Here is a 60,948-nt window from a genome sequence, read left to right as displayed (position 1 = left end):
CATATGCATCGATCGTTTTACATAATCCAAACTTGTAAATATGCAATAAGGAAAATAAATGGAATTGTGAAATTCTATTTATGTTTAAGAAAGAATCTGAATTTCAGATTTCTATTGAATAAGACTGAGTTGACTCAGACTTAAAGAGAGACTTGTGTACCATGCACTCTTGTGAAAAAGATTGCACTTTGATGGTATATTAAAAATTAAATTCTCCTTCTATGTTATTAGTTATGTGATTTTAATATTTGACATATCAAAATTAATCACGAACAAGTGTTTAATTTTAAACTTGAGTAACTTGGACTTCATTCCATAGTTATATAATTAAACAATTTTATTTATTGCAGTCAAGATATATGAATCAAAAGTTCATATAAATTAGAATTTAGAGGATATGAATCTCTAAACATAATGATATGTGTTAATTTGATGACACATAAATTAGAAATGATAAAATGATATTTTTATCATATTTATTGATGACTGTGAACTTTGGAAAAATAAAATTGATATGCTTGAATGTTCAATTTTTTATAACGAAAATTGAAATTTATAGAGTACCCAAGTCTAAGAACAAAAAATTCTAATTAAGAAATTTTTGAAGAAAAGACAATCCAACTTGTCTTATTTTTGAACTTGGGATTATCTGAACTATACTTAGATTCTGGACCGCAAGAGAGTTGAACTCACTAGTAGAGCCTATGAATATGTATTCATCGGGTATGCGATAAATAACGAAACATATAGGTTTTATGACCTAAATGTTAAAGTGATCATAGAATTTAAAAGATGTCGAATTCTATGTAAATATTTACCCCTTTAACTAAAGAATAGTGGGGGCACTAGTGGCGGCTCTAATGGGAGCACGACATTAGTGGGGGCAAAATAAATTTCCCTTTAAAAATTAAGAACTAATGGGAGCACGACATTAGTGGGGGCAAAATAAATTTCCCTTTAAAAATTAAGAACTAGTGGGGGCACTATATCTAATCACATTCATGTAATTAGAAATAGTTATGAAAACATCATACAAAATGTTATAGAACCTCAAGGAGGTAAGAAAGCTAAAATTGCTAAAGAGTATGAACTTGGTTTATACATTGGAAGAAGATTCATTAAGCCTTAAAGAAGTTATATCCTCATTGGATGCTGAATTATGGCAAAAGCAATAAACGATGAAATGAATTTTCTAGAGTCTAACAAAACATGAAACTTGGTTGACTTGTCTCATAGTTGCAAAACCAATCGGTTGTATTTGGTTTTTTGAAAAAAAAGAACTAAAACCTGATGGTACGGTTGATGAATACAAGGCTTTCCTTGTAGTCAAAGGTTTTAGACAAAGAGAAAAATATAGACTTCTTCGACATTCATTCATCAGTCACTAAAATCATATCCATAAGAGTACTAGTCCCTTTAGCCGCCGTTTATAACTCGATAGTACTCCAAAAGGATGTGAAAGTTGCCTTTTTATGGTGAACTAGAAGAACAAGTCTATATGGAACAACCTGAAAATTTTTGCAATTCATGGACAAGAAAACAAGGTCTGTAAGTTAGATAATTATTTGAATGGTCTAAAATAAACTCTTGAGGAATGGCATAAATTTTTTTGACATTCTAATGTTATCGAATGAGTATAAATTGAATGAAAGTGACAAATAATATTTGCACGATCATATGTCTCTATGAAGACGACTTGCTCATATTTGATTTAAAGATTCATGTTATGAATGATGTGAAATCATTGTTTATCAACAACATTGATAAGAAAGACCTAAACAAAAATTGAAGTAATTCTTGGTTTCAAGATTACTAGATCAGAAAAGATAACTTTTTTGATAAATCTCACAAGTTGAGAATATCTTAAAGAAATGTAATTATTTCACCGTAAACTTGCAATCAAATATTATGATCCAAGTGTAAGAACACTTGAGATGGAATTAGAAAAACAGAATATACGAGCATCATTGGCAGCACTTAGGTATGCCACTGAATGTATTAGATCCGACATTGTCGATGTCGTGAAACTCTTGTGCAAGTTTACTAGTAGACGGATGTGAAGCATTCCTATGCTATAGAAAGAGTCATGAGGTGTCTTAAGAAGACTATGACTCTAAGATTACTTAACTAGGAGTAACATATTGTACTTAAATGGTACAAGATATAAAATAGAACATCTTTCAGATGAATATTTAGCGACTAGTGTTTGCACATTGAGCATCACTAGAGGAGTTGTTTGTTAAAACAAATGATATTGACTCAGTCCACTATGGAATGAATCTGAGAAGAGAACACTAGAGAAAACTAGTGAAGAAACAAGTTGGCTAAGATTCTTGCTAGCTGAAATCCCTTCATGGGAGAAACCGTTACCGGCTGTGTTAATTCATTGCGATAGTACCGCGGCTATTGCAAAGATTAAGAATCGTTATTACAATGGTAAGAGACGACAGATAAGGCAAAAACATAGCACAATTAGATAGTGTATCTCTAAATGGAACGGTTAGAGTTGATTTTGTGCGTACGAATGAAAACTTAGCTGATCCTTTGACGAAAGGACTTAATAGAGAGAAAGTCCAAGAAACATCCAGTAGGATGAGACTAATGCCTATAGCCCACAAGTGATGGTAACCCGACCTACATGACTGGAGATCCCAAGAAATAGGTTCAATGGGTAAAAACAAGTCATGAAGTGGTAGAACATGCTATGAGATAAAGAATATAGAAAGCATGATCCTGCAGCTAAAGAAGGATGAGGTAATAGTAACTCTTAATGAGATCTATACTCTATGTTGAGTGGGGTACACAGCTACAGGAGTACCCTTGATAGACTCACCTATACGAATGTGGAACTTAGGCCGGTCCTATGGAATTTTGAGGCAGAATTCCTAGAGCATTCGTTAAAACTGGGATACACGTGCAGGGCCTTAAAACGCACGGGCTTTTAGAATACACCTATGAAAAGGTTTGTGTGTGGATTCTATGTCTGAGATAGAGTTCAATGCTGTAAGCAACTCTTGTTAAATCAGAATACCTTCCACTATGCTAAGGTTCAAGTTGTTGGCGACACCTTTGTATATTAGCAAATCTTATGGAAACGTTTTACGTTATTTCTCGAAACCATTTTGAAGTCAAGTGGGGGATTGTTGGAACACTAGTTAATTCTAGTGAAGAAAATTGGAAAGAAAAACACTATGAAAAAACTAGTGTGTGGGAGTGACTTAAAAATGTCCCACATTGAAGGGTCACCCCAACTAGTAAGTGTTTATATATGGGAAAAGTGACCTCCAAGGGTGTGCCATTGGGGTACCCAATTTTGTGAACGGGTGAACGCTTAAAAAAAAATTTGATATATATTTTTTTTTGTCACTTGAAAATGTTAAATTAATTAGTTAATTAATTTAATCATTATCCGTAAGCGCTACGCGTAACAAATAAATTTGTTACGATCTGACCCGATCCAAAAGCATATCCAGAAACTTCCGGATATATCCAATTAAGAAACAAAACGTGTTTGCTTAAGGATTAAGCAGACTTAATCCCCAAGTCACTCGTTTTTTGTTACAAACTCTCCCTATAAAAGGAGAGCTCGCCCCATTTGATTCTTTGCACCGAAAATTCACAGTCGATGCTTCCTGTGTTTTTTCCTCTCTTCTCCCTCCGACTTGTTTTTAACAAGTTTCTTCTGCTTCTACTCCTTTCTGTCCCTTCGGTATTAAGAGTGTTCTTAAGACCATAGTCCCTTGGTCTTAAGTTCATAGTCCCTTCGATAATATATGATTCTTCGGAATATAGAGTACTATTAAGATCATATTAAAGAATGATCTTAACAGTATATATATATATATATATATATTATTTTAAAGAGAAATGGTGGTATCACCATATTTGAGTGGTCGTAGTGCCATATTCATGTTTTGGAGAAGTTAGAATGGTGGTAACACCATATTTGAGTGGTCTCAGCACCATAATAGAATGGTAATAATACCATATTAATTTGAACGGTTTCGAATAGAGCGGTTACGTACCGTATCGAATGGCTTCGATCAAACGATTCAGGCATATTTTGAGGGTGTAATTCTCGAACGATTAACTACAGTGCAGTAGTTAATCAAACAGTTGTAGCTGGGCTTGTTTTATCCTGGAGGCGGCGTGGTTGATAGTCTACCTTGCACAACTTTGGGTAGTGCCACGAAACGTCTTAAAGAGAGCGACCTGGTCGTGACTCAACCTAGTAACAACTTCGGTAGATGATAGAATTTGGAAATTCAAATTTAACAGTTTGGAAATCCAAAAACATCAGTAATGAAGTTGATTCAAAATCATAATGTGACCATTGTTATTCCCGATATTTAACTTGAAATCCGTTCAGCATAACTCTTCATATATGTGAATATGTGTATTATCACATCTCAATTCCTTATGCAAATTCCTATCTTCTTGTTTTCCTACAGCATTATGGAAGTTGAGATCACTCATATACCAAACTGGCTTGAACTTCCTAGAGACATAACCATGAACATTCTGCAGAGACTTGATACACTTGAAATAGTAACAAGTGCATGTTTTGTGTGCCCTCTCTGGTGGAACATTTGCAAGGAACCTCTCTTATGGCGCACCATTGACATGACGAACAATATCTCTCTGTCATACCGTGACTAAGAATATTCTTCTCGTTTAGAGAAGATTTGTCGTTATGCGGTTGACCGAAGTTGTGGTCATCTCAAAGGCATTTATATTAAGAAATTTGGGACCGATGATCTACTTCTTCACATAGCTAACAGGTAGTATCAAACTTTTTTTGGTTTCTTGTACTATTAGTTTGTTATTGTAAGATCAGTGACCCTAGTTTTGTTTCTAGATGAAGGTTATACATTCTCTAAGGTTCTTATTTTTAGATTGTTTTTTAGCGGTGTTTATTTTCTGAACTTATAGCATGCCTATATGTTTGCAGCAAATAGTTAATTTTCTTTGCTGCATCCTTTTGGCATTTATGCATGTATAGAGTTAATTAATTTGCAGATTGTCGTATAATTTTTTTTAATAGTAATTAGGTTAATCAAAAGATTTATCTTTCCATCATTTGTTTTTAAAATTTTCAGTACAAGTCACCTTAGATGCATACGGCTTGAAGGATGCAATAAAATTTCAAGTGAAGTATTTGAGGGAGTTGTGAAGCAGCAGCCATTTTTAGAAGAGCTTGACATTTATCATTGTTTTTACATTGAGACGCGGTTTTTTCATTATATTGGCAAATGTTGTCCACTTTCGAAATCGCTGAAATTTATCCCTTCTCTTGAGCAAGAAGATAAGAATGACAATGTTGCGTTTGCTACTGCAAAAACAGTGCCTGGGTTGCGTCAGCTTATGATTTTGAATAACGAACTCTCTAATGATGGATTGCTTGCTATTCTAGATGGATGTCCTCTTCTTGAATCTCTTGATCTCCGCGGATGTCTTCATCTTAATTTGGATGAAAGTTTGGAGAAAAGATGCATTGAGAAGATCAAAGAATTTCGATTTCCAGGCGAATATATAGATCCTATTGGTAGCATTATTGGTTATATTCGCAGTCTATGTCCTAAATTTACTTTTTTTGAATCGATCAATTACGATCAACTTTCTATGTTAATCAACGCTTTTTATTAGTCAAAACCATATTAATGTTGATCATGTGTTGAAAATATTGTTTTCTTTCTATTCTCATTTGGTTGGAAGTTTCCCACACCCCACCAATTAGATGTTTTATTATGCCCTTTCCCCAGAAAATCTTTGTCAGCAATGTATTCTAATGTTGATTAACAAAGAATTTGATATTGCATTCTCGTTGAATTTTTTGACCATTTAATATCTGTCAACACTACGTGAGTAAGTGTACCAAGCACCAGTATAGTGCCATAATACCATAAAGTATAAATTAAAAACATATCATAAATCCCTTTCCAAACACAATGTTAAAACAAGCAAAAGATGAAATGGAATTATAAAAGATGGGTGAATGTTCATAAGGAAGCGACTCATGCTCTACATTGGTTCAAATTCTGTTATGATCTAGGACCTTGAGGCCGTGTACATATTTGTAGGGCTGGAAATGAGTCGAGTCGAATCGAACTTGTCTGAGCTCGACTCGACTCGATAAGATTTGGTTCAGCTCGAAACTCGGCTCGAGTTCGTTACGAACTTTTTTTTAGCTCGAACTCGACTCGGTTTGAGTTCGCTAACAACTCAGTTCGGCTCGTTAGGTTCAGTTTAGTTGCTCGAATCTCATAATTTAGAAGTCATTTTTTTGCAATAAAAATATTAAAATTTTATAGATCTTTGGTCTTTCAGATTTTTCTTTTTAAATCCAATAGGACTTAGCACAAGCTGTGTAAAAGGGCTCAACAATATAGAGAATAGAACAATTTGAATCGATCATGAACTGAAAACACCTGCATCCAATACAATTAAAAAGATGGACTTTGGTAGAAATCCTAATGCAATCCCTTGATCAGAAAAGAGCATGAAATAGAAGCTCAAAATGCCAAAAACTCCAGCAAGGAAAATATAGAAAATAAAGCTGAATAAAACACAGTTGCACCAATCTTCTAGTTTTGTGATAAAGAACAATGAACATAGTACCAATTGTTGTACAAAATATCAAATGTTGTTGGATAAACACAGCTGCACCGTTCTTTAAAAGTTTTGTGGTAAAAAAAAAATTATAAGAATATTGGTTCCACAATAGAGAATGATTTTCTCCTTTGGTTAGCTATGCCACTTGCTAAATCTGCCTATTGCCATCCGAGAAGAAGAAGAAGAAATAAATGTTTTCTGTTTTTGTGGAATTGGAAAATGAAATATTGATTAAAGGAAATGAAGGCTATGACCAATAAAATTAAATTCCAACCTCCTAGAGAATGGAACTGATGCGTCAAAAACAAGAAGGAAAATGGAGCGACACTTAAGTTTTTTTTTTTTTTTTTAACATTTAATTCATTTAATAAATATAAAAGTATTTGAAACTTACATATATAAAAATACATACGTACATATACACAAAAACACACATATATAATAGAGCCATCTCATGAACCAAACGAGTCAAACTATCTATAGTTCATGTTCAGCTCATTTAATCAGCGAACTTAATTTTCAGCTCAAGTTCGGCTCATTTGGTTCACGAACCAAGTTCAACGGATTAATTACCGAATCGAATTTCGAACTATTTTCGAGTTGGTTCGGTTCATTGCCAGCCCTACATATTTGTAACTTGATTAAATTCTTTTATAGGAATAAATAATTATTGTACATTTTTTTATTGACAACAGATATATATATATATATATAAACTTTGAAGGTGAGAAAAACACAAGAAGGGGGGGTTGAATTGTGTTTTTGGAAAATTCTTCGTTTCTCCTACAAACTGAACACACTTGATCAGAAGCTAAGTGAGACAGCTTCTGAAGTGTTAATCAGAATCTAAATGCAGCGGAATAAAACAGAGAGAGAGAAGAAGAACGACACAAAGCAATTATACTGGTTCCTTCCACAATCCGGAAGTAGTCCAGTTCCCCTTGCACTTCCAAGGAGATTTCACTAAGAGTAATATCTGATTACAATTGCTCAAGCACACAAGCAAGAGACTTCCTTTGCTCAAGCACACAAGCAAGAGACTTCCTTTGCTCAAGAACACAATCAAGAGACTTCCTGCTCAAGCACAACTGCAAGAGACTTCTAACTAAACAAAATTACACAGAAAATTGTTTAAGGTTGAACGCTTGATATACAATCAGAGGTGCTCACAATACAAATCAGATACAGACTCAATGGACTTAAGAATTTCTAAGATATGACTTTGAGACATAGAAATTCTAAGTGAATGCAGAACAATTTCAGCAGAGGTTTGACACTTGTAAAAATGTTGAGAGTCTGTTGTTCAGCATTACCAAATCTCTAGGTCTTCACTCCTTTATATAGAGGTGTGAAAGAGACGTTGTGAAATTGCCAGCATATCAAAGAGTCGTTGTTGAAGCTTGATCTTTCACCTTTGATCTTTTGCCTGATTTGGTTGTTGTCCTATGAAGAACCAATTTGAAATCCATTCCTTATCCAAAGGAACATCTATGCAGGCGAAGCCGTATTCTGGAGCTGTTTTCTTGTCTTGTAGCGTGGACACAAAACAGAGTAGTGGAGAACGTGGTTGTACAATTCGTACAAATGTCAACGCTTTCGTCCAAATTGCAAGCACATGCCTTCAAACACCTTTGAAATGAACGTTGCAAAATTCCACTAATCCTTTGTTGTGTTTTCGAATCCAATAGACAGCTTTTGCAGTGATGATTCTTCAATCCTTGAATCTTCGCAAATCCAGTTGATCTTCAGCTTCTGGTGAAATGGCTTCTGATGAGGCAGCTTCTGCAGCTTCTGATGATGCAGCTTCTGATGATGCAACTTCTGATGATGCAGCTTCTGATGATATGGCTTCTGGACCTCTTGTCTTCAGGAGCACTATTCTTCAGGAGCACTATTCTTACTTCAGAAGCGACTTAACTTCATGAGCGCTTTTTCTCTTCAGTAGCAAGTTGCCTTCAGGAGCGTCCAAGCTTCAAATTTTGTTGTTTCCTTTGCTCTTTATTTGCTCATTCAGAACCAATGATGATGTAACTTTTTAATTATGGTCCTGTACACTTGAACAAATATTAGCTAGTCCAATTTACAATTTTTAATACCTTGTTATCATCAAAACTCTTTAAGGTTCATTGTTAAACACATTTTATTCCAACAATCTCCCCCTTTTTGATGATGACAAACAAAAGTATTTAAAAATTGATCAATTGTTGTTAATCTAATTAACAAGTTGACTTTGGGGTCCTGAGGTTTGTAATATCAGAATCTGAGGTTTGTAAGCTCAAACTCCCCCTGAGTCTGATAGTCTTTAAGGTGAGGTTTGTAAGCTCTCCCTAAGTTCTATCCAGGTTAATTAAATTCATTTTACGCATAATAAAATTATCAGAGCTTAAAAATTGAATCATTGAAAGAATATACTTATAGATAAGAAGAATGGTTCAATTAATTTTACTTGATTTTTTGATACTCCTTCTTTCGTTCATAGCTTATACCAATAAGGTAAAAAATGATAGAAGTTTCTCAAAAAGTTTCAAATATCATTAATGGGGCTCAGAGCCTTTAAATACTTGTCACATATACTCCCCCTTTTGTCATTATCAAAAAAAATTGAAATAAAAGAAAATAAGCATAAGAGACAAAAAGATGTGAGAAAAACTCAAACATGAAGAGAGTATAATAAGTAAATAACTAGACTATCCAGGCAATCAGAATCAGAATCAGTTAAGCATTCAGAAGCAATAAACATTAAAGCAAGACAGTTTCAGAAGCAGAGACTAAGAACTTAAAACAAACAACAAACAAAAGATAACACTAAGGTGTGCAACTAAGGGTTGGTTTGTTGTTGTTTCTTTATCTTCTCCATTTCGTCAATTTTCTTCTGCAACTGTTCTTCAAGATATTGTTGCCTCTGGAGAAGAGCCTGTTCCCTTTCTCTAGCCTCTTGCTGCTGCTTTGCCATCTGTTGCCTCAGAAGCTTAAACATCCTTGCATCTCTGGTCAAGTAGTCCATTTCTGAGAAGAATGGCTTGTTTGCCAGGAGCAGTGTAGGACTTCTAACTATGAGACTTTTCTTCAGATGCTCCATTAACTTTCTGACAGAAGCTTCCTTGCTTCTGATGCACTTGTCTTTTACATCTTCTATAAACTCAGCAGCTCGGTTCTGAAGTGATGCCCAGAAGTCTTCATATGCATTGGTGAGATCAATTGTCCTTCTTTGATCCACCAGATCTTGCATTTGAGAAAGAATAGTGAGTAGCGCAGCATTAATATATCCAGATTCCAGGATGTTTGGGGGTGGTTGTTCAAGAGTTTCAAGATCAGAATCACTAAGTTCAAGGTCTTGAACAGGGCTAGAAACTGGAATGGTGATGTGTTGAGTTGGGGTTGAGGTTGATGGCTGGTCAGAAGCAATGTGTGCGGTAGAGATTGAGTCTTGGACATTGACTTGAGAAATGTCAATATCCATGGGAGTTGGTTCTGGTGAGTGTTCTGGTTGTTGATAGTCAGTTTCAGTTGATGGTTGTTGTGGTGAAGTTGATGTTTGATTGTTGAGTTGGGGGTCAATGGTTGCAACTGGTGATTGTGGGGGTGATGAGAGTTTATGTGGTTCAGGTGTTTGTTGACGGGGGCTTTCTGAAACAACTCTATCAAAAGCAGCTGCTTCTGGAGTTGTCTCAGAGGCTTTTTCTGAGGTTGATTCAACATTTTCTGGAGGAATCATGTTGAGAGGTTGAATGTTAAGAGGTTGAGGGTTAAGGCGAAAGATAGTATCAATGACTCTATCTCTCTGCTCAGCCATTTCAGCCAACTTCTCATTGATTATATGACCAACTGGTTCATAAGTAGTTGACTGAGAGGGCTTTTAGTTGGTTTTGGTTGATGTTGACTGGCTTTTTACTGGTTTTTGAAAGAGTTGAGCTAAGGGTATATCATCATCAGAATCTGATGATGATGAGGATGCGGAATCTGATGATATATTAATTACCGTTTCTGGTTCAGGATCAGAATCCTCTTTAGTAGACTCACTGGCCATCAGCATCAGTTGCTTGGCTTCTGAAACTACAAACTCTTGTAGCTCAGCAGCAATTACCAAGACTTTTTCAGCTTCTGCCTTCTTCCCTTGTAAGTCCTTTAACTCCAAATCAGAAGCAGCTTGAGCTATCATGGTGATATGAGGAAAATCCTTGGTCCTCCTCAAGGCTGGCTTCCTCTTCCCCTTTGGTATAGCTGGTTGTACATGAGCAATACCAGTACTTAGGACTACACTAGAGTTGATGTCTTCAGCTAACTCTTCAATTGATGACATTGCAGAACCACCAATCTTAAGCTTGTCAGAGGCAGGTCTTGCCTTCTTAGCAGATTCTTCAACCTTCAGATACTCTTCTTTGGTCATTTTCCTCTTAGCTCTTCTGCCTTTTGCCAGAGGCACAATACCACCATAGTGATCCTTGATGTACCTCATCTGCACTTCAATAGGATCCTGTTTGCAGATGGGTGGAAAATCCCTCATAAGATCAGACAAGACATGAGATACACTTAGATCAGTTCTAAGTTTGGTGACCTTACTGACCAGCTTCAAATTCTTGAGAGTTTGAGCATTTATGAATGCTCCAGTCTTTGTATCCAGCAGTTGATCTGTGTAGCCTTGAGCTCTGCTTAAACAGTCCAAGACACCTCCTTGATAGAATATCTCTGATAAGAGTCTTCCATAAGGAACCCAGGGTTTATCCAGCAACTGACTCTGTTTCAGACACTCTATCAGGTACTTGAACATATATTTGGGCACGTTCACCTTTTCCTTCTTGATGAAGTGCTGGAGAAAGACCTTCTGAGCCAAATTTGGTTTCTCATTATCACCACATGGAAACAAATCTTCATTCTGAATCTTCAGAAGCATCTTAGTTACCATGCTTAATTCAGCATATTTCTTCTCCTTCTCAGAATTGTATATAACCAAGTTAGCTGGTTCTCTCCAAATGCGTTTTTCAGCAGCACTTGAAAGATCAATTCCAGAGTGGTATCCAGAGGCTTCAACCTTAAGAACAGATTCTATCTGCCATTGTGTAATTCTTACTGGAATACCGCAGATGCTTGATCTGATTTCATCTTCAACAAACGGCGCAAGACCCATTTCTTCTATTGTCTTCCCTTCTAATTCAGGATACATCAACACCATTTGACTTTCCTCAGCTAGGGATGCCGCTCTGTTGTAAACTTTTGCTCTTACCCAGAAGTGTCTAACTAGAGCTTCATATGTTGGTCCATTCAACATTTTGAAGTAATGCATGAGTCCTTGCTCTTCATAGTAGCTTCTGATCCAACACTTATGAAAAGCCAGAGAATCAAAATCCACTGGATTCTCTATCTGAACTTGTAAATCCCATTCTTCCAATTTCATGCTTCTTCCTCTGTAGTCATATTCAGGGACCATCCGTGAAGTAGATACTGAACCTTCTCGTTGCGAACTTGATGATGCCATTTGATGATGATTGAAGAATATTTGAAGAAAATGAAGATTTTAGGGTTCTAAGGTTGAGAGAATGCGCTTACTTCGCACTAACAGGTGTGAGAGCAAATGTGTTTGTTGTGAGTGAGTAGTGTGTGAATTGACAAAGTGTTAAGAGTAAAACGATTGCAATTCAAAAGAGACAAACAAACATAACATTAATGACTAATTGGGGGCGCGGGCGCGTGAAAAGTACTTTCAAAGCTATTAAATCAACATTGCCCTTTTAGTTATACACCAACACATACATGCCACGTCAGAAGTTCTCAGAGTAACTACCAAGTTAGTGGGCCAGAAGTTACCTTAAAAAGTAACTCCCAACGTTTCCACTAATTCAACTATTCAGAAGCAAAAAAAAAAAAAATCCAGCTTCTGGACTTCAGATGCTGACGTCATCATCAGAAGCGAGTTTTCCTCAGAATCTCAATAAAGAGCTTCTGATGGACTACTGCTTCTGAACTAACTTCAGAACCTAAAATCCTATTCAGGAGCAAGCAAACTTTAATCAGACACGTAGTGCATGTTCAAATTTTTCTTTATAAAATCAAATCTTTCAACAGTTAAAGGCTTAGTAAATATATCAGCCCATTGATTTTCAGTATCAATGAATTGTATATCTAAAATTCCTTTTTGAACACAGTCTCTGATAAAATGGTGTTTGATTTCAATATGCTTAGCTCTTGAATGCAAAATTGGATTTTTAGACAAACAAATAGCAGCAGTATTATCACAATAAATGGGAATACTGTTAGCAATTATCTGATAGTCTTCCAACTGATGTTTCATCCAAAGTAGTTGTGTACAACAACTTGCAGCTGAAATGTATTCTGCTTCTGTTGTAGACATAGCAATAGTTGTTTGTCTTTTGCTAGCCCAGGATATAAGATTATCACCCAGAAATTGACAATTGCCACTAGTTGACTTTCTTTCAATCCTATCACCAGCATAATCAGCATCACAGAATCCAATTAGCTTATAATCTAAGGATTTCCTATAAAGGAGTCCAAGATTAGTTGTTCCTTTCAAATACCTGAAGATTCTCTTGACAGCGGTCATATGAGATTCTCTAGGATCTGATTGGAATCTTGCACACAAGCATACACTGAATAAAATATCTGGCCTAGATGCAGTGAGGTATAACAAAGAACCAATCATACCTCTGTACAGCTTCTGATCTACTTTAGCTCATTCATCTTCTTTGCTTAAGGTGCACGTAGGGTGCATTGGAGTGTTCATAACTTTACAATCTTCAAGCTTGAACTTCTTCAGAAGCTCCTTTGTGTATTTTGATTGATGAACATAGACTCCATCTTTGCATTGATTGATTTGAATGCCAAGGAAGAACTTCAGCTCTCCCATCATGCTCATTTCAAATTCATCCTGCATTAACTTAGAAAATTCCTTGCAAAGAGATGCATTAGTAGAACCAAATATTATATCATCAACATATATTTGCACAACAAGAATATCTTTCCCAGGGGTCCTTCTGAAGAGTGTTGTATCAACCTGTCCTCTTTTAAAATCATTTTTGATTAAGAAATTACTTAGTCTATCATACCAAGCTCTGGGAGCTTGTTTCAAGCCATATAGTGATTTCTTCAGTTTAAACACATGGTCAGGATATTTAATATCCTCAAATCCAGGAGGTTGCTTGACATACACTTCTTCTTCTATGACACCATTGAGAAATGCACTCTTGACATCCATTTGATATAATATTATGCCATGATTAACTGCATAGGAAAGAAGTAACCTGATTGCTTCCAATCTTGCAACTGGAGCAAATGTTTCAGTGTAATCAATGCCTTCTTGTTGACTATACCCTTGTGCAACAAGTCTGGATTTGTTTCTTGTTACTTCTCCTTGCTCATTCAACTTGTTTCTGAATACCCATTTTGTTCCAATAATGTTCTTAAGCTGAGGTTTGGGTACCAGATCCCACACATCATTTCTTTGAAATTGATTCAACTATCCTTTTATAGATATGATCCATCCATCATCTGAAAGTGCTTCATCAACTGTTGTAGGTTCAATCATTGAGATTAGTCCAATCATTGACTCTTCTTGTCTGAAATGTGATCTTGTTCTTCTTGGACTATCTTTGTTTCCAATGATTAACTCCTCAGGATGTGAAGACTTGTGTTTGAATGTGTTTCTGGGAGGATCTGCTTGATGTGAGCCATCTTGTGCTTCATCAGAAGCAGCTTCATCTTGCGCTTCTGATGTGGGTTCAGCTTCTGGACTATCTTCAGATTCAGCTATCTGATCAGGTTCTGGAGTAGCTTCAGGAACCTGTATCTCTGCAAAACTTTCATCTTGCTTTGAAGTTTTATCTTCAAGCTCCTTGTCATCAAATTTAACGTGCATAGATTCTTCAACACAGAGTGTCTCTGAATTATACACTATGTATGCCTTTGACCTTTCAGAGTAACCTTAGAAGAATCCTCTTTGGGCCTTGGCATCAAATTTATTTAGGTAGAGCTTGTTGTTCAGAATGTAACATGTACATCCAAATTGATGAAAGTAAGAGATATTGGGTTTTCTTCCTTTAAAGAGTTCATATGCTGTTTTCTCCAAAATAGGTCTAATATAGATCCTGTTTTGAACATAACATGCTGTATTCACTGCTTCTGCCCAAAAATGTTTAGCCAAATTGTTTTCATGGATCATGGTTCTGGCCATTTCTTGTAAAGTTCTATTCTTTCTTTCTACAACCCCATTTTGTTGTGGAGTTCTAGGAGAAGAGAATTCATGGATAATTCCATGTTTTTCACAAAAAGCTTCAAATGGCTCATTTTCAAATTCTCCACCATGATCACTTCTGATTTTCAAAATCTTTGACTCTTTTTCAGTTTGAATTTGTGTGCAGAAGTTACTGAATACCTCATATGCATGATCCTTACTTTTCAGAAATTTTACCCAAGTCCATCTGATGTAATCATCAACAATGACTAATCCATATTTACTTCCATATAAGGATAGAGTACTCACTGGTCCAAATAAGTCAATATGAAGTAGTTCTAAGGGTCTGGAGGTTGAAACAATGTCTTTGGTTTTAAAAGATGATTTCACAATTTTCCCTCTCTGACATGCACCACAGAGTGCATCTGAATGATAGTCAATGTCTGGTAGGCCTTTGACAAGTTGTAACTTACTAAGCTTAGAGATTAATCTCCAGTTATCATGCTCCAACCTTCTGTGCCACATCCATTTCTTATCATTCACTGATAGAAGGCAAATTACCTTCTGATCAGCCAGTTCAGAAAAATTGATTTTGTAGACATTGTCAACTCTCTTTCCCTTGAACACAATGGATTTGTCTTTCTTGTTGATTACTGTACAGTTGGGTTTCTCAAAAAGCACATCATAACCATTATTACAAAATTGACTAATGCTCAAAAGGTTATGTTCAAGACCATCTACCAACCATACATTATTAATTGAGGTAGAGGAATTACCAATAGTTCCTGTACCTATGATCTTGCCTGACTGGTTGCCTCCAAACTTCACATTTCCTCCCTCTTTCATTGTTAGGCTGAGGAACATGGACTTCTCTCCTGTCATGTGTCTTGAGCAACCGCTGTCTAGGTACCATGATCTTTGCTTTGGCACTGCTCTTAGACATACCTGCATCATTGACATTTTTAGATTTAGGTACCCATTGTCCTATGGGTCCTGGAAGGTTAGTACTTAAGGCTTTACTCTTCACTTCTTGTACCTTGTGCTGTGAGTTGGGTTGCTTCTAATTAACCATCACCTTAGGTTTTGGTACTTCAGAAGCAGTAACTGTCTTCTTCTGAAACTTAGACTTCAGAACCTCAGATTTTGGTTTCACCAGACTCTGAGGAATAGGTTCTGATCTTTTCAGGATCCTAACCTTTGAAGTCTTGGAATCAGATTTGATCATAGCCTTTGACTTAGAGTTCTTTGGCTTTGAAGTAATCTTAGCCTTAGAACTAGAAGCTTCAGGTTCTGATTGAACAACAGTTTCCAACTCAGCACCTTCTGGTACAAAGAAGGTTTTCAGACCTTCCTTGATGCATTCACAACAAGATTTTAGATTGGTTTTCTCAAGTTTCACTTCTGGAAAACCAATTCCTCTGCCATTGTTCTTGTAAATGCTATAAATCATAGAAGCCACTCTGCTTCTGTCAATGCCAGATATAATAAAATCTTCAAGAGCAATTTCATGGTTACTTAAAGGTTTTTCGTTACACTTTTCTTGTAGCTTCTGACATAAGAACCTGAGCTGATCTTCATACGTTTTACACATGAAGTCAAAGCCCTTAAGTCCTTGTTCAGAAGCTTTCTGATCCAATAGAGTTGATTTTTGCTGTTTTACCAGATCAGCATATTTTTCTTTTAAATCCTTCAACTCATTGGTTCTTACTTCAAAATGTGTAAGAAGTTCTTTAAGTGACTCAACAAGTTCATCTCTGGGAATTTTGGAATATACCTCGTTTTCACTTCTGAGTCTGAATCTGATCCAGCTTCTGAAGTTGTTGTTGCTACCAACCCAACAGCTACCTTTGCATCTTCATCAGCTTCCTCTTTATCAGATCCAGATTCACTTCCCAAATCATCCCAGGTTGCCATTAAACTCTGCTTCTTGAATTTGCTTGGTTTGAATGTAGACCTCTTTGACTTGTCCTTTGACTTTTCTCTTTGAAGATCAGGGCATTCAACAATGAAGTGTCCAGGCTTCTTACAGTTGAAGCATCCCTTCTGATCTTCTTTCCTTGAGCTTCTGGAGTTACCCCTTCTGGCGAGAAACTTTCTGTTCTTCTTGGCCAGATACTGAAGTCTGTTTGAGAGCATGGCCATTTCAGCAGCATCTGGTTCAGAATCTGAACTTGACTGTTCTTCCTCTTCAGATTCAACCACTTTGAGAGCTTTTGATGACTTGCCTTTGGATGGAAGAGCTATTGATTTACTCTTCTTAGTAGACTCATGTTCATTAAGACTTAACTCATGAACTTTGAGAGAACTAACAAGATCTTCGACACTTAAAGTGTTTAAATCTTTAGCTTCCTCAATGGCAGTCACCTTTGGTCTCCATCTGGCAGGTAAGCTTCTGAGTATCTTGCTTACATGATCAGAAGCAACATAGCTCTTCTTCAGAATCTGTAGCCCAGAGACTAAGGTTTGAAACCTTGAGTACATCTCCTCAATAGTTTCATCATCCTTCATCTTGAATAACTCGTACTGATGTACAAGCATGAGAGCTTTAGCTTCTTTGACCTTCTTGCTGCCTTCGTAGTTTGAACAGAGAGAAGCAAACATAGCTTTGGCAGTGGACTTGTCACTCATCTTCATGTACTCTGCTTTGGGTATAACAGTGACAAGAGCTCCTCTGATAATATGATGCTTCTTGTAGAGTTTCTTCAACTCAAGAGTATGTTTCTTTCTATCCATAGCAGCTCCTTCTTCATCAAGGACTAAATCTCCAACACCATCTTCCAGAATATCCCATAATTCTTCATCTAGGCTCATGATGTAACTGTAAAAGTTGGTTTTCCACCAAGAAAATTCTTCAGCATCTCCATTGAATTTTGGAATCTTTCCAACACTGGATTTCTTACTATCACTATAATCATGTGAAACATTTTTATATCTAGTATCACCAGAACCAGGAGGAGGAGTAGACATGTTTTTCTCAGATCTTTGACTGTTGCACGGTTAAGTGTTTCACAACAGACCAAGGCTCTAGATACCAATTGAGGGTGAGAAAAACACAAGAAGGGGGGGTTGAATTGTGTTTTTGGAAAATTCTTCGTTTCTCCTACAAACTGAACACACTTGATCAGAAGCTAAGTGAGACAGCTTCTGAAGTGTTGTCATACCCCAATTTTTGACCTAAGATCCCGCTGACACATGTCACGTATCGATCTGATGTTTCAGTTAAAAAAATCCGGCAGAAAGGTATTTTAAAATACCTCATATTTGATTTCTAGTAGTCCCATTTTCTCTCTATCATTCTTATCTTGTTATTAGTCGTCATTTCCATCTTTTATCTTGTGTAAAATTAATTTGATTTTTATTCGTTTTTTATTAGTCATTTTTTAATTAGTCATTTTTAATTAGTCATCCATTTCTTCCCAATTAATTATTTCATTCTTTTAGATAAGTCCAAGGCCTGCATAATCCTTTTTATTTTATTTTTCATATGTTATTATTTCTTTTATTATTTTTTATTATTATTATTTGTTCATAAAAATCAAAATGGTCCAAGTTCATCAAACATGTCACGCGCCTAACACAACCCTGATGCATTTTACGTCCAAAAACGGTCCCAATTCACAACCAGCCTGTCCCACGCGCGTTTCACCCTCATCCTCATCCAGAAACGCACAACGCGTTCTAATACTTTCATCCCAATCCAGTAACAGAAGCCTCCTATTCTCCTCCCCAAGCTACTAACTTCTGGCCTCATTTTAAACAAACCCTAGCCTCAGCTTAACACTATAAATACAACACGCACACCAGCAGAGAGAAGGAGGAAGGAACCGGGAAAGGAGGACAGAGGCAGCAAACAAAACCATTTGGAATCAGAGACGCAGATACAACCAGCGCATCATCACAGTCACGCATAACGACCGTAGACGAACCAGACGAACAAACAACCGCCATCGCACATCTCGATCTCGACGTTCACAAGCCAGGGTCGAAACCAGTCTCAAAGGAACCAAACAAAGACGGATCTGAAAAGAATTTCTAAAAGGTAGTACTTCTGTTCCCTCTTTAGATTTAGGCTGTCTGTCTGTTTTTGTTTGTTTTAAGGTAAGAATTAGGATTAGGGAGTAGAGTAGAAGAGAAGCACGAAAAAATTCAAAAAAAAACAGAGTATACAGCGGCGGCGCCGCCACCTGCGACGGTCGGCCGCCGCGTCGCCGCCTGCGACCACCCCCTACCGCCGCGAGACCCACCAGCTTCTGGGCTGTTCATTGTTGTTCTTGAAAAGCAATATAGAAGAAGGAAACTTGAGAGAGAAAGGAGACGAGAGAGAGAGAATTGACAGAGAGAGAGAGAAAAAAAGCTTGTAAAAATGGAGAGTGAAGGCTGTTAAGCCTATTTATAAGCTGGAGTATTCCTATGCGTGAGGGTGCATGTCTTACCATGCATCCACGCACCCCCTGTCCTTTGATTCTTTGATCTTGTGGTCTAGGTTACTCCCCTGCATGATTGGACCAAAGCTGTCTGATTTTAATCAGACGGCTAAGGTTTAACCTGATGACCCAAAACCATTTTAAAACCGACCCGCCACTTGACCCATGGCCCGTTTCGGTTCTGTCCTCCCTTTTAAGCCCAATTCATTTTTACCATTTTGCACACCCTACCTGCTTCACGCACCCCCCAGTATTCCATTTCTATACCGTTTTCATGCATATTTAGTTACATCTTGCATTTTCAATTATTTCTGTTGCATCTTATTTTAGTTAGTTCTCTTGTATCATTCCGCATCGTCCCTTTTTTTTTCCTCATGTTACTTATTGTTATAGCAAGATTTTAGAATATGTAACTAGGCTTCATGTAATTTGTTCATTTATTTTCGTTTCTTGCACATAATTTAGAATGTAAATATAGGATTAATGTAATTTATTTACTTTCTCGCAGACCATAGAATGTATTAATAGGTTTTTTGTAATAGCTTAGGTTGTGTGTGCGTGTGTGTGTGTATGCCTTACTTTTATGCTCGGTAGTTTAGGTAAAGGACTCTTGTGATGGTCCAACGCCACCATAGAGTTCTCACGCTTTTACTTATTTATGCTCCGTTAGTTTAATTTCATCCTAGTCATTTAAAAAACCACAAAAAACATGCAAATAGTCCAAAAATCACAAAAATATTTTCTTAAATAAACCTCGATCTTAAATCGAGTGACGTCTTTTTATTTTTCTTTTCTTAATCAAATATCAATCAATCTAATTTATTTTCGAGTCCATTTTCTTTAATATTAAAAAACACAAACATAATCATTTTTGCCATTTGGCTGTTCCATTTTAATTTTTTTTTTCTTTCACACTAATAAAAAATACACAACCAATCAAACGTCAGTTTTTTTAACCACGAACTACGTGATTTTGATCCCTCACGGGTACGTAGGCAGAGGACTTTGTTCTTCCAAATCAATAAAATGTAGATAAACTAGGTCTCATTTCTTTTATCTTTTCAAACTCCATTTTTCTTCAAAACAAGCAAGTTATAGCACATTAATTAAATAAAATCAAGAGGTTCCCGTAGAGTACTACGGACATAAAGGGTGCTAACACCTTCCCTTTATGTAACTAACCCCCGAACCCTAAATCTTTTCAAAATGTGGGGTGTTTGAACTTTTTTCCCCTTTTCTTTAAAAATTAAATGTTCAGTCGTGAAATAATCAAGTGAGTCAAAAGCTAATCAAATAGCTTTGATCTCCGAAAAATGACGCGACAGAAATGGCGACTTCACTGGGGACACCCCCTAAGAGGGTTGAGCCTAACTTGGTCTTATTTAATTTTTGTGCTATAACTTGCTTAAAAAACAAAAATAAAAGATGGAAATACGTGTATATCTGTTCATCCTTCTTCTTTCTCCTTTCTAACGTGAGTGGTGAGATAAGTCCTACACCCGGACTTGAGAGAAATTTAAGATAGGACGGTGGTATAATCATAGTGCCTTGCCAAGAGTGAATTTTGGTTTGTGACACATGTGATAACCCCACTCAACTTAGGAATCTTGGAAGTATACTATGTTGGCATGAGTATTCGTGTTTGGCATGTTATTTTCAAGTGACTGTCGAAAGTTGAGGACCTTTAGTTACCTTTAACCCCTCTTGGCCTTTTAGGACGTGGTGCGGTGGCTAATCATGAGTAATCTTGGTTTAGTTGACACGCGATACCACACTCAGACGATACTTTCTTACGAACATTATTGGAACGGAAGTATTTCCGTAACCTGATAGTGTTCGGAAGTGGTTGATAACTCTGGGAACTTGGTAGAACCCGTGATACAGGTACATTTGAAAACCATAGTCCTCACCAAATGGCGTTATTACCCTTGACTCCATCATTATGGGCCTAACCTCACTGTGTTTTCACCGTTTGTGTAGCATATTCATGCATACATGCATTCATTCATAAAACCTTCTTTTTCATCATCAAAATATCGAAGGACTTATATGAACTTTTTTCTTTTCTAAACATCATAGATGGAAATTCCTACAAGAAACACTAGGAAGTATACTTTCCAGAAGCCAGATGTGGCTAAATTAAGGGAGCTAGGGAGGAAGGTAGCTAGCCAGGATGATTTTCGCGAACTTCATGGGAAACTGCTGGATATCCTCAAGGTAGATGTTACAAAAGGCGTCTTGGAGACTTTGGTTCAATTTTATGACCGTCATTGTCACTGTTTTACTTTCCCAGACTATCAGCTTGTCCCTACACTAGAAGAGTACTCTCATTTGATAGGTATACCCGTGCTTAACAAAGTACCTTTCAGCGGCCTTGAACCCAATCCCAAAGCCACAACCATTGCTAAAGCCCTCCATCTTGAAGCCTCCATCGTAAGAGATAATCTTATTGTCCAAACCAAAGGGGGTCCCTCAGGTTTCCCCACCGATTTCCTCTACGATCAGGCTTCCATTTTTGAACAGTCTGGCGCCAACCATGCCTTTTACTCTGTCTTAGCCTTACTTATCTATGGTCTTGTGCTTTTCCCGAACATTCCTAATTTTGTTGACATCCGTGCCATCCAAGTTTTCCTTACCAAAAACCCCGTCCCTACTCTTCTAGCAAACACCTACCATTCCATCCATGATCGAACTCTTGCAACTCGTGGAGCTATCCTTTGTTGTGCACCTTTACTCTACAAATGGTTCGTCTCTCATCTACCTCAACCCCGCTCTTTCATAGCCAACCTTGAAGGTACTCCCTGGTCTAAAAAAATCATGGTCTTAACAACAGCTGATATAGTTTGGTACCATCCAACCTGGGATGATGGGACAGTCATTATCAGATGTGGTGACTATCCCAATGTACCTCTCATTGGTCTGGAGGGAGGAATTAGCTACAATCCCATCCTTGCCCGACATCAATTGGGATACCCGATGAAGACACAACCAAGTAACCTGGCTTTAACCAATGAGTTCTACTGCAATGACGGTAATCACCTGGGTAAAAGGGAGGAATTTGTGCAAGCTTGGCGGAGTATTCACAGGCTTAACAGGAACCAATTGGGAAAAAGGGACAGTTTTCTGCATGGATCTTACACTCAGTGGGTCATCAGTAAAGCTATCCAGAATCAGATGCCTTACAGATTACCGAGGCTTGTATCCGCAACAGTTCCATCTTCATCATTACCTTTACCCTCTAAGACTCTGGGAGAGCACCAAGAACAATTGGCTGATAAAGACCGAGAAATTGCCACTTGGAAAAGGAAATATGACGAGGCTATGCTCATGATAGAAGATAAAAATGAAGAAATAAGGAAGCAGGAAAGTGTGATTCTCAAATTAGGGCAACAGATGATCGAGAGAAATGATCTACTCCAGGAGAAGGACAAGCTGCTTAAAAAGCATATCACTAAGAAGCAGCGCATGGATTCCATGGATTTGTTTGACGGTCCACACCCGGATTTCGAGGAGTAGTCCACTACGAAAGCTCAAGATATTCCCAGTTGTTTCACCACTTTATGTTATTTTCTAGCTTTTTTGTGATGTACTTTGGAGTCTATCCCTTGGCTCAGTTTTGTTAAAAGGGAATTATTTTGTAGTACTTTAATTATTCAATAAATTTTCAATTATGATGTTTACAAATTTGCTTTTATAAGTCCTTCGGTAAATAAAAAATGTGTCTATTTTTGCATAACATCATGCATCATTTTGCATTCCATAGTTTCAAATCCAGAGTCTCACACAAGTTTTCTTTTCCAGAAAAAGGTCAGCCCGTTTCATAAGGTGGCCCCACGTATCATCTACAAGCCCACCCGCACTATCTACACTCGAGCAAACGTTAAGAAGAAGATGGATTATCTCGAACAAGAAAATCGAGTGCTCCGCGAAGAGATGTCAACCATGCAGACTAAGATGGATGAGATGGCTGAAATGATGAAGACAATGGCAGAAGCACAGGTTCGAGCTCAAGCACAAGCTGAAGCACAAGCTCAAGCACTCGTTCAAGCACAAGCTCAAGCACAAGCTCAAGCTCAAGCACTGGCTCAGGCTCAAGCACAAGCTCAAGCACAATCTCAAGCACAAGCACCACCGCCTCCTCCTCCAGTCAGAACTCAGGCCTAAACATCCGCCTCTGCAGCTGCCTCTGCCACCCCTGGATGGACAATATGTGCGGACACTCCGGTACACTCTGCTCCGCAACGTTCTGCGCCTCGGTTCTCGCCTTTCACTGCCGGCGAAATACTCCGTCCCATTGTGTGTGAAGCTTCAAGTTCTATGCCAGAAGGCCGTTCTTGGGGTGTGCCAGTTTGCCTCAGTGAAGTATTCCGCCCTATCATGACCGAAGTTCCGATGCCTACTCGTCAAAATGCAACTCATGTTCCTCCACCTCTGGTGGGAGCTCCTCCAGCCGCTATGACCTATTCGGCTCCGGTGATGCATACCATTCCACAAGAAGAAGAGCCCATCTACCATTCAGGGGATATGGAAGCCTATGATAGAATGAATGACTTGCAGCAAAAATATGATGAAATTCAGCGAGATGTGAAAGCCCTCCACAAGAAGAAAGTATTTGGGAAGACTGCTTATGATCTCTGTTTGGTGCCAAATGTTCAAATACCCCACAAGTTCAAGGTACCAGACTTCGAGAAGTATAAGGGAAAATCCTGTCCTGAGGAACATCTAACAATGTATGTGAGAAGAATGTCTGCCTATTCCAAGGATGATTCAGTTCTTATCTATTTCTTCCATGAAAGTTTGGCTAGTCCTGCCTCAAAATGGTACATGAATCTAGATAAAACAAATATCCAAACTTTTCAAGATCTGTGTGATGCTTTTGTGGAGCAATACAGTTATAATGTGGATATGGCCCCAGATCGAAGTGATCTACAAGCTATGACTCAGGGAGACAAAGAAACGTTCAAAGAGTATGCCCAGCGGTGGAGGGATGCCGCTGCCCAAGTCAGCCCGCGCATAGAAGAGAAGGAGATGACCAAGCTCTTCTTAAAAACTCTCAATCAGTTTTATTATGTGAATATGGTCGGAGGTACTCCCAAGGACTTTGCTGAAATGGTTGCTACGGGTGTACGGCTGGAAGAAGGAGTCCGAGAAGGACGTTTAGTAAAAGAAGGGACATCTGCAAGTGGAACCAAGAAGTCTGGGAATCACCTCCCGAAAAAGAAAGAACAAGAGGTCGGTATGGTGACCCATGGGAGACCTCAACAAAATTACTCAGCCTATCAACACGTTGCTGCCATCACACCTGCTGCCAATACCATCCAACCACCAAATGGCCAACCTCAATTCCCACTATATCCACAACAACCTCAATTCCCACAATATCCACAACAATCACAATACCCTCAACAATATCCTCCACAACAATATCATCATCCACAACAATATCCTCCACAACAATACCCTCAACAATATCCCCAACAACGTCCATATCAACAACAACCCTATCAACCACAACATTCTCAACCACGAAAAATGCAAATTGACCCGATCCCCGTCACCTATGCAGAATTACTCCCAGGGTTACTCAAAAAGAATTTGGTCCAGACCAGAGCACCTTCGCCAGTGCCAGAAAAATTGCCAGCATGGTATAGACTTGACCAGACTTGTGATTTTCATCAGGGAGGCCGAGGTCATAATATCGAAAATTGCTATAACTTTAAGTATGCAGTTCAGAAGCTAATCAATGACAAGAAGATAACCTTCACAGACTCAGCACCGAATGTTCAAACCAATCCGTTGCCAAACCATGGTACCACAACTGTCAACATGATCGAAGATTGCCAGAAGACTCATCTCATCCTGAACGTCCAACACATCCGGACACCTTTGGTCCCTATACATACCAAGATGTGTCAAGCGTCTCTCTTTTAACATGATCATGCCGCCTGTGAAGTGTGTCTTCTAGATCCTCAAGGTTGTCAGAAAGTAAAAGATGATATTCAAGGACTTTTAGACCAAGGAGAACTTGTTGTTGAAAGAAAGTGTGATGATGTATGTGTTGTAACTTCAGAGGAGCCTTTGGAGATATTCTACGACAGTCGAAAGTCAGTTGCTGCTCCTCTAGTGATCTGTTTGCCTGGTCCGATGCCTTATGCTTCTGAGAAAGCCATTCCTTATAAGTACAATGCCACTATGATAGAGGACGGTCGTGAAGTTCCAATACCACCTTTGCCGTCTGTAGGGAATGTCGCTGAAGTCAGTAGAGTGCTAAGAAATGGGCGTATTGTTCCTGTGGTGCTCCCAAAGAAAGCTAGTGCTCCGGTAATCGAGGAGACCCAAGCTAAAAATCCCAGTGCAGTCAAAGATATCGGTCAGTCTAGTGGGACCAATGCAAATTCTGAGATTGATGAGGTTCTCAAGCTAATCAAGAAGAGTGAGTACAAGGTGGTTGATCAACTGATGCAGACTCCATCAAAGATATCCATAATGTCGCTACTGCTGAATTCTGATGCTCACAAGGAGGCTTTAATGAAGGTCCTGGAACAAGCTTTTGTGGACTACGATGTGACTGTTGGTCAATTCGGAGGAATAGTGGGGAACATCACTGCATGCAACAACCTGAGTTTCAGTGATGAAGAGCTTCCGAAAGAAGGAAGGAACCATAATCTGGCTTTGCACATATCTGTGAATTGTAAGACCGACACTTTGTCAAATGTGCTGATAGACACCGGTTCGTCTCTAAATGTGATGGCCAAAACAACTTATGACCAGCTCTCTTACAAGGGTACACCTTTAAGACGAAGTGAGGTAATGGTAAAAGCTTTTGATGGTTCGAGGAAGGATGTCCATGGGGAGGTGGATCTGCCTATTACAGTTGGGCCGCAGATCTTCCAGATTACATTTCAAGTGATAGACATCCGGGCATCATACAGTTGCTTGCTAGGTCGCCCTTGGATTCATAAAGCTGGGGCAGTAACCTCTACATTGCACCAGAAGCTGAAGTTTGTGCATAATGGGAAGCTGATAACTGTGAATGGGGAGGAAGCCCTGTTAGTAAGCCATTTGTCGTCTTTCTCTTTTATCAAGGCCGACAGTGTTGAGGGGACGTCATTCCAGGGACTTGCCGTGGAAAAAGAGAATACCAAGAAGAGTGAAGCATCTATTTCCTCTCTAAAAGATGCTCAGAGCATAGTGCAAGCTGGAGGATCTGCAAGCTGGGGGAAGTTGATAGAATTGCCAGAGAACAAGCGTCGAGAAGGTCTGGGTTTCTCTCCGACAACTGATTTGCCTTGGAATGTCGTCGTGCCAGCAAGAGATACTTTCCACAGTGCGGGCTTTATTAATGCCCTGTCAGAAGCCAATGATATCATTGAAGACAATCCTGAGGGGATACCACGAAGCTTCGTGACTCATGGAGGGTCTAGCCGCAATTGGGTCGCTGTAGATGTTCCTTTTGTCGCTCACTTGTCCAAGTAATGCATTTGTTTTTTATGCTTTTTCAAAAAAAATCCTTTCGCCCCGCCCCAAGCGAAAGTGAATTTATCTAGGGCCATTTGCTTCAAGGAATTATCATCAATTAAATAAAACTGTCGTTTTGTTCCCGACTTTCGTTTTATTTTTCTGCTTTTTTTGAAAAATGGTAATACAAAAAACCAAAAAAATATATTCACCTTCGAAAAATCTGCATTACTTATTTTCTAAAATCATCAACCATATGTGCAGATTAAACATCAATGAACCCTTTGAACAACATAGCCCTATGATCTCTCCCAACTTTGAATCCCATGTGTTTGAGGCGGAAGAGGAAGAGAATGAAGAGATTCCCGATGAAATCTCTCGGTTACTTGAACGAGAAAGAAATGCCATTCAGCCTTATGGGGAAGTAATAGAGGTGATCAACTTGGGTACTGAAGAAGACAAGAAGGAGGTCAAGATTGGGGCATCACTTGAAGCAAGTGTCAAGAAGCGAGTAATAGAACTTCTCAGAGAATATGTTGATATATTTGCTTGGTCGTACAGAGATATGCCAGGCCTAGATACTGATATTGTGGTGCACCGTTTGCCGTTGAAGCCTGAATGTCCACCGGTCAAGCAGAAGTTGAGAAGAGCCCGTCCTGATATGGCCCTCAAGATTAAAGAAGAAGTACAGAAACAGATTGACGCAGGTTTCCTTGTCACATCAGAATACCCTCAGTGGCTTGCCAACATTGTGCCTGTTCCGAAGAAAGATGGTAAAGTCAGAATGTGTGTTGATTACCGTGATCTGAACAAAGCTAGTCCCAAAGATGATTTTCCACTGCCTCACATTGATGTACTGGTTGACAATACTGCCAAATCCAAAGTTTTCTCCTTCATGGATGGTTTCTCCGGTTACAATCAGATCAAGATGGCACCCGAAGATAGAGAGAAGACATCTTTCATTACACCTTGGGGCACTTTCTGTTACAGAGTAATGCCGTTTGGGTTAATAAATGCGGGTGCTACTTATCAAAGAGGAATGACTACTCTTTTCCACGACATGATGCACAAAGAGATTGAGGTTTATGTAGATGATATGATTGTCAAGTCGGGTACTGAAGATGAGCATGTCGAGTATTTGCTGAAGATGTTCCAACGACTGAGAAAGTATCAACTCCGTTTGAATCCTAACAAGTGCACCTTTGGCGTCAGATCCGGAAAGCTTTTGGGCTTCATTGTCAGCCAAAAAGGTATTGAAGTAGATCCCGACAAGGTCAGAGCTATCAGAGAGATGCCCGCTCCACAAACAGAAAAACAAGTAAGAGGGTTTCTCGGACGACTGAACTACATCTCCCGTTTTATTTCTCATATGACTGCAACATGTGGGCCGATATTCAAGCTACTCCGCAAAGAGCAAGGTATTGTGTGGACAGAAGAGTGCCAGAAAGCCTTTGACAGCATCAAAGAGTATTTACTAGAACCTCCAATCCTTATCCCTCCAGTTGAAGGGAGACCTCTGATCATGTACCTGACTGTGTTAGAAGATTCTATGGGTTGTGTACTCGGGCAACAAGATGAAACTGGAAGAAAGGAACACGCTATTTATTACTTGAGCAAGAAGTTTACTGATTGTGAGTCTCGATATTCCATGCTTGAAAAGACATGTTGTGCTCTAGCTTGGGCTGCCAAACGCCTTCGTCACTATATGATTAATCATACTACTTGGTTGATTTCTAAAATGGATCCGATCAAGTACATCTTCGAGAAGGCTGCAGTAACAGGAAGAATCGCCCGGTGGCAGATGTTGTTATCTGAATATGACATCGAGTACCGTACCCAGAAAGCAATCAAAGGGAGTATCATTGCAGATCATTTGGCTCACCAACCAGTTGAGGATTATCAGCCTATCAAGTTCGACTTTCCTGATGAAGAGATTATGTATTTGAAGATGAAAGATTGTGACGAGCCGTTATTTGGAGAAGGTCCAGATCCTGAGTCAAGATGGGGTCTAATCTTCGACGGAGCTGTTAACGTTTATGGGAGCGGAATTGGGGCCATCATTATCACTCCTGAGGGTGCACATATCCCCTTCACTGCTAGGCTGACGTTCGACTGTACAAACAACATGGCAGAATACGAAGCATGTATTATGGGTCTTGAAGAAGCCATCGATCTGAGAATCAAGATCCTTGACATTTATGGTGACTCAGCCCTTGTAATCAATCAAATCACGGGAGAATGGGAGACTCGTCACCCCAGCCTGATTCCTTACAAAGACTATGCAAGACGATTACTGACCTTCTTCAACAAAGTCGAGCTACACCACATTCCTCGTGATGAGAACCAGATGGCAGACGCCCTAGCTACCTTGTCTTCAATGTACCAAGTAAACCGTTGGAATGAAGTGCCATTGATCCGCATCAGACGTCTTGAGAGACCTGCCCATGTATTCACGGCTGAAGAAGTTGTTGATGACAAGCCATGGTTCCATGATATCAAATGTTTCCTCCAGAGTCAAGAGTATCCGCTCGGAGCTTCCAACAAGGATAAGAAGACCCTCAGAAGATTATCTGGTAATTTCTTCCTAAACGGAGACATCTTGTATAAAAGAAATTTTGACATGGTGTTGCTCAGATGTGTGGACAAGAACGAAGCAGATTTATTGATGCATGAAATACACGAAGGCTCCTTCGGAACTCATTCAAGCGGGCATACAATGGCTAAGAAGTTATTGAGAGCGGGTTATTACTGGTTAACGATGGAAGCTGATTGTTACAAGCACGCCAGAAAATGTCATAAGTGTCAGATCTATGCCGATAAGATTCATGTGCCGCCAACTGCACTCAATGTTCTTTCGTCTCCCTGGCCTTTCTCTATGTGGGGCATTGACATGATTGGAAGGATTGAACCAAAAGCTTCAAACGGGCACCGCTTCATTCTAGTGGCTATTGACTATTTCACCAAGTGGGTTGAAGCTGCATCATATGCTAATGTGACTAAGCAAGTGGTGGTCAAGTTCATCAAAAATCATATTATCTGCCGCTACGGTGTCCCTAACCGGATCATTACAGACAATGGGACGAATCTGAACAATAAGATGATGAAAGAGTTATGTGACGATTTCAAGGTTGAGCATCATAATTCTTCACCTTACAGAACCCAGATGAATGGTGCTGTCGAAGCTGCAAATAAGAACATAAAAAAGATCGTCCAGAAGATGGTGGTGACTTATAAAGATTGGCATGAGATGCTTCCCTTTGCATTACACGGATATCGTACCTCCGTACGCACGTCAACAGGGGCAACTCCCTTCTCTTTGGTATATGGTATGGAGGCTGTACTCCCTGTAGAAGTTGAGATTCCTTCAATGAGAGTTCTAATGGAAGCTGGGTTGTCAGAGGCTGAGTGGATCCAAAGTAGGTATGATCAATTGAATCTGATCGAGGAAAAGCGTATGACTGCCCTATGTCATGGTCAGCTATATCAAAAGAGGATGAAGCAGGATTTTGACAAGAAAGTTCGTCCCCGTGAATTCAAAGAAGGTGATCTTGTGCTCAAAAAGATTTTTACTTTCCAACCAGACTCCAGGGGCAAGTGGGCGCCTAACTATGAAGGTCCATATGTTGTCAAAAGAGCCTTCTCCGGTGGTGCCATGACTCTTCAAACCATGGATGGTGAAGAACTTCCACGTACTGTAAACGCGGATGCAGTCAAGAAATACTTTGTCTAAAAATTATAAGAACAGCTCGGTAAGTCGAAAACCTGAAAGGGCGGCTTAGGCAAGAATGAGCGTCTCGGTGGACTGAAAACCCGAAAGAGCGGTCCAGGCAAAAGTTAGAGACATTAAACAGAAAATCATCCTGATAGGCTGAAAACCCGAAAGGGCGGTCTATGCAAAAGTTAAGGATAAAAAGAAAAGACAAAGTAACTGCATCCAGTCTAGGCACAATCCACTTGGGACATACCTGCTATCAAAGAATCTCCAATCTGAAGCATCAAAAGCAGCGGAATTCAAAGTTGTTTGAAATTTAGGGTTATGAAGTTCAAAGTACCTCTCCATTTTAAATTACCATTTTTCCAAATTTTGTAAATATCTATGGAGTCGCGCCTTTAGCGGGCCACCATTCAATCAATAAAATTTGAGCCTTTGTCCTTTTCTTGGAATTCTCATTTATTTCATTTTTCCAAAATTTCTTCTATTTCTTTGATGATAATATTTTGAAGCAAAATCCTTAAAACTTTTTCACATCTCTAAAAGGCATAAACGAATAAGTGCATTATAAAGCTCGAGAGTAAAAGAAGTGTGCATCGACACTCCCCTCAAGGGTGGTTAAATCCTACTAAAACGGGCATATGGCTAGACACTGTGAGAAGCCTTCAAAAAAAAAAAAAAAAAATCGAGCTCGCTAAGTCGAAAACCTGAAAAGGCGACTTAGGCAATAGAGAGCGTCCCGGTGGACTGAAAACCCGAAAGGGCGGTCCAGGCAAAAATTAGGGGCACAAAAAAGGAATATATTCCCGGTGGATTGAAAACCCGAAAGGGCGATCCAGGCAAAAGTTAGGGATTCAAAAAAAAATAATAATAAAAATAAAAGAAACGAACAAATCAAGAAAGGGCACGACGACTAAGGTGGGTCATTGGAAGAGCATTCTGTGTCGGTTTACAAATGGCGACTTCTCCCAGATTTTTGGTCAACAATGAGCTTTATCCCCAGGGGCATCAATTGCTACCTTGTGCCAGACTCCACCCCATCAACGGCTCGATTTTGTTCGCAATAATATCATCTCCAATGAAGTTTGCCGAGTGTATGTACTGTGATGTCAATCCGCTTCCCATCTTACCTGCCTTGTCTCGTTTCATCAAATTCATCTGTCACAATCCAGTCTATATACTCATTATATTCATTCATCCATTCATACGTTCACGCATTATTACTTTCATTCATACACAACATCATTCATGCATGGTCGTATTTATCACGACGTCACTAATCAATTTCAAATTTCAATTTCAAGTTCAAAAGTGTCATCCCCAGCGTTAGCTGTTCTAGTGATGTCGCTAATCAATTTCAATTCCAATTTCAATCAATTTCAATTTCAAATTTCAAGTTCAAAAGTGTCATCCCCAGCGTTAGCTGTTCTAGTGATGTCGCTAATCAATTTCAATTTCAATTTCAATTTCAATTTCAATTTCAATCAATTTCAATTTCAAATTTCAAATTTCAATAGTGTCATCCCCAGCGTTGGCTGTTCTAGTGATGCCACTAATCAATTTCCATTTCAATTTCAATTTCAATCAATTTCAATTTCAATTTCAATTTCAATGGTGTCATCCCCAGCGTTAGCTGTTCTAGTGATGTCACTAATCAATTTCCATTTCAATTTCAATTTCAATCAATTTCAATTTCAATTTCAATTTCAATGGTGTCATCCCCAGCGTGAGCTGTTCCAGTGATGTCACTAATCAATTTCAATATCAATTTCAATTCTAGCAGTGTCCTCCACAGCGTTAGCTATTCTAGAGATGTCGCTAAGAGTCTCGTCTTCATTAAGCTATCATACCAAACCAATACGGTAGTAGACAATCTTTCCCCAGTGAAACTACATTCCCCCTAGCGGAGTCGGATCCTTTTTTCTTCAACGAATTTGGGTATCCCGTTGTTATTTCTCGTCTCAGTCAAGTCAACTTTGTCGTCCTGCATTCATACAAGCATTTCACGAGCATTTATAGCATCTTAGGTCCAAAATTGGTGTACTTTGTATTTAAGTCTCTTCGCTCCGATCGAATCAAAGATTCCATCTTCAAATCTCCGGACGAAGAAACTTAAATAGGGGCATCTGTCATACCCCAATTTTTGACCTAAGATCCCGCTGACACATGTCACGTATCGATCTGATGTTTCAGTTAAAAAAATCCGGCAGAAAGGTATTTTAAAATACCTCATATTTGATTTCGAGTAGTCCCATTTTCTCTCTATCATTCTCATCTTGTTATTAGTCGTCATTTCCATCTTTTATCTTGTGTAAAATTAATTTGATTTTTATTCGTTTTTTATTAGTCATTTTTTAATTAGTCATTTTTAATTAGTCATCCATTTCTTCCCAATTAATTATTTCATTCTTTTAGATAAGTCCAAGGCCTGCATAATCCTTTTTATTTTATTTTTCATATGTTATTATTTCTTTTATTATTTTTTATTATTATTATTTGTTCATAAAAATCAAAATGGTCCAAGTTCATCAAACATGTCACGCGCCTAACACAACCCTGATGCATTTTACGTCCAAAAACGGTCCCAATTCACAACCAGCCTGTCCCACGCGCGTTTCACCCTCATCCTCATCCAGAAACGCACAACGCGTTCTAATACTTTCATCCCAATCCAGTAACAGAAGCCTCCTATTCTCCTCCCCAAGCTACTAACTTCTGGCCTCATTTTAAACAAACCCTAGCCTCAGCTTAACACTATAAATACAACACGCACACCAGCAGAGAGAAGGAGGAAGGAACCGGGAAAGGAGGACAGAGGCAGCAAACAAAACCATTTGGAATCAGAGACGCAGATACAACCAGCGCATCATCACAGTCACGCATAACGACCGTAGACGAACCAGACGAACAAACAACCGCCATCGCACATCTCGATCTCGACGTTCACAAGCCAGGGTCGAAACCAGTCTCAAAGGAACCAAACAAAGACGGATCTGAAAAGAATTTCTAAAAGGTAGTACTTCTGTTCCCTCTTTAGATTTAGGCTGTCTGTCTGTTTTTGTTTGTTTTAAGGTAAGAATTAGGATTAGGGAGTAGAGTAGAAGAGAAGCACGAAAAAATTCAAAAAAAAACAGAGTATACAGCGGCGGCGCCGCCACCTGCGACGGTCGGCCGCCGCGTCGCCGCCTGCGACCACCCCCTACCGCCGCGAGACCCACCAGCTTCTGGGCTGTTCATTGTTGTTCTTGAAAAGCAATATAGAAGAAGGAAACTTGAGAGAGAAAGGAGACGAGAGAGAGAGAATTGACACAGAGAGAGAGAAAAAAAGCTTGTAAAAATGGAGAGTGAAGGCTGTTAAGCCTATTTATAAGCTGGAGTATTCCTATGCGTGAGGGTGCATGTCTTACCATGCATCCACGCACCCCCTGTCCTTTGATTCTTTGATCTTGTGGTCTAGGTTACTCCCCTGCATGATTGGACCAAAGCTGTCTGATTTTAATCAGACGGCTAAGGTTTAACCTGATGACCCAAAACCATTTTAAAACCGACCCGCCACTTGACCCATGGCCCGTTTCGGTTCTGTCCTCCCTTTTAAGCCCAATTCATTTTTACCATTTTGCACACCCTAACTGCTTCACGCACCCCCCAGTATTCCATTTCTATACCGTTTTCATGCATATTTAGTTACATCTTGCATTTTCAATTATTTCTGTTGCATCTTATTTTAGTTAGTTCTCTTGTATCATTCCGCATCGTCCCTTTTTTTTTCCTCATGTTACTTATTGTTATAGCAAGATTTTAGAATATGTAACTAGGCTTCATGTAATTTGTTCATTTATTTTCGTTTCTTGCACATAATTTAGAATGTAAATATAGGATTAATGTAATTTATTTACTTTCTCGCAGACCATAGAATGTATTAATAGGTTTTTTGTAATAGCTTAGGTTGTGTGTGCGTGTGTGTGTGTATGCCTTACTTTTATGCTCGGTAGTTTAGGTAAAGGACTCTTGTGATGGTCCAACGCCACCATAGAGTTCTCACGCTTTTACTTATTTATGCTCCGTTAGTTTAATTTCATCCTAGTCATTTAAAAAACCACAAAAAACATGCAAATAGTCCAAAAATCACAAAAATATTTTCTTAAATAAACCTCGATCTTAAATCGAGTGACGTCTTTTTATTTTTCTTTTCTTAATCAAATATCAATCAATCTAATTTATTTTCGAGTCCATTTTCTTTAATATTAAAAAACACAAACATAATCATTTTTGCCATTTGGCTGTTCCATTTTAATTTTTTTTTTCTTTCACACTAATAAAAAATACACAACCAATCAAACGTCAGTTTTTTTAACCACGAACTACGTGATTTTGATCCCTCACGGGTACGTAGGCAGAGGACTTTGTTCTTCCAAATCAATAAAATGTAGATAAACTAGGTCTCATTTCTTTTATCTTTTCAAACTCCATTTTTCTTCAAAACAAGCAAGTTATAGCACATTAATTAAATAAAATCAAGAGGTTCCCGTAGAGTACTACGGACATAAAGGGTGCTAACACCTTCCCTTTATGTAACTAACCCCCGAACCCTAAATCTTTTCAAAATGTGGGGTGTTTGAACTTTTTTCCCCTTTTCTTGAAAAATTAAATGTTCAGTCGTGAAATAATCAAGTGAGTCAAAAGCTAATCAAATAGCTTTGATCTCCGAAAAATGACGCGACAAGTGTTAATCAGAATCTAAATGCAGCGGAATAAAACAGAGAGAGAGAAGAAGAACGACACAAAGCAATTATACTGGTTCCTTCCACAATCCGGAAGTAGTCCAGTTCCCCTTGCACTTCCAAGGAGATTTCACTAAGAGTAATATCTGATTACAATTGCTCAAGCACACAAGCAAGAGACTTCCTTTGCTCAAGCACACAAGCAAGAGACTTCCTTTGCTGAAGAACACAATCAAGAGACTTCCTGCTCAAGCACAACTACAAGAGACTTCTAACTAAACAAAATTACACAGAAAATTGTTTAAGGTTGAACACTTGATATACAATCAGAGGTGCTCACAATACAAATCAGATACAGACTCAATGGACTTAAGAATTTCTAAGATATGACTTAGAGACACAGAATTTCTAAGTGAATGCAGAACAATTTCAGCAGAGGTTTGGCACTTGTAAAAATGTTGAGTCTGTTGTTCAGCATTACCAAATCTCTAGGTCTTCACTCCTTTATATAGAGGTGTGAAAGAGACGTTGTGAAATTGCCAGCACATCAAAGAGTCGTTGTTGAAGCTTGATCTTTCACCTTTGATCTTTTGCCTGATTTGGTTGTTGTCCTATGAAGAACCAATTTGAAATTCATTCCTTATCCAAAGGAACATCTATGCAGGCGAAGCCGTATTCTGGAGCTGTTTTCTTGTCTTGTAGCGTGGACACAAAACAGAGTAGTGGAGAACGTGGTTGTACAATTCGTACAAATGTCAACGCTTTCGTCCAAATTGCAAGCACATGCCTTCAAACACCTTTGAAATGACCGTTGCAAAATTCCACTAATCCTTTGTTGTGTTTTCGAATCCAATAGACAGCTTTTGCAGTGATGATTCTTCAATCCTTGAATCTTCGCAAATCCAGATGATCTTCAGCTTCTTGTGAAATGGCTTCTGATGAGGCAGCTTCTGCAGCTTCTGATGATGCAGCTTCTGATGATGCAACTTCTGATGATGCAGCTTCTGATGATATGGTTTCTGGACCTCTTGTCTTCAGGAGCACTATTCTTCAGGAGCACTATTCTTACTTCAGAAGCGACTTAACTTCAGAAGCGCTTTTTCTCTTCAGTAGCAAGTTGCCTTCAGGAGCGTCCAAGCTTCAAATTTTGTTGTTTCCTTTGCTCTTTATTTGCTCATTCAGAACCAATGATGATGTAACTTTTTAATTATGGTCCTGTACACTTGAACAAATATTAGCTAGTCCAATTTACAATTTTTAATACCTTGTTATCATCAAAACTCTTTAAGGTTCATTGTTAAACACATTTTGTTCCAACAAACTTAACTAGAATCGTACCATCCACATGACACTTTCTTCTTTGAAAAAAGGTGAAATTTCCAGCGAATTATTTAAGCTCCTACTCGGTGTTTAAGGCACTCAACACACCGTTATTTAATTTTGTTGCTCATAATGAGTGAGTGTGGAGGCCGGATAAGCGTGGAATTCACGGTGTCCGCTCAGCCCATAGGTTCTATCTAAAGGAAATAGTAGAAAATGCAGGGCTGGAAGTAGAGGGAGATTGGTTGTTGATTTGGAAACTAGCCATACCACCAAAGGTTAGAAACTTTGTTTGGCAAGTAGCTCAAAATTGCTTGCCAACTCGTGTGAGGCTGAATGAGAAGGGTGTTCAAATTGGAAAAAACTATCCATGGTGCAATGATGTCCCGGAAACAGCAACACACACTATGATTCGGTGTAACCAAAGTAGATTAACTTGGGTGAAGTTGAATCTGATTCATTACATAGACCAGGCCCAGTTGCACCATGATAATATTGGAGGTAGGATTTTCTACTGGTTGAATCTACTGTCAAATAAAGATAAATGTATTTTTGCTATGAATATTTGGAGCTTGTGTATGAGTAGAAATGTATCAATTTGAGACCATGGCATAAATTATTCATGGAGGAAACTGCATCTTGACAGAATGGTGGAATGCTCGTCAAATTAAGGAGTGGCCCTTGTCATGGCAATAAACTCATCATGATAGATTGAGTTGGCAACGACCACCCAATAGTTTTGTAAAGTGTAATGTTGATGCTTCTCGGAGTATCACAATAGAGTGGGTGTTGGAATGTGTCTAAGAGATGAACTTGGCATGTTTTCCGGAGCTAAAACTATATGGTTGCAATCGATTATGTCTGTTGATAACTTGATATAGGAGAAGCTTGGAATGGGTAAGAGAGTTGGAATTTAAGAAAGTTATTTTCTGCTTAGGTTCAAAAGTAGTGGTGGACTCATTCAATACACATGTTCGAGACTAATATGGTTGCTCATAATCTTGCAAAGGCGGCCATATATACAACAGTTCTCATCTTTTGACATACCCGACTGTATTGATCCTTTGATTTTTAATGAAATGAATTAGTACATTTTCGTCAAAAAGAAAAAGGTGGAATTAATCCAAACACAAGGAGCAACAAGATTAGATACGGCCTCTCAAAAAAAAAAAGATTAAATATGAGTTACACAATCTCTACATAAATTAGAGGATTATCACAACAAGTCGTTTCTCCTTTCAACGATGTTTTAAACCCTAATTAATGGTTATGCTAGTTTTAAACCAAAATTACAACAAGTTGATCTCTAGTCTTATCATTGGACGTTGTATCACTCCAAAAACCAACAATACACATATCAACCTGTTGTGACTGTCTCTGAATTCTATAGTTCGATTGGCTAGATATTAAATTGTTGCAACACTTCATTCATCATCCTTATATAGCTTTCCATAGGATTAATTAACGTTTTCCATAGTCTCTTCTAAGTTCTAACGATGCAGAGATGTGTCAACTGAGTCAAATGAGTTCGAAAAGACTTCATGAATAACATTATTTAGGAGACACAATAAACATATAAAACTTGATGATTCAATAGTGTTATTCAGTTCTTGTACATATTAAAGTCGGTCTCAAACCCGTTACTCTCCTTAACCTAAGATTCTTGTTTGAATCCTTATGCATGAAAGAGATGATTAGCACCTTTATTTCATAAAACTCGTTGACTTACACAATATATTTGTGGTTCTCACTTGGCTGTTGTTCTCAGGAAACTTTTCTTCATTTCTCAAAAAATTATGAAAAACTAAACAAGAAAGTAGACGTACAAAAATGCAAGTTTGAGGAATGAATGAAACTTAAACTTATAATAGGGTTACCGTTGAAATATGATATACATTTCTACATATTTCTAGAATACGTTAGAGAAAACTAGAATAACATAAAGTTGCTACATGTTTTTAGATTGTTCTATTAATGTCTACATTAAGTTAAAGCCTAGAAACATCTATAATAATCTTGTGTAGATAAGGTAAACAAAAGGCCTAAATTATTCTAGTTCTAGAAACATATACAAGAACCTATAAATAGACTTATATGGGTGCAATTGTCTTTAAGCCTTTGAGATGCAATGACAATAATATTGTAGGCTTCACCATACAATGAGCTAATTCCTAATATGTGTCTTCCAGTCCAATGCTACTAACCACTTTACCACTAGCTCCAAAACAATATATTTTTCCAACAGTGGTATCATAGCTGCGTTTGGTCATTAACTGGGCGTAACAAAAGACGACCTTGTGTCACCAACTATATATTCTACAACATGAATTCTACTATCCTGCTAAACTAGAAAATCTAATTTATGACTCAAAACAAAAGGAGTACATGTAGCCACAAGGCGCTACTCTGTTTGATTTCAAATTCAAAATCAAGAAGGCAATAGAGGAGTTTAGGTAGCCTAACACCCCGATCCTCTTAAGTTCAAGCCTGACTAATGTCACAAACCTATGGGGAATAAGACTCAAGTTAAATAGAGCACAAGTCCAGGCAATAAATAAAAGTGGAGACCTGCGACATCTGATGCTCAACTTGAGTACAAGGCTAGGAAGAAAAATGTAACTACTAGAACAAGAATGAGTCCCTATCAAGAATCTACTACATGAGTGACAAGGAGACTCACAAGTAACTATGAAGCAGGAATGCTCCTTGTCAGAAATCTTCAACAATGTCGATAAGAGATTCACATGCAACTAAGCAGGAAAAGTGGTCCTTGTTAGATGTCTTTAACAAGACCAACAAGGAAAACTACTAGCGAAACTAAGGAGCAATGGTGGATACAATCAATAAAATTACATAGGACTACTACTGATGTTATATAATATAATTAAGGTGAATACAATCAATATCACTATTATTGAAATATCATGCACTTTTCACAACACATGCACATGGTTTTAAGAGACAAACAAAAGTGCACATTGTAGTAAAGCTTAACAAGGTGGCCTCTCAGAAATTCATGTATAGTTGCATCAAACATCAAAAGCAGCTGCAGCTTTTATAAGCAAACCAAAGAGAATGAAAGGAGTAGAGAAGAAGGGACTATGATCACTATTATCTAGTTCATACACATTCAATGGTGGCCACCTCTTAATCATGGCTTCTTGTTGCTCTGGCTTCACCACTCTGTCATGTTTTGTCCTTATGTACACACGGGGTACCTTCTCTGCTTCATCACTTTCTTTGAATCTTGCATTTGTTAAAGCTAGAATTGGTCCAGGCCTCAACATCATTGCAGCTAAGGTACAATCCTAAGCCACAGACAAAAGAATCATTAGTGTGACACTATTATTAAAATATTTACTACTTAATTATTTTTTATGAATTAGTAAAATTTAGATTAATTAGAAGACATACACTAAATACAACTTGTATTTTTAGAGTTTTTTTTTTTTACACGGGCTAAATTGGCTGCCCGCGACCCGTACAAGCTAGCAGGCCGGGCTAAAAAGCCCTTAAAAAATTTAGGCTAAGTATTTAAGGCCCTAATACTACAATTAACCAGGCTTGATGGGCCAGCTCATACGGGCTAGTCCGTTTTGACAGCTCTAATTAATACAAGGTTAAAGAGAATCACTAATTTCAAAAAGAATCAATAATATGCAGTTCAAGCTAATTGTCAAACTATCTAAGTAATAAACATAAATTCTTAACATATGTTAATATTTTTTTTATTGGCTTTCGATCGGTTTCCAACCCATCAACAGTGAGCGATTAATCCGGCTCATGCGTAGAGGCGTGCACACTGGTCAAGCATTGTACCTTTTGGAAATCGAACCCAGTACGTCCTTGGAAGGAGCTCCTTGCCACATGATCCCAAGCAACTTGGTTCACATATCTTAATATTAAGATAACTTTGATAAGGCACTTTTTTAATGGGTTTGATAAGGTAATTGATGTCTAATTTTTATTTTTTTGTTACTTTAAAATATGTTGAACATTTAATAAGTTATTACAACTTTGATATGAGTAATAATACCAACATTTGCTAGAATATTCCGTGAGGATGTTCAATTTTGGATATAAATAATGTGGGGCTTTTACCATGAAAATTGCCATAAATGGCCCTACAAGTGGCAAAAGTATAAAATGATAATGAAATTGATGATAGATGAAAAGCATACATGCATAAGACATGTGCCATGTGGGGTGTCATCGAGCTAAAAGGCTTCACAAAGAAAGTGATAGTTGATCAAACTGTTTTACATAAAGATGACATGTATATCATATAGTATTTGTTTTTGGTTCTTTCTTTTTACCCTTTGAAAGGTGCATGTTTAAATAGATGGTGAGTTTAACCATATATAATGACATTGTGATGTTGTTAAAATTTGAAAATATAATTTTTTATTGACTTACAATAACACGTCACAATTCTATCAAATTTATCGTCAATCTAAATATGAATTATACCAATTGTGTTTTATAATTAGCATATTTATTGAAAATCAATATTTGTCTAGTGTTAATGTGATGATTGATTTTAACACTTTTGAGTAAGTTCTCTATGATAATTTATAAAAACAACTTACATAAAAGTATTATCTCATCTTTTCTTTGATTAGAGATAAAAAAAAAACTCTTACGTAAACTATTTATCCAAACGTACTCTTTATATACCTCATGAGGGCTCAAGTTATAGATGATTTTCCTTTGAAATTCTTTTTTAATCAAAGCACTTGTTGGAGGGTTATCTTTTCCCAATCCAAATCCTAGCTGATATACATCTCCAAACTCAGACAGGTCAGGTACACCCTGCAGCTTCACACAAATTAATCAAAATGCATTTTCCAAGCATAATATAATGGTACTATGTGCTTATATATTAAGTGTTAAATTTGGAATATTTCTTTGTTTCTTACTAGAATATCAATAAAAAATGTAATTTAGTAAATGAAACTTATTTTATCATAAAAAATTAGTAAACTCATTGTTTCTTCTAAGAAGTATTAAGTATACATATTCTTAAATCAGATTAATATGTGACATGAAATATCCATGAGTTAGAAGAAGCAACAAAAAGTTAGCTACTTCCTTCAAAACAAAACAAAAAGTTAGCTACTATACTTCCGTACAAAGCTATATGAGCCTATATCAATTAAGCTCACTAATTGTTTGCTTCTCTTCAATCATTGGAGGTACATTGTAAACTGAAAATTTTCCATTTATATATATTACCCCACCTTTGGATCAAGCTGTCATATACTAATAAGTCATGTAACATCCACTCATTCTAAATGAAGAAAGGCAAGAAAGTAAGAGATATTTCACAATTTTCATGTCTCCAAAAAAATAACATGACTGCAAAAGGTGCTTATAATTTTCAGTACAAGACAAGATGCTGTTTTGGTGGGGGTTTATTTAGAGGTGCATTGAAGGGAAACAGGAAACTTTATTGGACTTATTATCGTGGAGGGTGGGAGTCTGATCTAATGGCTCCAAATGGCATACATTCGTGGAGACAATGTTATCTTTGGAAATGGAGATTTTGTATTTCCTCAACTTTGTTTTTTAAGTAGATAAACAAAATAATAGTCGTTAGAGACTTACACATATAAGCGAATGAGTCATATTCAAAACTTGATCAATGTCAGATCTAACTACTTTAATATTTAAAAAAAAAAATCTATTTTAATATATTTTTATCAATTGAGTTAGGATATGTAGACCAACACTATTTTCTTAATATGATGAAATAATTAACCAGATTCGATCGTAGGATTGGGTCTTTGAGTGTGTGACACATTAAATTGCATTATAGCAATCACATGTGATGTGAATATAATTATTTTTTACAAATGAGATGTGGATATTGCTGGCCGGCAAAATCTTGTTTTATTTAGGTAGGTATGTGAACGTTTAGGAACAGCAAATCTAAATTTTTAGGAAGGCAAAGGATTTGAATGGCAACACAGTTGCAGAACTCCCAAACATGCAACTCACTACATATTACAACGAGACAGTAACCACCCATGATCATTTCTAGCAAAAAGTTAGAGTATATGCAAAACCATCTCTACTTACTCATTGCAGCTGAGAGGGAAACATATCAAATGAAATAAATAAGAGAAATGACAACAATACACACTTTTCAACACACTCTTATTGATTGGTTAAAATTCAGATAAAATCCACAAAAATTTATATGGGACTCATGTGAATTTTAACCAATCAAAAAGAGTATGTTGAAAAACGTGTCTTAAAATGTGTGTTGCTAGCATTCCTCTAGTTAAAAATATAATCGAACAAGACAAATATTGCTTGCTAGGTGAAACAACCTCAAAATAACAAGGGCTACGCTATACATCCCGACACAATTGATCCTGAATTTTCACGAATGTTGTTTTTATACATAACTACGTTATAAAAAAATAGGTTTGCTTGTATATTTGTTATTAAAATGAAAAGAGAAAAAGGACCCATCAAAAATAAAAGAAACCCCACCGTTTGTGTGAAGATTGCACCGTCACAGCTCACTTCAATTTATAGCTATGTCAGAATGCAGTGAAGCTATTCAGCTGCCATGAAATCATCATGGTGTGATGTAGTGGATGTGTTCCCATGAACCAAAGTCATTATTTTGAAGGGAGAAGTTGAATTGATAAGCTAAATGGTAGTAATACAAGCTGGTGCAAGCAATAGTATCACATTCGGGATAAATTCGGGATGCACATTGTCGTGATATCAAGCATTTTCCAAATAACAATTGAAAAACAGCCGGAGTTGTCATAAGAAAATGAAAGTATGCATTTTATAAGTTGAAAATACCTAACTATTATTACATTAGGTTTTAATTAAAGGATTTTTAGGAATAACATCATCAAATAAAGAAAAAGTGATTAATTTTCTTTTTTTAGACCACAATAAGAATACTTTTTTCTTATATTCAAAATTTGAAGAACTCTTTTTATAATTAAAAATCTTTGTAATCATGACTAAAGACATGTTTTTCTAGTACAAACCAAAGACATGATTTTACTGCTTGGATTATTTCTCTGTCAAATAATCTTTTTTTTTTGAAAGAAAATCTCTGTCAAATAATCTAGTAGCAAGAATTACACATCTTAAATCTGGAAAAATGAAGAAAGATATTGGTTGTAAATAATATATTGGTTGCGTGGTTATTGTTGGGGAGAGAGTAATAGTGTGTCACATTTCAATCAATTTCATGAGAGGGCTGAAGAAAGATTGTGCACAAAGGAGAAAATTTTAATTTTGGTCGCTTTAATGTGGAGCATTGGATGGTGAGAAACACATATCCTTCAAAGGCTGCTGCTGTTTTTTCTAATATGAAAGCAATTTCTTGGTTTTGGTTTATGATCTTGCAAGTTGGTGCTCTAATCCTTTAGCGTGTTTACAAAGTGATTATCACCTTGTGATAAACGCAGCAATTAAATACCGCTCTGTTTTTTTTTTTTTTTTTTTTTTTTTTTTTTTTTGCATTTTGGTTATCTTTTGGTGCATTTTAACCTAATTAATCACATTCAATCATTACCAATACATTTTAAACAAAATAAATTCAATTCATATGATAAATTTATTTACTTTTAAACAAATGTTACATTACATTACATTCTTCCTAAATATATGGTATCATCATGATGTTGAGTTTAAATTATATTCTTGAAAGCTTGCTCAAATAGTTGGTATTAAAGTGTCTTATACTTAGTTTAGAGATCTGCAGCCCTCTTTGAAAACTCAAAAGAATGAAGAGAACACAACACTTGTATACCAAATCAACTATATATGTTTTCACATCGAATTCCCTCATAAGATGAGAAGCGACGTAAAGGAATGCATTCCAATACATTCTTTTGAACTTAATCTTACTGCACTGCCAATTGACAAGTTTTAATTGACAGAGAAGCATGATCAAGCACAAAACAACATCTTAGAGGTGCATTCATTTTCGTCCCACTCATCTTATACAAGGGAATTCGATGTGAAAACATATATAGTTGATTTGATAAAATACATGTTGTGTTCTCTTCATTCTTTTGATTTTTCAAAGAGTGTTGCAAATCTTTATGCTAAGTATAAGATACTCCAATACCAACATTCTCAGCAAACTTCTATGAATTAAACTTAAATTCCAACAAAATAAAGACACTACATAATAATGAAGCTACCTAAACATAATTTTCTGGCAGAATCAAACTCTTAAGAATATCTTCAGGCGATCTCAGCAACGTAGTATCCATCTCAATCCTGAGGAACATGCGGTGCTGACGATATATGGAGAACATGCTCCTCACGCAGTCATCATCTGTCACCATTATCATTTCGGACTGGAATAAACCGGGACATGCATACTAAATATCATCCACCCTCCTTGTGTCTCCGGGGTTGAGTTCTTGGTTAATTTCGTTCAGTTGATTCTTCAGATCCTTTAGCGTGACATCGACCCAAACCTTGAACAAATAAGGGTTTAAACCGTTGAAATGTACTTGAGCGTTGAACAAATTGTCCATTGTTTCACATCTACACCATAAGAAAATAAACAATCAATGAGAAACTCATTCCAACACATTTCATCAAACACTTAGTGAAAATTATACATAAACCCTAAAACTCAAAAATACAACATAAACATGCAAACATTTAAGCAACATAACTCTATTATAACAAGTATTCATAATACTTGTTAATAACATTTCAGATCTACAACATAACTTTATTACAACAAAAAAAATGTATCAAAATTTAAATTACCGCTACAAATAATATTATAAAAAAAATAAATATATACAAACTAAAATGTATGTTTAGAGCAATAGTGATTACTTACTTGTGATTTTGATAAAAAATTTTGGATGATTTTGAGATATTTTGAGATTGAGTGATTTTGGTAGAGGTTTTGAGAGAGTGTGTAATAATTGATGAGAGAGTGAGTGTCTGGAAATGAAATTGCAGCTTGATCTAATAATACTTGTCCCAGCGGTAATGCATCATCAACCTCCAAGCGATCCAGCGTAGTCCGGTAATGCATCACACCTTTATGTCCTCTCATAGGGAGCCATCTCCCGGCACATGGCATATAAGGCTTCCAATTTTTACTCTGTTTCCTTGGGTAAGGACCTGACAAATACTCCAAAATCCATCCCAGTGAACATTGAAAAAAAATTCAATTAATTCCTAGTTTAAATAGACGAACATTGAAAAAATAATTCAATTAAACCCTAATTTAAATAGACGAACATTGAAAAAAAATATGAGCAGCATGCAGATACGCATGATAATGATGTTCTTGAGACTCCAGTAATTGATCTCAATCTTGTGCATTCCTAGGAGCAGCATGCAGATACGCATGGCAACTGTGAGCAAACCATTAATGATAATGATGTTCATGAGACTTCAGAAAATGACCTCAATCATCTTCATTCCCAAGAGCAGCATGCAGATACGGCTTTTAATAGTTGTGATTATGAGGCTATTTCTTCCTCTAAAAGGCACGTGCTTTCTCTTGTTTTGGAAAAGGTTGTGCTTGATGATATTGAGAAGATTCAAAAAGCTTGGGCATCAAGTGATGATTCCATTTCTAATTCTAACGAGGATGGTTTTACCCCGGTTATTTCCAAAAAAATGCAAGAAAATGCAAGTGAAACTCAACCGTGAAGCTGGGATGCATAACACCTGTTTTCGGGCTCCTATTCTAGCTCCGTCCCAATGAAGTTTCTTTTTGGAACATTATGGGTAGAAAATTGCTTTTTTGACAATGAATATTTCCTTTTGACACAAGTAAATGACGTTTTTACCCTCAACGGTACCGTTTGAAAAACCGTCGGCAGTTAACTGTCGTTGGTGCCAGCGGTAGTTAACTACCGCTGAATTCATCCTCCTCACAACTTTCTCATTTTTTTCATTCCATTTTTTTTTCCTTCATTTTTCTCCAAACCAAAACTTTTTCAATTCAATATCCACAACAAAAACTTTATGCATACAAAATCAAAATACAAAGAAACCACAACTGGATGTGTTTCCAATTGAATCACAAATAACATAGCCCATATTCTTTTCCACAAATTCTTTTCCAATTGGATGTATATTGATTTTTTTGGGCCAAATCTTGTGCTATTGGAGGAGAGAAGAGAAGGAATTGAATCATATGGGATTTCAATGGGTCCATCTCCTCCTTCTGTTGTGATTGTTGTGGTGATATCAGCAAGCCATGCGAGTGATGATGAAGTTGAAGGAGGAATGGCTGAAATTGAAGAAGAAGAAGAAGAAATGCGTTTTAATAATTGTTGTTAAAATAATTGATGAATTGTGTAACTCTATCCTTAAGCATATGAAATCATGTGCTGAGTTTAAAAGCTCAGCTTAGCTTCTCCCTTTAATCAGAGAAGCAATATGTAGCTTCTGGGTAGCAGTTAAAGCAGTAGCAAGTGCTTTAAAAAAAATCAATTTTTTCTCCACGGTAGTTAACTACCGCTGGAGTTTTTTTTTTGCTGTGGTGGTAAACAACGGTAGTTAACTACCGCCAGATCAATCCAGCGGTAGTTAACTACCGTTGGGGGTAATATGGTCATTTACTTGTGTCAATATAAAGTTTTTGTTGTCAGAAAAGCAATTTTCTTATGGGTATAAGCCCATTTTCTTGTTTTGACACACCTTTGGGTTGAGAGTGACTCGCAGCTTGTCATCCAAGGTTCCAGATCTCATATCATTGTTCTATGGGACCTTCGTAACTATTGGCATAATTTTGAATATTTAACTTCTGTTTTCTAATGTTTTTAGGGAAGGAAATTCTTTTGCTAAGTTAACAGCGTTGAGTATAGTCTTTCAGACAACCTTTTGGGGGACTTTTTGAGAGATCATTGTAATCTCCCAAATTTTCGTTTTTGTTAATTTTGTATTTTCTCTTTGGGGTTTTGAACTAACCGTCAACCCCCACCCCCAATCTTTGTAATTATACTCCTTTTTATTTAATAATACATGTGTTCTTGGCAGGGCATTAGAGGCTCTAAGGAGTTTAAACCTAGTTGGGATGTCTTATCGTCTCTTTGATGTCATTACACTCTTAATTTAGCCAAAAAAAATAGTGGTAGACTCATTCAACACATGTGTTCGATTGGCTAGATATTAAATTGTTGCAACACTTCATTCATCATCCTTATAATATATCTTTCCAGTCTATTCTTAGGGCAGAGATGTGTCAACTGAGTCAATCAATTCAAAAAAACTTCATAAATAACATTATTTAGGAGACACCAATAAACATATACCACTTGATGGTTCAATAGTGTTATTCAGTTCTTTTACTATTATTGAAAAATCATGTACTTTTCACAGCACATGCACATGGTTTAAGAGACAAATAAAAGTGCATATTGTAGTAAAGCTTATAACAGGATGGCCTCTCAGAAATTCATGTATAGTTGCATTAAACATCAAAATGCATATTGTAGTAAAGCTTATAACAGGATGGCCTCTCAGAAATTCATGTATAGTTGCATTAAACATCAAAAGCAGCTGCAGCTTTTACAAGCAAACCAAAGAGAATGAAAGGAGTAGAGAATAATGGACTATGATCACTATTTTCTATTTCATACACATTCAATGGTGGCCACTTCTTAATCATGGCTTCTTGTTGTTCTGGCTTTAACACTCTGTCTTGTTTTGTCCTTATGTACACGTGAGGTACCTTCTCTGCTTCATCACTTTCTTTGAATCTTGCACTTGTTATAGCTAGAATTGGTCCAGGCCTCAACAACATTGCTGCTAAGGTAAAATCCTAAGCCACAAACAAAATTATCATTAGTGTGACACTATTATTAAGGGCACTCTTTAAGAAACTTAGGTAGTATTTTCTTATGAAAATTTATGAATTCAATGCATTGAAAATTAATATATTTGACTTTTTAAATGATTAGTTTCTTAATTTAAAATCTTTAAAGAGTACCTTTATGACACTCGTTACCAAGACCATTGTTAAAATATTTACCATCTTTTTATGAATTAGTAAAATTTAGATTAGAAGACATACACTAAATGCAAGGTTAGAGAGAACCACTAATTTTAAAAATAATTAATAATATGTATTACAAGCTAATTTTAAATTATCTACTCCCTCTGGTCACTATTATAAGCAAATTTTAACTTTTTAAGTTCATTCATTAAATGATGTATATGGTCTATATTGTAGACCAAATACATCATTTATTGAATGAATCTAAAAAGTAAAAATTTGCTTATAAATGTGACCGGAGGGAGTAGGCAATAAACATAAATTCTTAACATATGTTAATATTAATATAACTTTGATAAAGCACTTTTTTAATGGGTTTGATGAGGTAGTTGATGATGTCTTTTTTTTTTTTTTTTGTTACTTTAAAGTATGTTGTAAATGGAGGAGAGTCAGGTTAAAAGAGGTAGAGGAAGACCTAAGAAAACTATTAGAGAAACCATTAGAAAAGATTTAGAGGTCAATGAGTTGGATCCAAATATGGTCTTTGATAGAACATTATGGCGGCATTTGATCCATGTAGCCGACCCCACTTAGTGGGATAAGGCGTTGTTGTTGTTGTTGTTGTTGTTGTTGTTACTTTAAAGTATGTTGTATTTATTACAACTTTGTTGTGAGTAATAACACCACCATTGGTTAGAATGTTCCGTGAGGATGTTCAATTTTGGATACAAATGTGGGGGGCTTTTACCATGAAAATTGCCATAAATGGTGGCAAAAGTATAAAATGGTGATGAAATTGATGATAAATAAAAAGCATATATAAGGCATGTGCCATGTGGGGGTTTCAGAAAGAAAGTGATAGTTGATCAAACAGTTTTACATAAAGATGACATGTATGTCATATAATGTTTCTTTTTGCTTCTTTCTTTTTACCCTTACAAAGGTGTATGAATTATACCAATTGTGTTTTATGATTAGCTTATTTATTAAAAGAGAAATGATATTTTGACAACCATTTTTTGAAAAATTTTGGACAACTTTCTCTCTCATACTCACATGATGTTGTTATCATCTCTCTTCCTTTTTCTCTCTCCATTGTTTTTGACCAATAAGAAGTGAGAAAAACAAGGTTGTCTCATCAAATGGATGTCAAAATATCATTACTCTTATTAAAAATTCTAGTGTTTAATGTGATGATTAATTTTACTCCCTCCGTTTCAAAATACATGTCCAATTTTTGCAATGTGCACTATTCATTTGACTTACTTTGACCATACTTTTTTACTAATGTATAAATACAAATATTAGCATGTAAGATGTTGTTTGATTTGTCTCGACAAATATTTTCAAAATATTAAATTTTTATAATTTTTTTACTTTAGATAATTAAAGATATTAACAGTCAAAATTGTGCATTGGCATATGTGAAGTTGTTGACTTGGACATGTATTTTGAAACGGAGGGAGTAACTCTTTTGAGTAAGTTCTATATGATAATTTATAAAAGTAATATCTCATCTTCTCTTTGATTAGAGATCAATAAACTTTTAAGTAGAATATTTATCCAAACGTACTCTTTATATACCTCATTAGGGCACAAATGATAGAAGACTTCCCGTTGAAATTCCATTTTCATCAAAGCACTTGTTGGAGGTTTATCTTTTCCCAATCCAAATCCTAAATGATATACATCTCCAAACTCAGACAGGTCAGGTATACCCTGCAGCTTGTCACAAATTAATCAAAATGCATTTTCCAAAATAATTATTACTAACAGTAACAAGGAGATATCATGCATGAACATGGCACATATAAGATCACAAAAAGTAAATAATGAGAGTTAGTTGTTGATATAGGAAAATTAAGTACTCACATCTCTTAGATCTTCATCTGTACAAAATCCCAATTTGAGCATAGTTGCAGCCACATACACTGCTAAACATATTTTCTTGGCAAATTTGTGACAAGCATGGGTAATACTCAACCCTCCTGCACTATGTCCCACCAATATTACCTACATATATAGATACAACAATTAAGGATTACAACAAAGTTAGATAGGTTTAACTTTCTAGCCCATTTGAGCAATATAATAAAGGGTTAATTATGTTTCTAGTCCCTATAAAATAGCGACCTTGTAAGTTTAGTCCCTACTTAATTTTAATAGCATTTTTAGTCCCTAATTTTGTTTTTCTGCACTGAGTATTAGTCCCTACTCAATTCAAATTTGTTTAATTTATGCTTAAACTCTTAAATTTTTGAACAATTTTTTGCAGACATGTTTAGAACATTACTAAAAGTTCGTCCGCAAAAAATTATTGCAAAATTTGATTTCTACATCCAGATTTTATTACTTTTTATCTTTAACTTTTGTCGTTTTAAAAAATTCATATTTAATTCATTTCATGTCAGAAAATTCTAAATTTTAGTAAACGAACCTTTCATAGTGTTCTAATCTTGTCTCAAAAAAATCGTTCAAAAATTTAAGAGTTTAAGGATAATTAATCAAACTTTGTTTTAGCAGGGACTAAAATTATAAGTAATTTTTTTTTATAGGGACTAAAAATGCTATTAAAATTAAGTAGGGACTAAACTTACAAGGTCGCTATTTTATAGGGACTAGAAACATAATTAACCCTATAATAAATAACAATGTATAAATTTGAATTTGGTGTAATAGTAGTGTCACACAATTTTCAATCTCAACGGTTCAATATCAAATTAATGGTCAAAATCGTTATAAACTGATTTCTAATTTTGTAAGTTGAACCGTCCAATTTCATATTCACGGGGGAGATTGTAAATTGCGTGTAACAAATTTTTTCTACAACATATCCAAATATAGGTAGAGTCATGGGTGGTCACACACCAACCTTTTCATTTTCAGGCAAAGAAGACATGAAATCCAAGAGGGGTTGATTATAATCATCAAAAGAAAGAACAGAATCAGCATCAGATTGATCAATTCCTGCACTTTTGAGGTCTATGCAAGAGACTTTGTAGCCAGAATTCTCCATAAGGCACCTGATTTTGTACCAGCACCAACCTCCTCCACCTATGCCATGTACTAACACAAAGTGCTGCTTCAAGATAGTTGTTGCTGTTCCTATTGAATCAGCACCACTTTCCTCTCTCTTAGGAATGGTTATCTCTTCATTCACTAACATGATGCTCCCTCTCTTCTTTTGCTTTCAACTTTGTTTGTTTGTTTGTTTTTTTTTTTTTTGAATAATGCTTTCAACTTTGTTGTGACCATATATATATATAGGAAAAATACTTGGGTGGTAATAAACATTTAGACACATCATTTGGACATATACATAAAGTCACATGCTATTTAATTATTTCAAAAATGTCCAATGCAATTTAATAAATGGAGATATACCTTCTATTTATTAATTCACTTTTTTGACCAAATTTATAGATACATTTTAAACTATAGTATATCATGTCCAATGCAAATTGCAATGCTCTCAATGGGAAAAGTAAGTCTTCATAGGTCATTATGTTTCCCTTTTATTTTTATTTTATTTTTCAAAAAGGGCGTGCTTCCCTTATTATTAACTTTCCATGTCGATCATATTGTGGATTACTCCAGCTTTTTGTTCTAAAACAAATAAAATATAAAATACATCATTTTTTTTCGTAAAGTACAGTACTACCTCCATTTTAATTATAAGACCCTTTTGAAAAAAAAATTCTCCCTTTTTATAAGACCATTTTGGCATTTCTAATTACATTAATTATTTCTTTACCAACATACCCTTATTTATTTTGCATCTTTTTTTTCAATCAACAATAAATACTATGTTAAAAACATAAACCAACTCTCTCTCTCTCTTAAGGATAAATTTGTAAAAATAATATCAATTACTACCTCCGTCCCTAAATATAGGAGCATTTTGCCAAAATTGTGGAGATTAAGAAAGTTGGTTGTAGTATTAAATTTGTACTCCCTTTTTATAAGACCCCTTTGGTATTTCCAAGTACTCCCTCCGGTCCTTAATATAAGAAGAAAAACCAAAAAGCATCAAAACCAATACACTATGTAACTTTTTGAATATTTTTACAAATATACCCTCATAAAAAATTGCGAAGTATTAAATACACTCACTAATATTAAAAAGACAAACATTAAATAAGGGGTAGAAAAGTCTTTTAAACAATAACTACACCTTAAAAGTTGTGATATTTTCTTATATATAGGACCAACATTTTTTTTTAAAATTTTCTTATATATAGGACCGGAGGGAGTATATAATTACTATTGTTTTTACAATTTTATCCTTAAGAGAGAGAGAGTTAATTTATGTTTTCAATATAATATTTATTGTTGATTGAAGAAAAAAATGCAAAATAAATAAGGGTATGTTGGTAAAGAAATAATTAATGTACTTGGAAATACCAAAGGGGTCTTATAAAAAGGGACAAATTATTTTTTAAAAGGGTCTTATAATTAGGGACGGAGGTAGTATATACAAATTTAATACAACTACCAACTTTCTTAATTCCCTTATTTTAGCAAAAGGGTCCTATAATTAGGGACGGAAGTACTATAATGTTAACATGTACCCCAAGGGCATATGTTAGAGAATTTAAAATAGAAATATTTGTCTTAAAAGTTGTGCATTCAACTTTATTCAACTTTTCAAAGTCAAACTTTTGTTCTTTTCTATAAAAAAAAATCTAATTTTAGATTCCTTAACTTGTGCCCTTAGGGCACAAGATAACAAGACACTAGTTTTAAATACTCCCTCTGTCCCTTAAAGTAACCCCCCTTTGTATTTTTCACATTTCTTAAGAAAAGTTGTCAGTGTAATTAATGTGTCTGTTTTGTGTATTAATATTACCAAATTGTCCTTTGTTTGTATGTGTATTAAATTTGACTATTCATATTTCAAGACAAGTTAGTAGTATTAATTAGGGGTATGTTTAGGAAAAAAGTAATAAATGCATCTAGTAATTTGAAAAGGGGGTTACATTTAGGGACAAAAATAAAATCAAATGGGTGGTTACATTAAGGGACGGAGGGAGTATAAGAAAAACGTACTCATGTATTTGGTCCAATTAATGCGTCGGATCAGTGTCATTTTCTTCCATTAAAATAACTTTGAAAATGTCAACATAAACCATAACAAATTCCATGATAAAAATAACACTCAAAGCCAAAGGAGGCTAGGAGGCTAATCTAATGGCTCCAAATGGCACACATTCGTGCTGAGAATATTATCTTTGGAAATGAAGATTTTGTATTTCCTCTACCCTAGTTTTTAAGTAGATAAATGAAATAATAGTCGTTAGAAACTCACAAATATAAGCGAATGAATCATATTCAAAACCTGATCAATATCTGATTTAATTATTTGAATATTTCTTTTTGAAATATATATTTTAATATTTTTATCAATTGAGTTAGGATATGTGAGCCAACTAGGGATGGCAATGGGTACCCTATGGGTAGGGTACTACAATGTCCTTCCCCATACCCGCACTTGTAAAAAATACCCGTACCCGTGCCCGTACCCTCGTGGGCAACAACTTTAGTGCCCTTCCCCATACCCTATGGGTACTTAAGTGCCCATACCCGCACCCATTACCTGCACTTTAACTATGAAAAGACAATAAAATCATCACAATTGAAATAAAACTATGGTCCAAAATTTTTAAAATTAACTCATAAAATAGTACGAATCGTAGTAGTTAATCAAATAAAAAAACATCCAAAATATCCCTAAAAAATTGTACACCGGCATGATGGAGTTGTTATTGTATTAAGTAGTTTTTTTTTTTTTTGTTTAGGTTTAGGTTTAGACTTAAATAGCTTAATAAAATAATTAATTATACACCAAAAATAAATAAATTATTTATGATATTATATAAATATGTATATGCGGGGTTGCGGGGCTGGGTAGTATAGTACCCTTACCCGTGTCCATACCCATTTAAATTTGCGGGTATTACCCGGACCCGTGTCCATATCCATGAAAGCGGGGTTTTACCCTACCCATTGTGGGTATTTTTTGCGGGTACCCATCGGGTCTGGGTCCAATTGCCATCCCTAGAGCCAACACTATTTTCTTAATATGATGAAATAATTAACCAGATTTGATGGTGCGATTGGCTCTTTTCGTGTCTGACACATTAAATTGCATTATATTAATCACATGTGATGTGGATATTATTATTTGTTTACAAATGTGATGTGGATATCGCTGGCCGGAAAAATCTTGTATTTTTGTTTTCACTAAAAGATACAATTTTTTATTTTTGAAGTAAATGGGAGGCATATGGGTTTGTAACATCCTAAGTAGATTAAAAATAAAATAATACAAAAAAATTGGGGACATAAAGTTAGAAACCTTAAACAACCAGCCCAATTGGGCATTACAAAGTACAAGACAACCCTAAAGGGCACAATAACCACAACTCACAATTCAGATTAAAACCACACACACCCGTGCACAATCCAACGAGCCCCCATACATGCACTCACTGCAATCTAGATTTTCAAGTAGGTATGTGAACATTTAGGAACAACAAATATAAATTTTTAGGAAGGTAAAAGATTTGAACGCCAACACAGATGCAGAACCCTCAAACATGCGACTCATTACGTTACAATGAGAGAGTAACCACCCAAAGTCACTTCTAGCAAAATGTCAGTGTATAGACAAAGTCATCTCTACTTACTCATTGCAAGATAGGGAAACATATCATATGAAATAATATGATCCAACAAGACAAATATTTCGTGCTAGGTGAAACAACCTCAAAATAACAATTGAAAAAGAACCAGAGTTGTCATAAGAAAATGAAAGTTTGTGTTTTATAAGTTGAAGATACCTAACTATCACTCCTTTATATTTTAATTTTAAGCTAAACTAACTAACTTCATAATTAGTAAGAAATTTAATTAAATGTAACTAATATTTTTGTTCACATAAAGAAAATAAGTGCAAGCTCAAAAGTGTGCTTCATAGCAAAAATTATCTCTAACATTTATTGCAGAGAAGGAACAATATAAAATATAATAATAAATAGTTGAAAATATTATGGGAAAAAGTTAATAATTCCATAAAAAAAACAACACGTTTTATTAATTTTTTTAGTACATGAAACAACTTCAAAATGACAAATACAAAGAATGAGAGCAGTAATAAGAAAAATGAAAGTATGAGCGTTATAACTTGAACTTTAATTATTTTTTTTTTTTTTACGGATACTTGAACTTTAATTATAAGCAAGCTAGATAGCTTCATATTTATTTATTAAGAAATGAATAGTATTTTTAATCTCACAAAATAGTAAGTGTAAGCTAAAAAGTGTGCCTCATGAGAACGTGTTCAATAAGAATAAAAGAGTGTTTGAACATAATATTTATATTAATTAAATGTTTTTAGGAATATCATCATTAAATAAAGAAAAAGTGATTAATTTTCCTTTTTTTTTTACACCACAATAAAAATACTTTTTTCTTATATTCAAAATTTGAAGAATTCTTTTTTATAAATTAAAAATCTTCATAATCATAACTAAAAACATGCTTTTCTAGTACAAACTAAAGATATGATTTTACCGTGCTTTGATTATTTCTATCAAATAATTTAGTAACCAGAATCACACATCTTAAATGTGGGAATTTCAAATTCGAATTTGAATTCTGATACATCAATATTCTTTCGGCTGCTCGAACCGAGTTGTACTTACACAACACATGTTGGTTGAAAAATATTATATTGGTTGTGTGGTTATTGTTGGTGAGAGAGTAATAGTGTGTCACATTTCAATCAATTTCATGAGAGGGCTGAAGAAAGATTGTGCACAAAGGATAAAATTTTAATTTTGGTCGCTTTAATGTGGAGCACTGGATGGTGAGAGGAACACATATCGTTCAAAGGCCTGTCTTTTATAATATGAAAGCAATTTCTTGGTTTTGGTTTATAGCTAAGTCAATGTTTAAGACTTTGTTATGATCTTGCAAATTGGTGCTCTAATCCTTTAGCGTGTTTGCAAAGTGATTAACACCTTGTGGTTGTGAATTGTGATAAACTTGACCTTATACTCAATATATTTGCTTGTTCAAAAAATATTAGAATATATAAACACCTAATAAAAAAGATAGATAAGGTTGTAGTATTAACTAGAGATGGTCTCTCTATATAGCACATATTTGTAGACTTCTTACAAAGAAATGTTAGTGACTGACACACGCACGTTTTAACACCATCTTTTCAATATACTCCTTGCAATTGATTAAAATCCTTGAGTGTTACAAACTCATTTCTTATATGGTGTTACAGGCGTAAATTTCAATCGATAATATTGAGAGTAGTGGAAGGAGGGTGTAGAAGAACATAGCTGAGAAGATCCTCATGTTCCTAACTTTAGCCCATCAAGTAAGAGACCATAAATCTGCGAGGACTATTACTTTTCCTACCCTATCATTCTCACGCACCTATAAAATTTTCAAAAATGTCATCGGGTTTTTGGATTATAAATAAAATCCCAAGTGAGTTAGGATTTTATAATCCTAAATATGCTTATATATAATCAGCAATCAAAATCACTTCCATTTCAGCTGTTTTGAATTTTGTTTTTAAAAACAACAAAAAAAAAACAAAGTAAAAAAACGATAAAGACATGTTAAATAAAATCATAAAAATATAAAAATATCATCAAGAAATTATAAAATTCCAAGGGAGTCATGATCCTTGATTTTTTTTGTCTTCTAATTTTATGGCCAAGACCAAGTTTGAGCAATCTGATCAAATAGCCTAAAAACCGAATTTTTGATTAAGAACAACTAATAATGACCTAAAATGACTATCCATGAGAGTTAGGAAGATAAATATTGTCCTTAAAATGACTATCTATGTTACAAACATGTTCAAAATTTATACTGATACAGTTCGGATTATATAATTCTAAATGTTTTTTCCCTTGAAAAAAGTGTTTACGGAGAGTTCGGATTCTATAATTCGAAAAAATAGGAACACGCCTTATTTTTTGGGGTTTTCGGATTATAAAATCCGAATCGCTGAAAGAAAAAAACTCAATTTTTCACCCCATAACAAAGGAAAAACTCAGTTCGGATTCTAAAATCCGAAAATCTCAAGGGCATTTTCGGAAGAAAAAAATAGTGCGCGCGAGAAATGAGTATATGGTGGAAAAAGTAATAGTCATCTGCAAGAAAGGATTGGGCCCAGCAATCATAGTAGGTTGGCCACTTGTTCATAAGGTTTTGGAAAAGAGGATTTCTTTTCTCACCCTTTTCTCTTCTCACGCACCCTCCAATACTCCCAAAATGTCTTTGAACCATTTATAGGGGGTCTTCGAATTATAAAATCTGAAAGTGCTTGTTTTTTCGAATTATGAAATATGAACACCTCCTATACACCCTCTTTTACCAACAAAAAAATCATGGGAATAACAAATTATGAATATATAATCTGAACTATGTCGTACAAATATTGAACCTGATTGTAACATGAATAACCAGTTTAAGAACCATACTAACAATTCTAACCAACTTCTTCAGTGTGTTCCTTGTGTTTCAGATTTGTTAGTTTCCATTTTAGCTCCTATATTTTTCTTTAAGAATTTTAACAGCCTTCGCTCTTGTTCTGCTTCCTACACAATCTTCGCTCTCGTTTTTCTTCCTCCGCAATCTTCTCACTTGTTTCCCGTGCACGTTTCACTTATGTTAAACTCATCCCCTCTAATTTTTATTCCTCCACAACCTTCGTTTTCGTTTCAATGTGCGTGATGCCTCCGTTGTTGTGCATGCGACATAATTTTCAACCAATGTTGTAACCTTCACTATGTGCACGATGTCGTAACCGTAGGTAGGTTTTAGTTTCAAAGACAATCATGTCTATTGTTAAGAAATGAATAATATATGAGTTTAAGTTGCAAAAGAAATTGATATCAAAGGGTGATTTCTCTATGTGTCATGTGGATTTATTCAACCTCTTAAATAAACCGATCGAGAGATACAATTCTATGCAAAATAAATAAAAAAAATAGATAGTATGTCTCGATTGATTTTGTGTGATTGAAAGTTACGATCGGATAAAATTGATATGCTTTTGAGTAGCTTGAAGGGACAACCAACACCGATCCAATCATATTTATGATAACACCCTATTTCCTAGAATTTTCTATTAGTATTTTGTTTAATAGAGTTATGTTTTTATTTATGTTTCATTTGCATTTGACTATATTTTACTTTATTATTAAATAATTAGGTAAAATGAGAAGTATCTAAAGAAAGGTACAAAATGGTATAGAATCTTCCACATAATAAAAATTTGTTGACCAAACCATGACCTAGGGAACTCATATGATATTCAAGATCATTTTCAATGATCAAGTAGTGGAAAATAACTCAGCATAGCTCCGGAAATCGTATCATTATAGATAAAAAATTGCCACCTAATGATGAGGAAGTAAATGATCAACTTCTTAAATACTCCCTCCGTCCCAAATTATATGTCGCTATAGTGAAAAAAATTTGTCCCAAATTATATGTCGTTTTACAATACCAATACAACTTTAATGTTACTTTTCCTATTATAACCTTAACTATTTATTACTTTCTCTTATTTTAATGTTACTTTTCCTATTATAACCTTAACTATTTATTACTTTCTCTTATTTCAATTCTAACTTTAAAGTTACTTTTACTATTTCTTAATACGTGTGAAATGCCCAAAACGTCATATATTGTGGGACGGAGGGAGTACAAAAGTTAGTACGGTCTCCTGTAATGAGGGGGTACAATCGTAACAACCGTATAAATTCATGTTTTGTGGTTTTTCTTTTGGCTCTTGATCAGTCCATGTGTAATACTCCCTCCGATCCTATACACTAAATATTATTTATGCAATAAATCAAAAAAGTCAAATGTTTCTTATAAATAAGATCGGAGAGAGTATATCGTAATGTGTTTCTTTTCTTTTGCAAACTAATTGGATTATGTAAATTGTTATTGCCTTACCTATAAATAGGTTTAGTATTTGCCTTGTTTTGACGCTACTTACCACCAAAACCAAAAGTATTTGTAATCTTGCATTTTGTTTCGATGTAGTTATTTTTTTCTCTTTTATTTCTTGTTTTCTTTATTTTATTTTATTTTGTTTAAGCTCTTCTCTATGAAGAGTGAGTGTTCTTCTAATGTGGTTTTGGAATCATGGGATGTAGTCTTATGACAAACTCTCCGTGATTCTATTTCTTCTTTTGTTTATAAAATACATTTACCTAATCTATCTTCAAGAACTTATCAAAATCTTAGGCAATGTTATGATAAGCTAGAGTGAAGGAAGATTGTTGAAAGTATAAAGTTAGACACAAGATTTGAATTATGAGAATAACCTAAAACTTGTTGGGATGTAAAAATGGGTGTTTGGGCTTAATGGGTCAAGCTAACATGAAAAGTCAATTTGTAAACATCTTGGAGTTAACATTATTAATTGACTGAACTTAAAAAGTCAATTTTACTTATATTTAAAAACGGAAGGAGTAATTTTTTTTTTTTTGAAACGGAAAATATTATTAAACGTCATCCCCGCAAGACGCAAGGAGTGAACGAAAACAAGATACAAATGGTGCCGCATATAGACGGAACACCATAACCACCTAAAAACACCCCTGGAGATAAACCCATCAAAACACCTCACCACCTAAAAACGGTCTCCAAAAAGACAACAAACATTGTATACACAGGATCCACCACCGTCTATCGTCACTACTCACCCACAAAGATCACCCTCAACATACAACTACCAGCTCCCAACTCCCAAGCCGAGCCATAGTTCGAAGAGCACCTAACCGAAGGATTATGCAGCTATCACAAACCTCGTGACCTCCGATCCATCGAAAGAGCACAACACAAAGCCCAAAAACCAACAAAGTCAAAGAACTGACTCCCGATCTCGAATCAAAAGTGATCGGCCCACCAGACTATAGACTAAATTGGCAGGGCACCCCAAGCCCCTGATACACCAGAGAAAAACCAAAACAAGTCAAACAAAGATTGCAGTTAGACCCCGACTCCCGATCTCGAAGCCAAATGAACCGGCCCACCGAAAACCAGCATACAATATGTAAGACAAGAGACATGGCATGCGAAGTTAAACAACAAACAAATCAAAGGAAAAAAATGCTCAACAAAAAGGGACTCGCACCCTCCAAACACCCTAGACACCTAAACCACCCAAATAACAAAAAAAGAGCCAATGACGACAAACAAGGACCCGTGAACCAAGGCTGCCTCCAAGAAAACCACCCCAACAAGCACCCACCTACACCACCTCAAAAGACAGACACACAAAGAACCCGTAGGGTGACTGACACCAAAACAAGCAGAATCAAAATCTACACGACCACCGACGCGAACAACCTTAACCACCACGATCCTTACGACAACAAACGATCCGGAAGTTCAATGAAGGAGGATTAATCATGGATGGAAGCGCTACCGCCACACCTTTAGCCGCTAGAGTTGGACCCCACAGTTCAGTATCACACATCACCCCCTTCGCGTCACGCATCCAT

The 60,948-nt window shown here is 36.2% G+C and overlaps 2 protein-coding genes and 2 pseudogenes across 4 annotated transcripts; 3 read left to right on the top strand and 1 right to left on the bottom strand.

Moving 5' to 3' along the window:
• The first annotated feature begins 4,455 nt into the window (after positions 1-4,455).
• Positions 4,456-5,646, top strand: LOC146922975 (putative F-box/LRR-repeat protein 22; annotated as a pseudogene).
• A 15,651-nt stretch (positions 5,647-21,297) lies between these two features.
• On the top strand, positions 21,298-23,382 carry LOC146922974 (uncharacterized). The gene is made up of 2 exons (XM_085711642.1): positions 21,298-22,708; positions 22,982-23,382. The coding sequence occupies exons 1-2, from the start codon at positions 21,298-21,300 to the stop codon at positions 23,380-23,382; spliced, it is 1,812 nt and encodes a 603-aa protein (XP_085567768.1).
• On the top strand, positions 22,989-27,938 carry LOC146922973 (uncharacterized; annotated as a pseudogene). Its single transcript, XR_015011160.1, has 3 exons — positions 22,989-26,690; positions 26,941-27,788; positions 27,889-27,938. The product of XR_015011160.1 is annotated as an uncharacterized LOC146922973 (transcript).
• An 11,375-nt stretch (positions 27,939-39,313) lies between these two features.
• Positions 39,314-51,621, bottom strand: LOC146922972 (methylesterase 17-like). Of its 2 annotated transcripts, none has more exons than XM_085715740.1 (4): positions 51,267-51,621; positions 50,267-50,407; positions 41,107-41,241; positions 39,314-39,737 (listed from the first exon to the last, which is right to left on the bottom strand). In XM_085715740.1, the coding sequence occupies exons 1-4, from the start codon at positions 51,558-51,560 to the stop codon at positions 39,459-39,461; spliced, it is 849 nt and encodes a 282-aa protein (XP_085571866.1). In that variant the 5' UTR covers positions 51,561-51,621; the 3' UTR covers positions 39,314-39,458. The 2 variants fall into 2 exon arrangements, with proteins under 2 accessions (XP_085571866.1, XP_085571867.1); XM_085715741.1 differs by lacking the exons at positions 39,314-39,737; positions 41,107-41,241 and adding exons at positions 47,707-48,220; positions 49,979-50,113.
• Between the last annotated feature and the right edge of the window lie 9,327 nt (positions 51,622-60,948).

This window comes from Medicago sativa, chromosome 5, assembly GCF_051527215.1.
Source record: "Medicago sativa cultivar Bolivia chromosome 5, Bolivia_mono, whole genome shotgun sequence".
Classification (NCBI taxonomy): Eukaryota; Viridiplantae; Streptophyta; class Magnoliopsida; order Fabales; family Fabaceae; genus Medicago; species Medicago sativa.
Note: the sequence above shows the minus strand (reverse complement) of the source record. Positions and strands in the feature narration are given on the sequence as shown.

Excerpts from the sequence above, each read along its gene's own strand:
- LOC146922974 (XM_085711642.1), top strand. The coding sequence starts at position 21,298 with ATGGAAATTCCTACAAGAAACACTAGGAAGTATACTTTCCAGAAGCCA. Across the intron at positions 22,709-22,981 it reads TTCCATGGATTTGTTTGACG|TTTCAAATCCAGAGTCTCAC; the intron begins GTCCACACCCGG and ends TGCATTCCATAG.
- LOC146922972 (XM_085715740.1), bottom strand. The coding sequence starts at position 51,560 with ATGTTAGTGAATGAAGAGATAACCATTCCTAAGAGAGAGGAAAGTGGT. Across the intron at positions 50,408-51,266 it reads CTTTGCCTGAAAATGAAAAG|GTAATATTGGTGGGACATAG; the intron begins GTTGGTGTGTGA and ends CTATATATGTAG. Across the intron at positions 39,738-41,106 it reads ATAACTTGAGCCCTCATGAG|GATTGTACCTTAGCTGCAAT; the intron begins GTATATAAAGAG and ends TCTGTGGCTTAG.